The sequence below is a fragment of the Mesoplodon densirostris genome, chromosome 1, assembly GCF_025265405.1.
Source record: "Mesoplodon densirostris isolate mMesDen1 chromosome 1, mMesDen1 primary haplotype, whole genome shotgun sequence".
Taxonomy (NCBI): Eukaryota; Metazoa; Chordata; class Mammalia; order Artiodactyla; family Ziphiidae; genus Mesoplodon; species Mesoplodon densirostris.
This window is the reverse complement of record NC_082661.1, coordinates 146,997,719-147,058,666: the sequence shown is the minus strand read 5'-3', so window position 1 is coordinate 147,058,666 and position 60,948 is coordinate 146,997,719. Positions and strand designations below refer to the sequence as shown.

At 41.8% G+C, this 60,948-nt stretch overlaps 1 protein-coding gene across 1 annotated transcript; it reads left to right on the top strand.

The window, feature by feature from the left end:
• The first annotated feature begins 2,320 nt into the window (after positions 1-2,320).
• SPATA18 (spermatogenesis associated 18) lies at positions 2,321-32,418 on the top strand. The gene is given in 14 exon segments (XM_060091089.1): positions 2,321-2,407; positions 11,273-11,378; positions 11,498-11,613; positions 13,050-13,162; positions 18,118-18,213; positions 18,215-18,241; positions 19,815-20,069; positions 21,749-22,013; positions 23,464-23,622; positions 24,472-24,647; positions 27,200-27,323; positions 29,113-29,196; positions 31,992-32,037; positions 32,347-32,418. Coding segments are annotated over 14 exon segments (1,662 nt in total). The 3' UTR covers positions 32,355-32,418.
• The last annotated feature ends 28,530 nt before the right edge of the window (positions 32,419-60,948 follow it).

The following is a 60,948-nucleotide window of genomic DNA, read 5'->3' as shown; positions in this document are numbered from 1 at the left end:
TCTGAGTAAGTTTTCATAAAAGCAGTTTGTGTTCATGGTAGAAATTTGGAAAATCAGAAAAGTATAAAGGAACAAATTAAAATCATCCATAATCATGCCTTGGTTTCATGTTGTATAATGTAACACAATATATATAATTTAGTGTCTGGCTTTTTTTTTTTCTTCTTTTTTTGCGGTACGCGGGCCTCTCACTGTTGTGGTCTCTCCCGTTGCGGAGCACAGGCTCTGGACGCACAGGCTCAGCGGCCATGGCTCACAGGCCTAACCCCTCCACGGCATGTGGGATCTTCCCGGACAGGGGCACGAACCCGTGTCCCCTGCATCGGCAGGCGGACTCTCAACCACTGCGCCACCAGGGAAGCCCAAGTGTCTGGCCTTTTTCACTTAACATTATGTAGTAAGAATTCCTAGATACTAGATATTCTTCAATAACAAGATTTGTAGTGTGAAAATTTCATTGAATGATTTGCTCAGTCATTACCCTATCATTGATTTACATCGTTTCCAACCTAGTTTTCTCTGTTTAATATAATACTGTGATCTACGTTAGTCATAATAGTGATCATAGCATTTAGGAAGCACTTGCTATAAAATATGCCAAGCACTGTGCTAAGTATACTTCACATGAATGATCTTATTTAGTCTCTAATATTCCTGTGAAGTAAGAACTCTTGTAAGATGATATAAACAAGGCTTAGTAGTTAATTAAAGTGTCCATAACAAGGAAGAGGATTTAACACAATCTGATATAAGCAAATATTCCAACTTGGTTTTTATTAATAAGTAAATCCGACTGTTCAAAGATTCCAATTGCCTATTAAAATGTGCAGCTATTGGCCCTAAATTAAGAAATCTATGAGATTCTTCTCCATTCCCTTCCTCCTTCTTTATAATTTTTTAAAGGAAGAAAGTCTCTAATGAATAGTGTTTTTTTTTTAGTTTAGTAATTGTTATTGCACCATGATAGAATAATGTGTGTTCTTTTTATATTCCTTAGTTTTTCTCTTTTTGTAGAGATATAATCAAAATAATACATTATGTACAACGATATATTTGTATATTCTGTGAAGTGACCACCACAATAAATCTAATTAACATCCATCACCACACATAGTTACAAGTTTTTTTTTTCTTGTGATGAGAACTTTTATAGTTCTTATTTTGTGGTCTATAGAAGATAGTATGAACATAGGCTCCAGAAATGAGCCTTTCATTTTTATTAGAGGACATTAAAACCATTGTAATTAAGAGAAAAAAAGGGGAGGGGGCAAAAATTCTGAATTTTACCATAGGTGGACATGTGCAATGTTCATATATTCTCATATACCTGAAGAAAAGGAACTGAATTAAACTAGCTAGTTGAGGCCCTGCTCCACCCGCACTGTTTTAATGAATAGATAAGGATGATTTGCAATCTGCACATCATTTGATGGCATAGAAAATAAGGGTTCTAAAGTGCTTAATGATGGTCGAAATGGTTTCATTTATTAAGTAGTTCAAACGATCACTGTGGCTTAATACACCCTTTTGAAATAGCGCCAAACCGGCTCTGAACTTGAACAAAGTCTCAATTAGAGAATTCATAATTAAATGAAGCTTTAGAGTGTTAGTGATTCTAAAAATAGACCAAATCTTGTTTAAACCTGATTAATTTGTGAACATCCTGGAGCTAACATCTATTTACCTGGGCACCCACCAAACCCTAGGTGTTAACAAATGAAGAATTAAAGCCTTGAGAAATGAAAGAATAAAGGAAGGACCCAAACAGGTGCTTTCTTCAGAGCCTAACCAAAGACGTCTAGGGAGAAACGACCTTTGCTTTTCTAGACAAGAGGCCTCCAGCTGCCCCCCATCCTACACTGCGGGTGCGTCTCAGCCCATCAGCGGGTAGGGCAGCCGCCGTCCGTAGTCTTAGCGTCTTCCAGCCCCCGGCCCAACCCGGAGTCTCACTGACTTTGGGCACCCTCGCTTTCGACCACCAGCAGCACCACCAGCAGCGGGAGGAACGGCGGCATCGCGCGGGGTGCCCGGGACCCCGGGGGTCGGGGGGAGGGCGCCTGGGCTGCAGGCGGGCGGAGGGCGCGGCGGGGGCTGGGCGGCGCGCGTACCTAGCAACCGCGCGCTCACGTCAAGGTTTGTTTCACAATCACCCGGGTGTTTCTGGCCGGGGCTCCGGGCAGCCGCAAGGGAGCCTGGAGACCGCGCGGGGCGGCTGTGGCCCAGGGCACCTCCCTCCCGGCTTCCCGAACCCCGCCGCGTCCGATCGCCCCGCGGTCCACGAGTCCATCTCCCAGAGCGGGGCCGAGCGGAAAAGCGAGCAATGGCGGCTAACCTGAGGAAACTGGTCTCCAACGAATCTTTAAGATCGATGCAGGACCAGCTAGCGTCCTGGCTGAGGGAGTACAACGTGAGTCAGGGTGGGAGACCCCCGGAGCTCGCCCCTCCCTCTAGTTGCTCGCACGACCCTCGGCGGGGGGCTTCTTAGGACTGGTCTCCGGGTGGCCGCTTTGCCAAGTCTCGCAGTTCTGATGCCTAACTGGGGACCAGCGTCGGACCTGCATCGCTGGGAAGGAAGGAAAGTGCGGGTTCCCCTTTCTTCGCGCGGAGCGCGGGACTCGGAGTCTGGGAAGAGAGCACGCATTTTACCCAGCGGTAGACAAGGACGCTGGCGGCCCTAGCAACGCGAAAGCCCTGCGAGCCGCCGGGGTCTGGTCAAGCCTGCCACTCTCTCTCCTATCCCCTCCGCCAGCAGTCTACCCTCATACCCCGACTCGAATTATTATTATCTTACTACATCCCTCCTCTTGCCTTTCCTCAAGTCTCCCACCCTGGGGATAACTTGTGGTTGTATCAGAATGGATTTTTTATAAAAATACACGCAGGAGTTAGTATCCAGAAATCAGTGAAACGGGCAGTTATTAATGTTGCGGGTTTCACTTGTGTGCTGGTCAGCATGGCAAGTAAGGCACAGTTTCAACACCAGGGCAGATTTCAGAAGGCCTGTTGCCAAGGTATGTGTAAGCCCATATTCTCTCATCAAACCCAGAAGGGTTCTTCAAATCTCCTTAATCCCCACCCCCACTCCAGCTCCAGTTAATCTCCACCACCCAGAGAGCAGAACTCCAGTGCTGAATTTTGCTTCGGTTGGTCTGTCTTAAAAAGGGGAGTCCTATTTTCACACAGCAAGTAGAACAGGGAGGCAGAAAGAGCTGGGGACACGGAATCAGTCCCCCTACCTTCTAGGTCTAGCTCTGCATAGAACTAGCTGAATCATTTGGGGCAACTTATTTAACCTCTGGTTCTCAGTACCTCCCCTGCTAAATGGGAGACTGGAATTAGATGATAGGTAAAGTTCCTTCTTAGATCTCAGATTTTTGAGTCTAGATCAGCTTGTTTCTGAAATTCTACCAGGAAAAATGCAACTGGTTGCTGTCACGAGTCCCTGGGCTTTCCTATCCACCCTCTAACCAGGGCTCCTGGGAGGAGGGGAGCTCAAAGCATAGCTACAGCTTTTTCCTTAGCCTTCCTTTCTAGTGTTTACCCCCTTTGCGCACATTTAAAGAACCAGCAATGATTATTCCTTCTCCACCGAGATTGCAGGAAAACTAAAATTCACCTCTAGCACAAAGCCTTGGATTCCCCTTACCACCTACCTTTAAAAGTGGCCACTTGTTACCTAGTCTCAGAAGGTTGAGAATAACAAGTCCTATACATGTATTCACCCTTCTTAAAACTCCCTCTTACAAGAAAAAATGTTTTTCTTGCTTGTGGTCTAAATTAACTCAGAATATTAAAAAGTGTATTCAGTTTGTTACTAGACAACATTTAACACAAATGATACTAGTAGTGGCTGGACCAAGTTAAATGATTGCTTTGAAAATACCTGTAAGTACTGAGAAATGCCAAAGTTTATTGCACTTTCCCTTCTCACTGACACTGGTGCATCCCATTCCTCTGTTCTCACTGAAGCCATTTTAATCTAGATTCTTCACCTGTCCCACCCCGCCCCCTAAAACACACACACACACACACACACACACACACACACACGAATAGTAGAGACTGCACTCTAAGAGATCAATGGCTTTCCAAATTTTGTGGCCATTCCCTGGGCAACATCATTTCTCCTCAACTCTTTGGCGTCTCTGTCACATTTGACTCTCGACACCCCTATTCTTCTAAGGCTCTAATAATTTGTCTCCTTGCCTCACCCACTCCCCTCTTGTAACTGTTCTTCAAGGGCCAGACTTTAGAAATCTTCTCTTCTACCTCCATTCCTGCTTCATCTCTTACTCCTATGCTGCTCATCTCATATCTATACTCAGGTCCTGTTCTCATCTGAGCTCTCTCTTCTCCAATTGTACATTGGAATTTTCAGTTGTGCTATTGTCATCTCAAAGTCAAATCAGTCTAAGACTGACCCTAGCCTCTCCCATGCCCCAAACACCAACTTCTTTCCTAACTTAACAGTCTTGATCATGACACACTCCACTTTCTTCTCACCAGCAGAATCTGTGGGTACCTGTTGTAAATTCGTGCAGAACTCGATCACTTTCCACCACCCCTGCTGCTGCCACCCTTGTCCACCTTTGGTCATCTTTTATTTGGATCATTAAAAAAATAACCCGGGCTTCCCTGGTGGCGCAGTGGTTGGGAGTCCGCCTGCCGATGCAGGGGACGCGGGTTCGTGCCCCGGTCCAGGAGGATCCCACATGCTGCGGAGCGGCTGGGCCCGTGAGCCATGGCCGCTGAGCCTGCGCGTCCGGAGCCTGTGCTCTGCAACGGGAGAGGCCACAACAGTGAGAGGCCCGCGTACTGCAAAAAAATAAAAAATAAAAAAAATAAAATAACCCAAAGGGATTCTTCTAAATGTCAAGTCAGATCAAGTTACTCCTCTGGCAAAACTCTCCAAACTTCCTGTCTCAGAAAAAGAGTTCCTACAATGGCCATCAAGCTCCTATACAACTGTGGTCCTTTAAATTCTGTGATGTCATCTCTTACCTTCTCCCTTGCTCAACCACTCCAGCAATACTGGCAGTCTTAGAGCAAAGATGTCCAATAGAACATTCCATGATGACAGACATGTTCTGTGTCTATATCTATATCTATATCTATACCTATATCCGCACTATCCAACATGGTGGCCATTGGGCACTTGAAATCTGGCAAGTGCAAACTGAGGAACTGAATTTTTTTTTTTTTTTTTTGCGGTACGCGGGCCTCTCAGTGTTGTGGCCTCTCCCGTTGCGGAGCACAGGCTCCGGACGCGCAGGCTCAGCGGCCATGGCTCACGGGCCCAGCCGCTCCGTGGCATGTGGGACCTTCCTGGACCGGGGCACGAACCTGTGTCCCCTGCATCGGCAGGCGGACTCCCAACCACTGCGCCACCAGGGAAGCCTTCCAATCCAATTTTTATACAGCTGTACAGGAGATCGTTTTGGGGGGGCTCCTCATTTCCCCATACCAGTGATTCTGAACACAGGCAAAGCCCTATGCCCTGGGTCAGTGCTTTTAAAACTTACCCATAGAAATGAATGCATTTTACATCACGACATAGCACACATACACCCTTATATAACTGAAGTAAAGGTTCATAAATAATTCTTCTCTTTAGTAATTGTGATATACTCTGTTTTCTTTTTCATTACTTTTTTAGGGGGAGCCGGATGAGACTCACTAAATCGATATCACTCCCCATTAGGTTGTGGTCTTGGTTACACCTACAAATCATCTAGAAAATTTTTAAGCTTTCTAATGCCCTGATCCCACACTAGAGCAATTAGAATTTTAAAGAATGGGATCCCACAAGGCTCCTCGGGTGAAGGCTTTCCTGAATCTTCCTGGCTTCTTACCACTTCCTCCTTTGAGCCTCACCTCTGAATTCTGGACCTACCTTTATTATAGCAGGCAGTACTCGATTTTGCATTCATTTACATGTTTATCTGAGCCTATAAATTCCTTGGGGGCACGAGACTATCTTGGGTCTCCTTGGCCTCCTCCATAAAGATTTGTTGAGAATATAAATGCATGAGTGAAGCAGAGAATAAACCATCTTCTTTGGCTTCCTCGTTCTTCATCCTTCTTTCTGGCTGTCCTCTTATTTCTTACTGCTCTTGCTTTGTTTTTCATTCACTGGCCCCTCTTCCTCAGCCCACTTCTGAAACAGTCAAATTGCCCTCTGCCCCGCCCTCAGCCCCCTCCCCACTCTCCCCTCTCGCCGGGGACCTCATCTGTACACATGGCTTCCATTCTTCCTCTGCTGGAGGCTTCCAAATCCGCACCTCTGACCCTCACCTCTTTTCTGAGATCCAGATGACTTTCCAACGGCTTTTGGTAAAGCCTCATGTTAGAGAGCTCGGCTCCAGTTCCAGAAGCTGCAAGGATGGGTTTAGGTTCCAGCTGAACCACCATGTCTTCCAAATTACTTAAGAGCTTTGTTTTCCTCATTAGTGAATTCGAGATGATGGATGGTGTCCAATTTGTAGGGTTGTTTTGAGGATTGAATGAAATGTTTAAACATGTATTTAAAGCTCTTAGCACAGTGCCTGGCTGGCAAAGAGTAGGTGCTCAGTAAAGGTTACATACTCTCACTGGACATCTCTATCTGAAGCTCCTTCAAACCCTTTAAACTGTCTGAAAACAGTATCTTCCCTCTCATACCTCTTAACCTGTTTCCAAACATCCTGACTTTCTCCTCAGGTAATGCTAGAATCAGTGGGACCTTGCCTGATACAGATGTAATTTGGGGGCTGGGAAGGACTCTTAGGGGACCCTTGTCATTGCCACAGCTCTCAGCATCTCTCAGCCAGACAGCTACTACCGTCTCACAGGACTCGCTCTCTAATCCAAATTATCTAGTCTGTTCCTGCCAGAGTAATTCTTGTAAAATCAAAGCAAATCTTCCACTTGCTTCATTAAACTTTTCAGTGATGGGATAAAGCCCAAAGCCCTTCACGTGGCAAATAAAGTCCTTCATTAGCTGGTCGCTGGACCCTGCATTCCCTTCTCCTGCTGTACAGTATGCCTTACTGCTTCTTGCCTTGGTACCTGATGTTTTTCGTTTTGAAGTGTCCTAACCTCTTACCCTCACCCCTCACCAGAGTGTATCTTGCTCCCTCTACAGCTCATTGTCTTCCTAGAGCATTTAATAAACGCTAAGGGAATTATTTATCCTCTGTGTGTTTCCCATTCTCCATCCTGCTTCCCCAGCTGGTGAGCTCATTGACAGCAGGCAACTTTTTATTTTTTAATGTAGTTTTGTCTCCTGAGCTGCCAGCCCAAGGCTTACAAATTAAAGGAACTCAGAGATTTATGAATGAATGAGCTTTGGAATTAGGAGACAATATAATTAGTTCATAGTCTTGCTCTATTTATCTTGTGGGAGTAACTGTTTGGTAGAATACTGTGACTCTATTGCAAGTTGAGTGTCTTATGCAATGCTTTGTGTTACAGCAGCATGTTTTGACATGTCTTGGGATCAGGAACTGTCTGACGTGGTATATTCTCTTCTGTTATTTAAGTCATGTGTACAAACTCATTTGAAAACATTGAGCCCCTACTTTGTATCAGGCATTGGGCATAGCACAGGAACATATAATAATAAAACTACAATAATGCTAATTATTACATACCTCCTCTACTCTGCACCTAAGTTAGCTGGTGAGATCAACCACCTTCTAAATACGAGTAAATGGAAGTTCATGTTTAAAATTTCCTTTCTAAGAGAAAAAGCTAGTAAGTGGAGAACTAGATCTGAACCATGGTCTGCCCTATTACTCAGTTCATGGCTCCAGTCAGTTCTGTGTAGTGACTCGCAGGTACCAACAGTTGAACATCTTTTGCCTTTAAGGTGCGGAACGTGCATTTTTTTGATTTAATTCTCTTAACACTCTGCAAGGCTTTATCCCATTTTCCTGGATAGGAAATGGGATCAGAGAGGTTAAATAACTTGTGCAGGATCACACAGGACTGTGGCAGGTAGCAGAGCTGAGGTACTCAGGTCTGCTTGACTCCCAAGCCCCTTCTCTGTCCACTTAGCACATGGCATGATCTAGCCAGAGGGCAAATGGCTGTTAAGTGGGGAATTGAAGTTCACTGTGGTAAGTGCAGGAATAAAACAGCAAGGACAAGGAGCTGCTGGTTCAATGAGGAAGGAATGGAGAGAGCTGTTCAGGCTGTGGGTTCCATATGTTCTGATCATGTCAATATTATGCTAAGTCACTCACTTGCTCACTCATTCATCAAATATTTTGAGCCCTTCGATTTGCTATGGATACTAGTGATGATTGATACAAACATGAGAAAGACAAAGTCTTTAAAAAAAACTCATCGTCAAAACCAAACCAGGGAATTCCCTGGCAGTCCTGTGGTTAGGATTCCGCACTTCCACTACAGGGGGCCCAAGTTCGATCCCTGGTCGGGGAACTAAGATCCCCCAAACCGTGCAGCATGGCCAAAAAATAAACAAACAAAGGAACCCCAACCCAAACCAAACCCAAACAAAAAAACTTAGTCTTGTAAGGAGAAGGGGATAGGAAGATGAGACAGAAGAAGAAATGGCCGTAACAGAAATCAGTGTTACGACAGAGCTAGTCCCCAGGTACCGTTAACCAGACATGGACGGTAAACCAGCAGCTTCCTCTCAGTTACAACGAGTCCATTCCATCTTGACTGCTTACCAGGCCTCCTGGGCCCTCCAGGATCTGTCCTGCCAACGTCTCTGACCACCTGTCCTCTGCCACATGTACCTACTTCTGGTTCAAGTTTGCCAGGCTCCTTCCTGCCCTTGGGCCTTTGCCCTTGCTGTTCCCACAGCCCGGCCTGCTCTTTCCCTGGTGCTCTGCATCCGGAACTTAGCTCCAGTGTCTCGTCCTCAGAGAGGCCTCCCTGAGTGCCCTCCTCATTCACACTTTGTCACATCATCCAGTCCTTCTCTTCCTCTTGGCATGAATCATGATCCAAAAGTCACTATAGTTTAGTAGTTAAGAGCATGGGCTCTGAAACCAGGTCTCAGTTCTGGCATTTTACTAAAGTAAAGTAACCTTGGCCATGTTGTTTAACCTCTCTGGGTCTCAGTTTTCTCATCTGAAAATGGGGATGATGACAAAGGCCCTCCTAATCTCCTAGAGTACTAGAGTGGGGTTAACTGAGTTTACGTATGTAAAGCATTAACAGTGCTTGGCACTTAGGGGGGATGTAATAAAGCCAAAGTGAGTGAATGGTCTCATTTTCATTCATCAACCCAATACATATTGAGTTTGAATACAGAGAGACAATAGAATGCAGGGCTGGGAATGCAACAGTGAACAGGCCAGGCATATCCTTTGTCCACAAGAGCTTACTGCCTGTCTGAACCATTTCCCTTGTTGACACAGATCTGCATTTTACTTGTAAAGTTTTACCTAGAGGTCATCTGAATCTTTCCTCTTCATTCCAGTTTCTAGCTCCCACTTCCTGCCTCGGGATTCATAGTACCCAGAAGGTACCCCCTGCTAGTGCCTTATTATGGCTTGAGGTCACACATAAGTCTATGCATATTTGCACCCACACAATTTGTTGCTTGTAGTTGTGTTCATTCCTTTGGAGTTAGGATCAGTTAGAGGTTTGGCTAATGAGGAATTGGTGAAAGGTCACCAAGGAGATGAGAAAAGCAGAAAAAGAGCTGAGAGGTCTACCTCTTAGCTTCTTCTTTCTGGGGACAGACTTTCCCCAAGTCTGCCTAATTTGTTCTCACCTAGATTTCACCTTGTCTTGGAAGCCTTCCCTGACTTTCTAAGACAATGGGCTCTTGAATAGACCTTGTGCTCATCCCTATATTAAGACTTTATTCCACCGCAGGGTAACTATCTACTCTCCTTTCTCTCCCACTTGTCTGGCTCACCATATGGCCTGGGCCATCTTTTTGGTCTTACTGTCCACTGTATCCTCAAACCAGCAATACCTTCTTATTGTTAGCAAGTAGTGCCCTTTATGCAGGTATTGAACTTAGGTAGAGGGTAAGAACCAGTAAAGTGGGTAAATTAGGAGGCAGTGGTTTATATTGTGTTACAAAAGGACTATTTACTTTTTTTTTTTTACATCTTTATAGGAGTATAATTGCTTTACAACGGTGTGTTAGTTTCTGCTTTATAACAAAGTGAATCAGTTATACATATACATATATCCCCATATCTCTTCCCTCTTGCGTCTCCCTCCCTCCCACCCTCCCTATCCCACCCCTCTAGGTGGTCACAAAGCATGGAGCTGATCTCCCTGTGCTATGCGGCTGCTTCCCACTATCTATCTACCTTACGTTTGGTAGTGTCTATATGTCCATGCCTCTCTCTCGCTTTGTCACAGCTTACCCTTCCCCCTTCCCATATCCTCAAGTCCATTCTCTGTGTCTTTATTCCTGTCTTACTCCTAGGTTCTTCATGACACTTTTTTTTTTTATTAGTTTCTGCTTTATAACAAAGTGAATCAGTCATACATATACATCTGTTCCCACATCCCCTCCCTCATGCATCTCCCTCCCTCCCACCCTCCCCATCCCACCCCTCCAGGCGGTCACAAAGCACCGAGCTGATTTCCCTGTGCTCTGCGGCTGCTTCCCACTATCTATCTACCTTACGTTTGGTAGTGTATATATGTCCATGCCTCTCTCTCGCTTTGTCACAGCTTACCCTTCCCCCTCCCCATATCCTCAAGTCCATTCTCTAGTAGGTCTGTGTCTTTATTCCTGTCTTACTCCTAGGTTCTTCATGACATTTTTTAAAAGAAGTTTTGCAGGATTCCATTGAGTAGGGAGTCAGGGTTATTGCTATAAAAACAACCCCCAAGTTTCAGTGGCTTAATGCCCACCAAAAAACTTTCTCAGTGATGTGATAGTTCAATTCAAGTGTTCAGTTAGCAACCTTCTAAATCCTGTGGCTCCACCATCCCTTATGCCCTTGGGGTCCTCTGCATTTGGCTAGTAGACTGGGGGTGTGTGTGTGTGTCGGGGGTGTGGGGGGAGAGAGAGAGGAAGAAGACAATCATTAAGGACAATCACATTACTTCCCATCCCTAACAGGAACTGGTTTGCGCAGCTGCACCGACCGCTAGGGAAGCTGGGGAAAGCAGTCTAGTGGGTGCCCAGGAGGAGAGGGAAGTGTGTTTTGTGAGCACACAGCAGTCTCTGCCCTGGGAGCACACCAGAGCCAGCTGGCCCTTGCGTAAAGTGAAGTGCTTGTACACCTGCAGTGAGTCCCAGAATAAGGAAGTTGCACTGATGTCTACTGTTCTGGCTTTGCAGACGAACTCATGTGATCAAAATCTAAATCATTGCCTCGAACTCATTGAACAAGTCGCCAAAGTGCAGGGACAACTCTTTGGGATCTTCACTACAGCAGCCCAAGAAGGTGAGAATGGCCCATGCATCCCCGTCTTTGCTTTCTTTTCTTTGTCCCTTCTCTGTGCTCTCTGACTGGGTTGCTGTGGTTGGATTTCTCTCACCGACCTGATTTGTGGATTCTTCTAGGAGGACATTATGATGGTGTGGAAACAATCAAATCGCGCCTTTTGCCTTGGCTGGAGGCCTTCTTTACTGCCGCTTCCCTAGGAAAACCTGTCGACAGCAAGGTCCCCTCTCTACAGGTAGGGATGCTAAAGGATCTTCCTAGGTGTTCAGCACCTGATCAGGCTCTGGGGACTCAAACGTATGTAAGATATGGTTTTTACCTAGTGAGGGGCTCAACTCTAGTTAGTGAATTGAGACATGGGTCGAAAAGGTGAGTTTCTATATACAGTAATACATGGCATAATGGATTGAGCTTTCTCCTAAGACAGATCGGCGTTAAAAATCTCAGCCTTGCCTACTTACTGGTGGTATGGCTTCAGGCAACTCAATAAGCCCCTGCTTCCTCAGCTGTGAAAAGGTCCTGGTGATGATCTGCATCTGGGACATTGCTGGGCCCACACTAGGCACTAAATAGTAACTTTTAAACAAGTTAGCCACCCAGACAGGGTACCACCAGGCGGGGTCAGAAGAGAAAGAGATCATTAGATGGGGGAAAGCTCAGTATTCTGAAAGAGTAAAATAAAACTAACTGGAAACTTCCACGATAAGAAGAAAACTCAATTCTGGTAGATTGATCATGAGTCTCATCATTTGTGGTTGATATTGGTGGTTTCCATGCAACAGTGGCAGTGTTTTAACAGTTGAGGACCAGACTGGAAAGAGAACGCATACTTTCCTTAAGGCGCTGGTATCACTATGTCTGGATAGGCAAAAAACATTTGTAACCTTGATTTTAAATGTTTATATGGATTTACATGAATTCCTTTCAAAAACTGAACCATTTAGAGCAAGCAGTTCTAAGCAAGAAGGCCTTATGAGGTAGTGGCCAAAGGATTCCTGCTTAGAGATCACTGGGCAGAATCCTAGTCTATCTTCTATGGTCCTGGGTAGGTTGTCCAACCTTTTAGGTCTCAGATTCCTCATCTGTTATATGGAAACAATGCTTTTGCTGACAGGGTCACTGTGAGAGTTAAACGTGATAAACCTGCGAAACAACTTACATATAGTAAGGGCTCTGGAGACATCAGTTGTTATTAAACAAATTTTTTTATGTGGGAATTTTCATATGCCTCTTAGATTTTTACCCCCTGTGCATGTTTTACCCCCTGTGGAAGTTTCCATCTTTGGGTATAAAGATGTAGGATGATATTTCACTGTCTTTTTAAAAAATCTGAGGTATCATTTACCTGTAGTGAAAACCATAGATTGGTGAATTTTGACAAATGGATATATTCTTGCAAGTCACACCACTATTGAGATATAAAACATTTCCATCACTTCAGAGCATTCCCTTGTGCCACTTCCCATTCCCCTCCTTCCACCCTCAGGGCAACCACTCTTCTGATTTTTATCACTCTCCATTAATTTTGCCTGCATGGGAAATTCATGAAGATGGAACTATACATTACATGCCCTTTTGTACTTGACTTCTTTTTTCCAGTGTAATGTTTTTGCAATCTGCCCATGTGGTTTCATGTATTCAGACTCTGTTTTGATTTGTGTACCATTCCAGGTCACGTTTGATAAAGACGGACATAAAGAGTTTGACGCTTGGGATCGTGACATACAACAATTAGATGGTGATTTGAATGCAACTCGTAATCAACTCAACCAGGTTCAAGACAAGTAAGAGGAATGCAAGTTATTTTCTTCCAAAAAGAATTGCTTATTCTTAACTTAATTTTTAAGTTTGAAAGGAGAATACTGGCTCATGTAAAATGTAGACATTTGCAAATAAGTCATATGATGTGTGTATGTATGTGTGTGTGTGTCTGTGTCTGTGTGTATGAGTTGGGAGGCAGTGTCTTTGAATTTGGGGACAGGATTCCTATATTACATTATGATCCCTAAGACCCTGGTCCCCTTGGCTTCATTCCTGGGGCTTCTTTTCCATAGGCCCACTATCAGTCCATATGTATGAAAGAGAAAGATTGTTGCATGAAAATCTAACTTTGGGGAGGAAAATAAGAAAAGAGACAGAAGAGGAAGGGTTAAAGAGAGTGAAAGATCAGGTAAAGAGAAAGAGAGAGAAAGTAAGATGAAGCAGCCTGCATCTATCTGTCAGTTAGGGGTTATACACGCCTAACTGAGAACCATTCAAGATTTTGGAATAACTTTTAGATATAAAAATGTATTTTTAAAAAGTTAAGCAATGTCTGGCAGTAACAGATCTCAGATGTACGCTGTGTGCAAAGCCAGGGTAGCAAGTTCAAGGAATCACTGCAAAGAAAATTGCAAACTTTGGGTTGTATTTGAGGGAGATAGACAAATGTGATGCAACTGCTTTTAACATATCTAATAAAAATCCATCAGTAAGGTGTTTCTTCTACTGCAGCATTGCTCCATGGCTGACATGTAGAGGATAGCAAGGGATTCTTTCGTCACTAGTTAAGGCTTGTGATGGAATAGGGTATGGCATTCTGCCTTGTTCTCTGATTAGATTTCCTTCTAAGGAAAACATCTCTATTGATTGATTTAATTTTGTCCGATTATAAAAATAATACACATTTCCTTTGTCAAAATGCATATAACAAATAAAAGTATAAAGATGAAAATCAACTGTTAGTTCATGCCTGTTAACATTTTGGCATATTTTAATCCAGACATTTTTCCTTTCTCACACACACACACGGACACACACACACACACACACACACACACACACAGGGTTACCTCTACATACTCCCATTCATTTGTCCAACTGGAACCACTGTCAGTGTGTAGTTTTACAGCTGCAGCAGTCAAAATTTACAAATGAAATGTGCAAAATGCATAATTCCTCTGAACTCATATGACTTATTTCAACTAACGTCAACTGATTTGGAGAGGGGTAAGAAGGAACCTTAAATCTGCCACTTCTTTTCTGGTTTATCGTAGTTCCTTTTGTGTAAATATTCAGTTAATGCCAAGTTCTGTTCGGGGCTGTGTTTGTCCTTTCAAGGGGTCTCGTTGCCCTCCTCCTTCCTTAGACAGGCGTCTAGGGGTGAAGGGCGGTTTCCGGGCTCTCCTGGTGATGGAGGAGAGGGGCTTTTGGTCTTGTACTGCCCTCTGGGTTCTTGCTGCCTTGGTTCTACCTGGGCACTGGAGTCTCGTGCTGATGGGCGCTGAGTTGTGGCTCATCTGGTTAAGTTTCCTCAGGCATTCGCTGGCCCCTGCTGATGCCTCCATTTGCCTCTGGTTGTGAGGCAAAGCTTCACGACTTTGCTGATTCTTGTCTTCAGTCAGAATCCGTAGGAGCCAGGAATTCCTACCTGCCTCTCTTGTCACTATGGCTGTGTAGTTACCCATCAGGGGCATCATGGACCAAAAACTATGACTGCACATTTTTTTAAAAAAGCTTTTTATTTGGAAATAATTTCAAATACAGAAAATTTGCAAGAATAGTACTAAGAACACCCATATACCCTTTCATATGCCCCTTGTCCTGTTTGCTTTATCATTTTAAAATTAATTAATTAATTAAATTTATTTATCTTTGGCTGCGTTGGGTCTTTGTTGCTGCATGCAGGTTTTCTCTAGTTGCAGCAAGCGGGGGCTACTCTTTGTTGCGGTGTGTGTGCTTTTCATTGTGGTGGCTTCTCTTGTTGAGGAGCAGGGGGTCTAGGCATGCGGGCTTTAGTAGTTGTGGCACACGGGCTCAGTAGTTGTGGCACATGGGCTTAGTTGCTCCGCGGCATGTGCGATCTTCCCAGACCAGGGCTCGAGCCTGTTTCCCCTGCAATGGGGAAACTGTGCCATCAGGTAAGTCCCTGCTTTATCATTTGTATGTATATTCTCCCTATCTGTATACACACTACCCTCCACCATTTGAAAGTTGCGTACAGGAAGGTGCTTTTCCCTTTTGCTTTTCCCTATTTTTGTTTTGGTTTGTTTTTTAAACCCACGTGTGGTTCATGTTTCATTTTTTAAGGCATCAGAAATGATGGAGGCTGTCCCCACACTCTATGGTAGACAGCTCTCTCCTCCACTACTCTGCCTACCTGTCTCTAAATCCAGGGTGATACCTAATGTGGAATGAGAGGCCCACCCCAGGAGGTTCCCATGTCTAACACTGTGGAGACCAGTTTAGCTGTGACTCAGTTCCAAAGGTGCAAATTCCAACAGAGTGCTGAATGGGGACAGGTCTGCTCAGGTTTGACGAGCCCTAGACAAGGGAAGACTGCTGGATTTTATTTTGGGACTCTGGTTAGAAATCTCACCTGTCCTCATTTCCTATATCCAATCTATTAGAACATCCAGTGGAACCTACCTCCTAAACATCTCCCACACACGTTCCTTACTATTCTACTACCACTGCCCTCGTTCAAGTCACTGTTACCTTTTGCCTCAGCCAGTTGCCTTCCAACTGGCTTCCCTGGGTCCATTCTTGCTCTACTACAATTCATGTTCCACACAGCACATATAGATATACTTTTATTGTAGCAAGTCACCCCCTGGCTTAAAAGCTGTTAGTTGCTTCTTTTTGTACTTAGAAAAAAATTCTAAATTCCTTCCCAGGGCTCTCCCAGCCCTGCGTGATCTGACCCTACCTCTTGCTCCACCCTCATCTCATGCCAGGTTCCCCTCACCTAGTCTTCTGTCTACTTCCTCACCTCGAGGCCTTTGCCTGTGCTTTTTCAGAGAAATGGAAGTCTTCTGCTGGCTCTTTGCATGGCTGGCTTTTTCTTGTCCTTTAGGTCTCAGCTTAAATGTGACTTTCTCAGAGTCTGTGACCACTATACATTGAATGGTCTTTTCTTTCCTCTCCCTCTCCTCTAATTCTCTTTCACAATCATCTAAGAATAGCACTTATTGCAAGTTGGAACTTTGAAAAATTTGTTTGAATATTTATGATCCACTAGACTGGAAGCTCCAAAGGGTTACTGTCCAGTATCGCTATTCTGACACTTGTATCTCCAGCATCTAGCATCGTACCTGGCACATAGTAAATTCTCAGTAACTTGCTCAATGAATGAATAAATCCATAACAAAAAATAAATATGTTAGCCTGCTTAAAACAATGCTTGTCACATGAAGATATCTCCTTTCTTCTCTCTATATATCGTCCAAGGGGGCCAAGTTGGTATATATATTTGCTTGTATATATATGTGCTCACACATGTATGCCATGTCTCGAGAGAAAAAAACCCAATTACTGTTCACATTCTTGTTCCTTTCTTGGTCTATTTTCTTCTTTTAATTTTCCACAGTTTTCTCTTGATAAAAATGTTCATTTTTCCCATATATACTTAAAAAAATCTATAACATATTCACATTGAAATTAAATCACAGCAATTTCCTTACAATCACCAGCATCCCTATTGTGAAGTTATTGCTCCTCTGCTTTTATTTTAGACTTCAGACATTTCATTCATTCATTCAGTTTTTCAGTTTTTTTTAAAAAATCTATGTGACAGGTACTGTTTTAGGAGCTGGGGATAAAGAGATGAATAAAATAAAATCTTTGCCTTCGAGTAGTTCAGTGTGTTTGTAATGAGATTACAGATGTGAACAAGTGTTGGAGGAGCTCAGGAGAAGGGAAGACAAATTTTTCTTGAGAGTCAGGTGTGGCCTTTGGAGAGGCACTCATTGGATGAGTAGGCGTTTGTTAGAGGAGAAGGGGATGAGATGGAATTTGGGGAAACTCACACCACCTCCTGCATTGTCTCATCGGATCTGTGCCGACTTGATAGGGATCCTGCTGTCCCATTATTTCTCAGTCTGCCTCACTGTATAGGGGAGGCCAGTGCTTGACCTTCCATGCTTCCCATCCAAGTGTAGGGAGGAAGACTGGTGTGAGTTTGGATAGCAGTTGCAATCTCTTAGCTTCAGAACTACTGTGATGAAAGATACTTGGTGTTCCAGGGATGCAAGGTCAGAGAAGTCCAAAAACCTTTGCCAATCCACAATCTCTCACTGTACTAGGAAAACCTCATTGAGAACCACTGGTCTTCATCCAATGGCATCCATCACATTCTCATTTCCTAAAGATATAGTATGGTTTATTATGATTTGTCTACAATGAGGAGAGTCCTTGAAACTAACAAGGACTAAGCTAGGTTGAAAACTCAGGAAAACTGTGCTCAATTAGTGGTGGAAGTCAGAGGCAGGAAGATACGAAGTGCTTGGTAGTCGAGTGTAATTGTGGAGGACTTTTCTATAGGCGGGCAAATAATTTGTCTGTATTTAGTAAATCTGGGAAAATTAAGTCAAATGCAACTCTACAGTGCAAAGTAATATGAATAGGTATTAGTATATTACAGAAAAATGGAGATTTTATAGAGAAGCAGCCTGGGGATTCGGTGTAATTAGAGCAGATGAATTAGGAGGGTGAGAAGGAGAAACTGAACAAGTTTGTCTTTTACATTCTAATACCAGTAATTATTACATAGTCTTTTAGAGGTAGTAGCTCTGTAATTTCTTTGTGTTTGACATCGAGGAAAGATGCTAGCATGTTTTTGCATACTAGTGTACCATAATATTTGTAATATCATCTAATTGAATGCAGATGTCTTATAATTTGATGTTGAATTTATATCATACGGCGAAAGTTCCCAAGAGAACCTATGCCTTGATTTAGAAAGTCTGCCAATTTTGGAAAGTCTGTCTTTAGTTACTGATTTCTCTTACACTATGGCTGAAACTGAAAAGACTCTTGAAGAAACCAAGAACAGATCGGCCATATCCCTTCTGACTGCAGGAGGAAATAAATCAGCTAAGAAAGCAGTAAGAAAAAAAAATGACAGGATTATTGCAGGCTGCTGATTAACCTTTGAATTTAGCTTTTTTGGTGCTCCATTATAATATGAAAGAATCTGTCCATAAAGAGGAAAGGCAGCAATGTTTTTATTAATGTTTTATATATTTTTCTTACTACAACACAATACTTATCCACTATAGAAAATCTTCAAAGTACAACATAGTAGAAAGGAACCTTAGCCCTCATAATTCCAGAGCCAGTTACTGTCACCATTTGCTATTTCTTCCAATTAGTACATTAAAAATAAAGACAACAAAATGTGAGTATACGATTGTGGACCCCATTTTTTCATTTAACATTATTTTTCTCTATTATTAAGAAAAAATAAAGCAGAGCTTAGTCTTAAATAGGTACATCATATTTCCTCATTTGGGTATTTCCCTAACATGGAATATTTACTTTGATGCCAATTTTCAACATTGGAAATAATTTTTTCTGGAAAATTTAGTTTAAATTTCAGATTATCCTCTAAAGATAAATTTCTAGAAGGGGTAAATAAACACTGATCCTTTAAGGCTATACTTTTTTCAATCTTAACTTTGATTTTTTTTCCCCCAAAAAGAGCAAGTGGGAGTTGCAGTAAAAAAAAAAAACAACAAACTATATATATATATATATATATATGTACACATACATACATACATACCTTTCTGTTTGCCTTCATACATGTTCCAATTGTTCTGATTTCTTCAGGAACATCCATAAGTTTTAGCTTGGAGCACTAATCTCATTTCCTAGTTGATATAGCTTCTCAAATTCTTTGATCATATTACTCAGCAATTCCCTATAGCAACAATTCTGTTCTTTACTGTTTCTAGGGCAGCTTTTAATTCTGCTATTGCATTTTTAGCTTTTCTACATCCTTCTTAATCTTACCCCTTCCCTTTTCTTCTTACACCATTGTTATTTTCATCACAGCATGTTCTCTTCTTATGGCTTTTGCTCCCTTGTATGATGGCCATACCTCTTTGTATTAATGAGGATGCCAGTTTTATTTCTAAAGCTTTACTCCTTTCCATAGTAGTACATTATTTTCATAGGTCCACACTTCTGCTTAGTGTTGTGGATGTTATTCAATTTCCACTGCAGTTTCCCCCCACATTCCATCTGTTCAGAGAATAGAAGAGCTAGTGAGAATAGATTATATCTTTGGCCAGCTTCTGGACTAGGTTTTGGAGGTCACAGGCTTCCAGAGTTTTGTGCAGTGAAGCCGTCCAACGTAGAATAGTATGTCTCTGCTTTGCCTCTGCAAAGACTTCACGACTCTGCCCACTCTGCTTTGGCTAGAGGAGTTGCATGCCTATCTTTTCTTCAGGAGCCTTTTTCCATGCAAGCTGCAGACATGAAGTGGTATCCTGACCCTGGCAATTCTGTTCTTTGTTAATTTGTGTTTGATCCTATGTATTTCCAGCCGAGTTTCCCAGGGCAATAACGGCACACTAAATAAAGCAGCCTCCTTAAGTAGGCCAATTGCTGTTTATTACCTTTCCTCCATCCCTCCCTTTCTCTCTTTTCTTTCAAACCTTTTTTTCTGTTCAGGCTTACATCTGTTCAAGCCCAGGAGGAATCTCGCCACAGACACTCAGAGCATAGGAGCTCAGAGAAGCGGGGCTCCGAGCGTGGGAGAGAGGAACTGCGGGGCTCGGAGCCCCAGGGCTCGGAGCAGATGGGCGCGGACAGGTGGAGCGTAGACCAGCGGAAGGCAGAAGCGATATGCGATTATGAGAAACAGCTCCGAACGCTGAAGGACAAGATAGCTGTTCTGTCAGCTGAAAAATCTGTACTCCAAGGAAGGTCTGACAAATTCTCACAGATCTTTTCATTTAAGCTCCTTTTGTTGAATTAGTGATAAAAACCTGGCTTGGAAAAGGAAACAAGAAAAATAAAAAAGAAAAATAAAATGACATCCTGAGCGCGAACCCCAATAATATGGAAAACTTTGAATTGTAGAGGGATTGTTTTCTCTAACTTCACCCTTCCATAGAGAAAATGCCTCGTGGATTGACAATACTTGGGCACTAATTAATTTCGGACTGACATTGAAGCTTAAGGAATGAAACTAAGACGTGCAAAAGGAAGGTTCTTTGTCTTGATACCAGATTTGAGTGCCTATAATGCAAAAGGCGGTACCCATGTTGAAAGTCTGTTCCATGATAGGGGGAGGGTCCTGTTCTCTGAGTTCTAGGAGTTCTCTCACCAGGATGACCAACTGTCATTTCACAGGGTATTGCCTTTTTACGTCTCACTTTGTTTGATGGAATGAGTAGGTAAGGGAATGTGAAATTCCCTTCTACTGATGGACAGAACGTTAAGACAGGTCATTCAGACAGTGTTAAGTGAGCACAAAGTAGAGTGTTCCTCTCTTTGGAGTTTCTGCATTTTCCTTGTTCTTTCTAACACTTCCCCTCTTCCCCCCCAGCCCCACAGTGTGCCCAGATTCAGGCTATCAAAGCCACCCCTAACCCTGTTCTCCATTCCCCTAAATGTCACCTTAGGCTTTCATTTTGAGGAATCACTCCATCAGTGTTGTGCGAGCGCCGGCTTGTACTAGCTCTGCGAACTGATTCTGTGCACTTCTACCTAACTCTGGGTTCAGTGACGTCACATTGATAGTTTGAAATTGGCTATGGTGAAAGTATCTGTTGCACCATGGAAACTGGCAAACACTATAAATGAGGGCTTTTTTTCCCTTTCCACCTTCAGAGAGTCTGCTTTGTACTACCTTTTGCCCCACAGTTCCTTCTATAAATCTTCTCTTTTTGGTGGCCCATTCCCTCTGGACTAGCTCGTCTGATCATTTACTTTGTACTTGGTAGCAATATACGTTTCACTGATGCAATGCTTTTCGATTCACCAAGTACTTCCACATGTATTAGCTCACTTGATAACCTCCTCACCACCCCGAAATGGGGCACAAATTATGTAGGTGAAAATGGAGGACCTGCAGAGGAGAAAATGACTGCAAATGGTTCCATTGCTATGGAAAGAGAGCACAGAATTTCTTTCTCATTGTTCAATCAGCGTTCATCTCATTTTATACCAGAAAGCTCAGTGATGAGTTAGTGGCCCAAGGTTGAGGTAAGAAATACTGAAAATCTGACTTTTTATTTAACTCTGGCTCTTGCTAGCTGTGTTATTCTAGGATAGCCCTCTTAGCATTTCTGAGCCTCAACTTCCTCATCTGTAAAAGGGCCAACAATCAATGCTAACCTTACCTGGCTGCTTGAAGGATAAATTGATGTGCTGAGTGAGTGAAAGTGTGTTATAAATTCGAATGCACCAGGCAAATATGGAGTATTGTTTTTTGTTTGTGGTCCTATTTGAGGCCTTATGGAGACACAGTGCCTCTCACAGGGAGCTGCTCTCCCTGCTCCCATGGCTTCTGGTTTATGGGGAGAGAAGCAGCCGAGTCTAGGAACAAGAGAGTGAATGGAATCAGAGCGCTTCCCTGCCTGATTTTTGCTCACCAACAGGTCCGCCAGGAGCCGGTCTCCGAGCCCTGATCCTCGCAGCCAGGGCCGCAGCCGCAGACGGTCCACCAGCCCCTCCACCGCGGTCGCGAAGGTCAGGAGCCCGTCTCCGGGTCGCGCCAAACTGTCCAGCGCGGCGCGCAAGGCCGCCCTGCTGTCCCGGTTCACCGACACCTATTCCGAGGCCCGCCTAGATGCGCAGTGCCTGCTGCGGCGCTGCATCGACAAAGCCGAGGCGGTGCAGCGGATCATCTACATCGCGGCAGTGGTACGTGAGTCTCGCGCGCGCCGCTGCACTTTCGCGGTCCAAGGGCGCTGCGGCCAGGCAGTGCTTGGGTAAACCGAACAGGACGGCTTAAAAAAGACTGGTAGGGCCTGAGGTCACTGAAGGAGGGTGGGTTTCCATCTGTCTCCTCCCTCCTTCCCTCCCTCCCTCCCTGCCTTCCTTCCATTACAGATACTTGCGATTAATTATTTTCACACTCAATAACTATTCATATATGTTAATATCTATTTTGACCAGACATTTGTTGAAGCATCCATAAATGTAGGACTATCTCAGATGGGTATATACCAAGTTGATTCGCGCTGGATCTTCTATTGTAATATAGGTATATGTACGCACAATGGATATATTATTGCTAAGGGCTATCATTTGATTGGTTACCTTCCTTTCTTAGAAAAATCAAAAGGCTGTGATTGTGTTCACTCTTCTGTTTATTTAACTAAGAGTAGTTACTAGAACTGCTAACTACTTGAGTATGGCAAGATTAAAAAGTGCTCATATATAATCTTAAAATCCAAAGCAAATAAAAGCATTTATTCTGTGGGTACCATACGGAGATACTAAGAGTCTGTAATGAGAACAGCTAAATATTAACAAACAAAACAAAATATTGGTGTGAGAGCGGAATTATCAGAATCTACCAGACTTTATCCTATTCATTTATATCAGGAGTCAGCAAACTATGACCCCTGGGCCATATCTGGCCCTGATCTGTAATTCTAAGAGAAATACCACCCAAGAGCTAACATATCAGAATGGTTTTACATTTTAAAGGGTTGTAAAAAAAAAAAATGACAGAGACAATTATGTGACCTGCAAAGCCTAAAATATTTACTATCTGGCTTTTTGCAGAAAAAAGAATTTATATCATTAAGAATTATTTAATTTATATATAATTTATATAACTAAGAGTCATGTACTGAGTTGGTTAAAGTTCTGTAATAGTAGAGGCTATATCTTTCATGCATAACTGAGTTTTCCCCATGCCTGCTATATTACAGGCATTTAATAAATATTTGTTGAATTAATATATGCCAGGAAACATGTCAGACGCTTGATATGTGTCTATGTATGATGTGACCACTAGATTGATAATTTTCTCTTATTTCTTGACCAGTAATATGATATTGCTGTGGGATCAAAGCATCATCTAGCATATCTCAAGTATTTATGTAACCACAGGTGATTTTATTTCCTTGAATGCCTGCATTGTCCTGCTTCTTGCAATCAGGATTACCAGAACAGTGGTCAACTGTCTTGAAATTAGTGAATATGGGTAGTCTTATATGTATTTATGTACTTTCCAAAATTTAGTTACCAGAAGTCCAATATGATGTTGGATTTTTGTTGGGCATTCTTTCTTCATTCCTTGCTTTGGACCTCTTTACCTCCCTCCTCCCACCAGATAAATTTGCTGTACTTTTATGTGCAGGAGGCGTTCCATGTAGCTAAAGTGGCATTCAGACACTTCAAGATCTGTGTGAGGAAATTGCTGGCACCGTCTTATGCAGGGTCAAATGACTTTGAGGATGCTGTCTTGGATTATATCATTTGTCATCTTGATCTGTATGATTCCCAAAGCAGTGTTAATGTAAGTGTTGGGTCTTTTATTGGGACTGGTGTGCTGCTGCTGCTGTTTATAACGAATACTAATAACTCAGAAATCCATCCAGCTTAGTGTCGCATCTATGTAATGGAAGAGCAGGAATGAGCATCCAATATATTTTGCAGAACCAGTCATTATTGGCTCTTTCTTTCTTAGACATATTATGAGGAAAATATATTGAGCTTTCTAGTTCTATTCTTCAGACAGGCTCTTATGATTGGAAGATAGAATACCATAGTGCTTAGGAGCAATGATTTTGGGAAAGATAGTTATGGATTTGCATCCTGGTTCTGCCACTTACTAGCTGTGTGACCTTGCACATTTACTTAACCTCTCTGTGCTTTAGTTTTCTAATCTTAAAATGGGAGCAACAATGGTCATGACCCCATAGAGTTTGTGAGAGGATTAAATGAAAGGAAGCAGGTAATTTGCTTAGCACAAGAGTTGGCACAGAGTAAACTCTCAATAAGAGCAAGCTACTATAATTGTTATTATTATAGTTTATGAACAAGTCAGAGTCCTGTGTTGGCGATTATATAACTTGCCCAGAATAGAAAAATAAGGAAATAATAAATGAAAGCTACTAAGGGTTTTTGCTTTAGTTTTTTGTTCGTGGAGACTTTCTTGGCCTTTAGTATGTCATTTGTCCTCTGTCATCTTTCCTCCTTCTCTGTTAATGAGTCTTCCTCCTTTCAGCACATGCACTTCTCTTCTAGTTTACCTTGTTTTCACTCACATGCTCTTTCCCCCTCCCAGCAGTCATAACGTCCTTAGGATTGTCAGTGTGTATTTCGCAGGTTGGTAACAAGGTGATGCCATCTTTTTGTTTTTCAGGATGTGATCCGAGCCATGAATGTCAATCCCAAGATTTCATTCCCTCCTGAAGTTGACTTTTGCCTCCTCAGTAACTTCATCCAAGAGATATGTTGCATTGCCTTTGCAATGCAGACTTTAGACCCACCCCTCGATATTGCATTTGGGGTCGATGGAGAAATTTTTAATGATTGCAAGTAAGAGACATAGGAGCAGAAGCTAAGGGATTCTTTTTTTTTTTTTTTTTTGGTCTCTTTTTTTTTTTATTTTACAAATTTAATCAGTTATACATATACATATGTTCCCATATCCCCTCCCTTTTGCGTCTCCCTCCCACTAAGGGATTCTTTATAAATAAATGATCTTGTGTGTATTCTCTGAGAACAATTTAGGGAAAAGAACTCTGGGTGGGGAAATCAACAGACATTACCTGATTTTCAGGCCCAGCCATATACTTCTCTGTACTACAGGGCAGGGCCTCTTCTGAGGTCATTTTCCTTCTCAGTCAAATGTGCTTCAGAGGTGATGTTATGATTTCCATTGAACATATTGGTCTTGGGGAGAACTAATGAGTCCCTGGAGTCTGTTTGGAACTCTTTAAAAGAAAAGTGCTAGGGAGGAGATATGGGGATATATGTGTACGTATAGCTGATTCACTTTGTTATAAAGCAGAAACACACAATTATAAAGCAATTGTACTCCAATAAAGAGGTTAAAAAAAAAGAGGGCTTCCCTTGTGGCGCAGTGGTTGAGAGTCCGCCTGCCGATGCAGGGGACACGGGTTCGTGCCCTGGTCCGGGAAGATCCCACATGCCGCAGAGTGGCTGGGCCTGTGAGCCATGGCCGCTGAGCCTGTGTGTACGGAGCCTGTGCTCCGCAACGGGAGAGGCCACAACAGTGAGAGGCCTGCGTACCGCAAAAAAAAAAAAAAAAAAAAAAAGAAAAGTGCTATAGAAATACAGACATGTATTGCTTTTTATTGTTTAAGTTTTTTTTATTGAGGTATAATTGACATATAAGATTGTATTAGTTTCACGTCTACAACATAATGCTTCTACATTTGTATATATTGTGAAATGATTATCACCATCAGTCACCATATATAGTTACAAAACTTTTTTTTCTTCCAATGAGAACTTTTAAGATCTATTCTCTAAACAACTTTCAAATTTGCAATACAGTATTATTAACTATATTGTTAACAAGTATACGTCTGCATGACATTTATTTTGTAACTGGAAGTTTGCACCTTTTGACCTCCCTAACAAATTTTGCCCCCATGTCCAGCAACCACTAATCTGTTTTCTGTATCTGTGAGCTTGGTTTTTGTTTGTTTGTTTGCTTTAGATTCCACATATAAGTGAGATTGTATGGTATTTGTCTTTCTTTGTCTGACTTATTTCATAATGCCCTCGAGGTCCATCCATGTTGTCTCACTTGACAAGATTTCCTTCTCTTTTTTTTTAAATAGCAAAATAGTATCCCATTGTATAGGTACCACAACTTTTTAAACCATTAATCCATCAATGAACACTTAGATGTCCATCTTGGCTATTGTAAATAAAGCAGCAATGAACATGGGGGTGTATATATCTTTTCAAATTAGTGTTTAGTTTTCTTTGGATAAATACCTAGAAGTGGAATTGCTGGATCATATGGTAATTCTGTTTTTAATTTTTAAAAAAAATAAATCTATCTATTTATTTACTTATTTTTGGCTGCGTTGGGTCTTCGCTGCTGCGCGCGGGTGGGCTTTCTCTAGTTGCGGTGAGCGGGGCTACTCTTTGTTGCAGTGCACGGGCTTCACATTGTGGTGGCTTCTCTTGTTGCGGAGCACGGGCTCTAGGCATGCGGGCTTCAGTAGTTGCGGCACACAGACTCAGTAGTTGTGGCTCGCAGGCTCAGTAATTGTGGCTCGTGGGCTCTAGAGCGCAGGCTCAGCAGTTGTGGCACACGGGCTTAGTTGCTCCGCGGCATGTGGGATCTCCCCGGACCAGCGCTCGAACCCGTGTCCTCTGCATTGACAGGCGGATTCTTAACCACTGTGCCATCAGGGAAGTCCCCAGCAGGAGAAATCTTATAGGTTGCCTGTGGGACTTAGATGGTCTCTGTCTCTAGCATTTCCCTGAATTACAATTCTTGTAATCCTGAGAAGGAAGAAGACTAGTCTGACATGACTTTTTTTTTGTCAGTTAAAAGAAATTGAAGTATAATTGATTTACAGTATTGTGTTGGGGTGGCTTCATTGTGCAGTGATAGCACATTGCACTTCTACAATGCTGTGTTAATTTCTGCTCTACAGCAAACTGATTCAGGTACACATATGCATATCTCTATATACATTCTTTTTAAAACATTCTTTTTCATTATGGTTTATCATAGGATATTGAATATAGTTCTCTGTGCTATACAGTGGGACCTTGTTGTTTATCCATCTAAATATACTAGTTTGCATCTGCTAACCCCAACCTCCCAGTCCATTCCTCCCACAACCCCTCCCCCTTGGCAACCACCAGTCTGTTCTCTATGACATGACTTGTTTTTAGTGAGCCCATGTTGGGTCCTTGTTATCACTGGTTCCTATTCTAGGAGCCCACAACTATCTCTTTAATAATGGAATCAGGATCCATATTTATCTAAGTGTGAGCAGAATAAAAGATGAGAATTTACACTGATGTCCTCTTCCCTCCCAGTTAGGTTACATAACTGCTTACCTTCTCCTTCTTGTTCTTTTGCGTGTTTAAAATAGGTACCGTCGAAGCTATGACTCCGATTTCACAGCTCCCTTGGTCTTCTATCACGTGTGGCCTGCTCTCATGGAGAATGGCTGTGTCATTATGAAGGGAGAAGCTGTCACCAGGAGAGGGGCTTTTGTACGGTGGCCTTGCATAGTGACAATTCATCCCAAGTGTTTGATTCACAAGTTAGAGAACATTTATAAACCCAGAGATTCTATAAAAGAAGTTCATAAAGGGTTATTTGATAAGATTTCATACAAAGGAGAGGAAAGGGACTGACTGGGAAAGAACAGATTCTTTTCTTTGATTCTTCCATGAGTCTTCATCATTTCCTGGCAGTCATTTCTTCGTTTATTGCTTTATTTACAAGATAGAACTGGTCCTATTTGCCTCCTCTGTCTTAGAAATATTATGCTATTATAAGGGCAAAGCCCCTTGAGCTCAACTTTTAGAGGCCCTCTACAATTCTAAGCATTTAAAAGTGATTGATTAACTATCAGAAAACAATTGGCCCAATTTTTACTGATAGTTCTGTATTTTGGGATATGATGAATGTGTCCTGTTTTTCTCTCCTTGGTATGATGTGTAGGGAGGGGAGGGAGGGAGAAAAAGAGGGCAGAGGAGGTGGGGAGAGAAGAGCCAATCAGTTTTGGAGGGTTGCTTCCTATATACATTGGCTGTAGAATGTTTTGAACATGTTAAATAATTGGACAGCCTTCAGAATGGAGTCTTAGGTATGCAAGTGTGTAAGTGTGTGTGTTAAGGTGGGGAGAGGATGTTGGAACTGGTTGCTACGGGTGCTTGGGTATTCTGTATTGTTCCCATTATGGAGTTTTACCCTGCCCTTCCTAGAAGTTAAGTGAATTCAGGAGAGGAGCTCCCAGGTCCAGAGCAAAGCCACCATCTGGGTGGTCTCAGTACATGGAAGATAGGGGAAGTGCTTCATGGCAGCTTTTCACACATGAAGTGGAGAAGCGGAGTAGTGTATTTAAAAGAACTTAAGAACTTAAGCTTAAATATCCCACTGTAGCATAAAGTATCTCAATGAAAAAATTCTGTGCTGTAAGAGTTGAGCCCATAGAAACAGTTGCGTTGACTTGGCAGTCGCACATGCTCTACAATGAATGAGCTCATAAAACGTGCTTCTTGCCCTTACAACAATTACCCTCTGTTAAGAAACTCTTGTTGTAAACTGTCTGCAGTGCAATTTGGAAGGAAGGGAGAGGAAATAGCCACTATTCCTATGTTCTCCATCAAATAGCAATTGCCTTTTAACTTCCTTCTTCTCTCCCCTCAAGTATGTCACCAATATTTACCCGAGCTTAAACTCCTAAAACAAAGAAAATACCCTAAAAGCAAGAACTTGGGAAAGGGTTGAATGACGGGAATTGATGAGAAGACTTTGACTAGTAAAATCTCATTATAGGAAATAAAATTTTCTTTTTGTTCATTAACTTAGTTGGACAGTAGTTGGGCCACAGTAGTGATTCACTCACTCACTTATTCATTAATTCATTTTATTCAATAGTTATTTATGACCCAAGCTCTGTGTTTAGGTGCTGGGGATTCAACAATGAACAAAACAAACACAAATTCCTGACCAGATGGAGCTTAATGTTCTCCAACACTTGCAAACTTGAATGTAATTTCTAACAGTTTACTCATCAAAACAAAGTTCTACTAGCATCATGAATTTGAACATCCCAAAGTTCATTGTAATGGGATTTTATTTGAAGGACCCTAGAGCTATTGTCAAATATTGGGCAGCTATAGCAAATGAGTGTACTTACACTGACGACCAGTAGCGGGCAAGTGTAATCATATCAGAAAAAACCTCTTGTTCGTTCTATGGGATATGAGTATTGTTTTAAGCCACCTGGGCTTTCACAAACTATTGACTATTTTTCTCTTTCTCTTTTTCTAGAGGAATTCAGTGCGATCTCTAAGTCGGTGTCGAAGCAGGAGTTTAAGTCCCATCTACCCTCGTAGCCATATTAGTTTAAGCACGGTATGTATCTGTCTAATCATTTTTACACAAAATCATCTTATGGTTGATGGTTTTTTTTGTCTGCAGTCACCTATAGGCGATGATAAGTTTGTAGGTAGAAAGAGAACCTACTACAATCACCCCAGATTGATTTTTATACTACCTTGGCTAAGGAATTTATCATTCTAGAAAGAAGGAAGTAGAGGTAGTTTTTTTCTTCATTAGTTGAAAGAATAATAGACTTTAGTTATTCCGTGTTTTATTTATTTATTTATTTTATTTATTTTTTTTGCGGTACGCGGGCCTTTCACTGCTGTGGCCTCTCCCGTTGCGGAGCACAGGCTCCGGACGCGCAGGCTCAGCAGCCATGGCTCACGGGCCCAGCCGCTCCGCAGCATGTGGGATCTTTCCGGACCGGGGCACGAACCCGTGTCCCCTGCATCGGCAGGCGGACTCTCAACCACTGCGCCACCAAGGAAGCCCTATTTTTATCTTTAAATGAAAATGGGCTATTAGCTATGAGTCTCCTGAGCAGAGAATAGGACATCTTAGTCAACTGATCTCTGCACACATCTGTCTCTGGTATCTCTAGAACTTCTTGTATGAGTTTGGAGAAATTGCTCAAATGATCTGGATTTTAATACTGTATAAAGGGCATTGCAGATCTTAATTTTCCTCCAAACTTCAAAGTAGGAAGAATTAAGATTAGTCTCTGTGTATTCATTCTTAGGATTACTCACACATCTATCAAAGAAAAAAAAATAACAGCAAAAATATCTCTGAAAACTGTGGAGATAATATCCCTAAAAACTAACATTATTATGATTCACCACTGTTCATTCATTCAACACATAATATTTAGTCAATGCCTTTTGAATACAGATCTAGACCAAGACAGGTTAAGATACCAGACAGGCTAACAATTTGCTGTTCCTTCAAATAAAAATTCTTTAAATATTTGTTCAAACTTGTTTTAGGGAGAGTGGTAGAGAAGGCAACTTCTCTGAAATTATCTCTAGCGATGCAACTCTAGCCCTAAACTTCTAAACCGCTCTCAACAAAACATAATGTTTGATAACATTCTTTTTTTTTTAAAATAAATTTATTTATTTATTTATTTATGGCTGCACTGGGTCTTTGTTGCTGCACGCGGGCCTTCTCTAGTTGTGACAAGCAGGGGCTACTCTTCGTTGCAGTGCACAGGCTTCTCATTGTGGTGGCATCTCTTGTTGTGGAGCACAGGCTCTAGTTGTGCGGGCTTCCAGTAGTTGTAGCTCGTGGGCTCTAGAATGCAGGCTCCGTAGTTGTAGCACACGGGCTTTGTTGCTCTGCAGCATGTGGGATCTTCCTGGACCAGGGCTCTAACCCATGTCCCCTGCATTGGCAGGCAGATTCTTAACCACTGTGCCACCAGGGAAGCCCTGATAATGTTCTTATCAAACATTTTTTCTGTTATCAGATGGATGCTAGTGTGTATGTGTGTGTGGGCGATACAGAAATGACTAAAACATGGTTTCTTCCCTGAATGGGTTTCAATATAGGAAGATCAGTATGATTTCAACAAAGTAACTGAATGTTACAGCTGTCAGAGGAGGTAGAGATTCCCTCTGGATTTAGTTCACGGTGGAGTTATGTGATCTGGCAGAATTTTTGTGGGCTGGGAAACTGGGGACGACTATCCACATGAAAGAAGTGGCCTGAGAATGGAAAGCCACGTGTCAGACACCATTCTTTAGCTCTTGCTGATTTTAATATAACTTAACTCTCCTTATTGCCAAATAGGTATTCACAGTAGGAAGAAGCAAAAGGAGAGTACATTTAATGGGCTGATAAATTAAAAAGACAAATTATGAGTTTTATACTGGAAGAATCACAATTCTCATTCTAAGAGGAAGTAGTCTGCCAGAAGAAAGAACAATATTAGACACCTGTTGCACTTACAGCCATGGCAAGTTTTAACTCTGGACCCTCATTGGAAGGCTTAGCAATGGGCAATGTCCCTCTGTAATAAGTACCTCTCTTTTTCCTACTTTGTGCCCAGGGAGAGCAAACTTAAACTTCTGATAGACTAAAGTAGATTCTCCAAGGTGAGACTGCTGCCAAAATCCTGTCCCTTTCCAGCATCATCCCTTTACGACAAGCCCGTTACAAACATTTTTGGTTAATCTGGTTGACTTGTTTGAGACCTCATATCCAGAACAGCTTCCGTCTTTGTTAATGTCTATTTATCTAAAGTGCTTGAAAGCTCACAGCAAGAATGATAATTGTGGTCAGTTATTTCTGAGCCATCGCAGGCTTGTAGGTATGGGGGTAGCTTTTCCTCAGTGAAAGCAAAGGTGAGACTTGAAAAATAGCTCTTTTCTGGCTTCCCAGTGACCCTCCTTAATAGGACAGCATTTTGGACACATGACATAATTCATATAAAGGATGTGCCAGAGAGTATTGGATCATTTTAGCTTTAATTAATAATAATAATAAGTATTTTCTGGAAAGCATAGACTTCAGTATGGCCAGTGAGCATCCAGCCTCAAAGTGTTTAGCAACCACTAAAAACAACCACAGCAACAAAAACCAGCAAAAAACTAGGCCACTGAGCTCAGCTTTTAGTTAATCATATAATTTAAGCTAAGTTGAGTGTCCATTTGCTTCAGGAAGTATAAAAGGAATCACAGTGCTCAACCTCAGGGGGTAACCATCATAGTTCTAAACTGCTTCAGATAAACTCTTTAGCTGGTTTTAGGAAAAAAACATCAAAAGGATTCTTTCTTTGAGCTCCATCTACTGTGTAATTCGCACTACACTTTTATATTTTCCAGATATCTCGAAGCCGGAGTCCTTCTCCAATAAGGTGTGGATTGCCAAGTAAGTCGGATGGTCTAGATGGAACAAAGTTTCTGCTTTTTATTGTTGCTTTTAGAACTCAGCATCATGCAGCAAAATGAATGTTTTGCTCCTTGGAGAACATTTCTCACTTCCACTTCACACCTTTTATTTCTGGGCCTTCTCGCGGATGGTACCACAGCAGGTGCCGTGGGTGACACAGGAAGAGGCTCTCATGGAGAGATTTGATTGATGTAAACTTAGATTAACCACCCACCATTCTTTTAGGTCTTCCCAAAAGAAAGTCTAAGAAATGGACCATAATAATGAACGGTTTACTTTTCTCCCTAGGGTTTTAAAACCACCAGCCATGTTCCTCTGCCCAGGACGTCTGAAACGGCCAACTTACCCAGTGCCTCCACCTGCCCTGCTGTCTGCCTCAGACCTCACTTAAAATAATGTGAAAAGGCAATTCTGTGTATCACTTCATACAGAGAGTTAAATGTTTTGGCTTAGTGCATTTGTAACTTCAGATATATTGCATTTTATTTTATTTTATAGATACAGATTCCATTAATTTGATAAAAAACAGTTGCCTAGGTATTTAGGATCATATTCACTTGAAGCAAAGTCCATTACACAGGTTCAGGATTCTCATCCTGAAATACGAGGCTCTTTTATAGCAACTACAAGAACTAAAGTGGAAAATCTTTACCGTGCTGAGTCCAAAAGACAAGAGGAGTCATTTTAGTTTATAAACTGATCATAAATATTATAATTGCTGGTTTTAGCTTTAACTAGAAAACAATCTGGGGTGTTTTAATTTTCTTTGGGGGTTTGGAAGACAACCCTAGTCTCAGGTTGGGGAACTTACAGCATAGCAGTGACTTCAGGCTAAAGGTAGGTGATGATGATTTAGGAGAATATAGTTCATTGGCTTGCTTATCTTTTCTTACTGTGAAGTGCCCAGTGTGGCTGAGTTGAGCACTGTTCATTGAAGCTACTTACTTGAGAGAATTCTCTTGCTTCATAAGTGCAGAGCTGTGATTTGGAGAGAAGCCAGTTTGGAGATAAATGTTAGTTACCTTGTGTTTATCTCCCTGGAATATTTCGGGCAGTTTTAATGTATGTGTGAAATATAAAAGCTTCCTGGAACACATCCTTTACCTATTCCACCTGGTTGTTTACAAACTCAGACCGCATAAGAACTCCATCTGACTAAAAACACTTAAACTCAAGGCTAAAAGCTAAGGGTACCATTTATGGATTTTAAATTGAATGTCTATCCCTTGATTTCTCCACTGTGAAGTACAGTTGAAAAAGTTCACATTCAAGATTATAATGGAATGTTGCTTTCTCAAGATGAATAATGTTCTGTTTTTTTTTTTAATTCTTTTCACTTTAATGCTGGTTTTAAACACAAGCTTTGCAAATGACAGCTTTTGCTGTGTGCCTTTTAGAGAGAAGTGCTGAACTGGAGATTGCAGATTCCCTTCACCCATCTCCATTTTCTGAGGTCTGAACCAGGGCCACAAATTCCCTCAATAAATATCAATGGTGCCTCTGCTCTGGGGTTGATTCCATGATGCTGTGATTCCATGCTGCAGCTTAATTATCAGCTTCAGCTTATTTTATTCACAATTAATTGTCTTCATATTCAAGACACTCTCTGAGTAGTTCTATACTGTTTTCATGTACATTATTTCAGTTTCTCCCCACGAGAAATCCAGGTGTCTACAGTGTAAAAGAGGTTAGGAACCTGTTCATCCAATACACCATGTGGTCTTCTTCTAAGCCTTTTTATTTCAGAATAATATTCTCTCCTGTTTTCTTTTGTTCCTCCATGGCCTATAGCATTGGTTCTTTTGTTTATTGGTTTGTTTGTTCATTCATTCATTCATACATTCACAAGTTCAATGAGCACCTCCTGTGTGCTAGATACACTATGTACTGCTAGGGATGTAGTGATGGACAAGGTTCGGGCTCTTCTGGAGCTTAATGTCATGTCCAGTTGCATTCCTTTGTGTTTTTCCTGTCATAGAAAGCATATATGATGGAAGAAAGAAAAAAAAATACAGCCAGTAGAGCAAATTTAAAAGAGAGAGTGCCACATATCAATTGAAGGATTAATTTGGGGGGCAAATACCTATATATAAGAAAGTTATGCAAGACAATGGGAGAAATATGGTGAACTTCACGAAAGAATGTAACTCAGTTATGTCATCCACAGGTGAATTACTCAGTCTTTTTACAAGTATCTACTGAAACTATAATCCTAAGATCATCATCAACCGTAAAATGAGTGCGGGGAGAGGGGCCCAGAGATCCATCTAATACTTCCAATTACCGCAGCTGTGTCCTCCACCTGCCATATTCCTAAGAAATGGCAAGTTGCAGAGCATTATAATTCAGTTTTAGGCACTTGCAAATCCTTCACAAGGCAGATTGCTGCCAATAGTGTTCTATAAAGTTTGGATTGAACGGAAGACTTCTTAGTAGTATGACTTTGAATAATATCATACCTATAGTTAAGGGTAATGTGTTATGGAGATTTTAAGAAGCTAGTATTCCAAACTGCATTAGGTCATTGAAAAGTGAGCCCAGGAACCATACGGGTAAATGACATTCAGCATATGCCATTTAAATAACAAAACGGTGAAGGTTGTTGGCCTTAATACATTGAGTGAATAGGAGCATCGAAAATGAAGCAGGAACTAATTTTCTTTCAAATGCAATGTGATGCGATAATTTCACGCTTAAAAAATTGCCCCCCATGGGCTTCCCTGGTGGCGCAGTGGTTGAGAGTCCGCCTGCTGATGCAGGGGACACGGGTTCGTGCCCTGGTCCAGGAAGAGCCCACATGCCGTGGAGCAGCTGGGCCCGTGAGCCATGGCCACTGAGCCTGTGCTCCACAACGGGAGAGGCCACAACAGTGAGAGGCCTACGTACCGCAAAAAAAAAAAAAAAAAAAAAAAATTGCCCCCTGGGTGCCAGAATGAACATCATACTTTCCATAGTATTACTGGCAATTAGTGTATCAAAACCAGGCAGCCAACAAACACATGAAAGGATGCTCAACATCACTAATCATTAGAGAAATGCAAATCAAAACTACAATTAGGTATCACCTCACACCAGTCAGAATGGTCATCATCAAAAAAAATCTACAAACAATAAATGCTGGAGAGGACGTGGAGAAAAGGGAACCCTCTTGCACTGTTGGTGGGAATGTAAATGGATACAGCCACTATAGAAAACGGTATGGAGGTTCCTTAAAAAACTAAAAATAGAACTACCATATAACTCAGCAATCCCACTACTGGGCATATACCCTGAGAAAACCATAATTCAAAAAGAGTCATGTACCACAATGTTTACTGCAGCACTATTTACAATAGCCGGGACATGGAAGCAAGCTAAGTGTCCATCGACAGGTGAATGGATAAAGAAGATGTGCCACATATATACAATGGAATATTACTCAGCCATAAAAAGAAATGAAATTGAGGGCTTCCCTGGTGGTGCAGCGGTTGAGAGTCTGCCTGCCGATGCAGGGGATGCGGGTTCGTGCCCCGATCCGGGAGGATCTCACATGCCGCGGAGCGGCTGGGCCCGTGAGCCGTGGCTGCTGAGCCTGTGCATCCGGAGCCTGTGCTCTGCAACGGGAGAGGCCACAACAGTGAGAGGCCCGCGTACCGCAAAAAAAAAAAAAAAAAAAAAAGAAAGAAATGAAATTGAGTTATTCGTAGTGAGGTGGATATACATAGAGACTGTCATACAGAGTGAAGTAATTCAGAAAGAGAAAAACAAATACCATATGCTAACACATATATATGGAATCTAAAAAAAATAAAATGAAAAGATTCTGAAGAACTTAGGGCAGGACAGGAATAAAGACGCAGATGTAGAGAATGGACTTGAGGACGCAGGGAGGGGGAAGGGTAAGCTGGGACAAAGTGAGAGAGTGGCATGGACATATATACACTACCAAATGTAAAATAGATAGCTAGTGGGAAGCAGCCATATAGCACAGGGAGATCAGCTCGGTGCTTTGTGTCCATCTAGAGGGGTGGGATAGGGAGGGTGGGAGGGAGATGCAAGAGGGAGGGGATATGGGGTTATGTGTATACGTATATCGGATTCACTTTGTTATAAAGCAGAAATTAACACACCATTGTAAAGGAATTATATTCCCATAAAGATGTAAAAAAAACCCCAAAACAAACAAGAAAACCAGGCAGTTGACTCTATTTGCTATTGGGTGAGCAACAAAAAATATGATAAATGGGCATGTTATAGCTTTATTTCAATGTAGTGTAAGCCATAATTTTAGGATACAACCAAAATAATGTCTTGAAATGTGGTGTGAAATATATTTTGGAAAAGGTAGTAATCAGATAATTGTCAGAAGCTCTTGAGCGCCATTTGATGAATCGGACCCTTTCACAATTGATTTCTGGTGTTGGGATGCTGGGGATGTGGCATTTTAAACCCCTCCTACTTGCTTCTATCTTCTTAGACCAGGGAACAAATTTCAGAGCTGTGTCTTCAGAATAACAGACTTTAGTACTGGCTTGGCTCTGTGGGTCACAAAGTTGAAGTGAGAACGGAAACAGTTATTCGTTCATTCATCATTGATTCATTTAGGAAGCAACTGTCTATGCTTTTTTAAAAAAATTTATTTATTTTTGGCTGCATTGGGTCTCCGTTGCTGTGCGTGGGCTTTCTCTAGTTGCAGTGAGCGGGGGCTACTCTTCTTTGCGGTGTGCGGGCGTCTCATTGCAGTGGCTTCTCTGGTTGTGGAGCATGGGCTCTAAGCATGTGGGCTTCAGTAGTTGTGCTTAGTTGCTCCATGGCACGTGGGATCTTCCCAGACTAGGGACTGAACCCATGTCCCCAGCATTGGCAAGCAGATTCTTAACCACTGCGCCACCAGGGAAGTCCCTTGATGCATGTTAAATGATGTTCCAGTCATGGTGTTAGGAGGTTTTGGAGTCTTTTCAGGAAGTCATATGGATGGAGGGGGAGACGAAGGACTATTAGGGCCTTTAACATGTGATTAGGGTTGGCAGGATATATAATGGAATTTTACCCTTTGAATGGGATGGTCAAGGGCATAAAAACCAAGTGACACCTATTACACTCTTGTGTTTGGCACCAGTAGAGTTTTACTAGGCAGTGAGAATTCTGTGTTTCCAGAAGGCAGCTTCATCTTAGAAATGGTTGCTTTAGACTGGATATTTGTGTCCCCCCAAAATCCATATGTTGAAACCTAAACCCCACTGTGATGGTGTTTGGAGATGGGGGCTTTGGTAGGTGATTAGGCCATGAGGGTGGAGCCTTCATGAATGTGATTAGTGCCTTTATAAAAGAGACCCCCTCGAGCTCCCTCAGCCCTTCTGCCATGTAAGGACATAGCAAGAAGATGACCGTCTATGAACTCAAAAGTGGGTTCTCACCAGACATTGAAGCTGCTGACACCCTGATTTTCGACAACCCAGCCTCCAGAACTGTGAGAAATAAATGTTGAGTAAGCTCCCATTCTATGCTATTTTTGTTATGGCAGCCCGAACAGACTAAGATAATAGTTATCTTTATCTAAGACCAGTTTGTATCCATTCTATCCTGCTGTTTATGACAACTCTCTGCTGCATATCACTGGCCTGGATATGATGTGACTGATTTCTGACCTTTCTTGGTTTGATTTGAAATTGCCTAACTGAAAATAAAAAGGGTTGGGGGTGGAGGGAGGAAAAATAAAAGAAAAAATTTCAGGTTTTCTTTCATTGGAAAAATAAATTTCTTCTGATGTTAAGAAGAGTGATGGCATAATTTAATACATACGCTTCATATTGATAATTTGACAGAAAGCTTAAGATGTTTCTCAGAATAGCCTTTGCAGAATACAAATAACTAGTACTTAATCCAACATTTTTTATGTGCCAGATGTTGTGCTAAGCATTATTAAACCCATTTTACAGATGGAGAAGCTAAGGTTAAGTTATTAAGTAACCTGACCCAGGTTACGAAGCACGTAAATATTGGAGCAAAAGTTCAACCCAGGTTTTCTGATGTTGAGCCCCACCCTCTTCTCCCTGATTCTACAGAATGTTGATAAGATGTGAACTGAAAAAGTGTCCTGTGGCTAACTAAGTTTGGAAAATAATGAGTTAAAAGTGATTCGAACAAATCTCTATAGGACTTCAGAGCCTTTAATCTACTGTTTGTGGGGAATTTCAAAGAGAATGTCATGTGCAGACTCTCCAAATTTATTTTGCCATGGAAACCTTTTTTTTCATGGAGTTCTTGAAGAAGTACTGCTCTAGAAGACCTGTTTCAGGAAATTCTTCCTAAGACCTATTGGTTTTCTAGAATTACAGATGCTGCTCACCCCTGGGAGTTAGGTTTTATCAACTTTTACAAGTGAAGGGAGAATTCTGACTCTGATAAACAGACTTTTCACTCAATAAATTCATTATGGAATAAAAGGCTCAAAATGGAAATCTCTTATTTATCCCTATTCTTTATACTTCTGCTTATCTTTCCCTTTTGTCTTATTTTCTTCACCCTTCTATCAAGTGTATCATAAAATAAAATTCCCTTGAACCCAGTATTTATGTCACTGTTGTTTTTCCAGCATTCATATTTCTCCTTCAGTCCCTCACATGTTATGCCTTTGCATCTTTACTTCTATTTTCTCTTTCTTGTCCTCTTCTGCTTTAGCGGGGTTTTGTTTTCCTAGTTAGTCTTTCTAATATAAATCTATTTACACTTCTTAAAAACAGGTACCTAACCTTTAATGTAATTATGAATCAGTGAAAGAGACAAATGGATATTATTCAAAATTAGAACACACTGAATAGCATTCCCTATAAAGATGAATTTGTATCCTGATTCATATAATGCATGCATTTTATTAAATTTTTAAATAACTATTTTCTAAATTTTTGAATATTTGGGTTATTAAAAATGACAATTCTTAACTTATGTGTAGCTTCCAATAAGTCTGAGTTGTGATTATACTTACATCTTAAGTCACTGCAATAAAAATGTTGATTAATATTTCCCAAATTTGTTTGATGATGAAAATCACTTGGCATACTTATCAAAGATAGATTCTTGGACTCTACTCCAAGCATACTGAATCAGAATCTCCAGGGGCATCTGTATTTTTAACATCGGCAGACAAGTTTGAAAAGCACTGCCCTCGATCTGGCTTTAATGACTCACAAGCAGAATATTGCAGAAATAATTTATTGCATGTATTATGCTGTCCTTAAATTTCTAAATGGAAAATAATATATTAATTTAAAAGCCTCTGAGAATATTATTTGCCATACTCCAGTAATAGGTAAGTTACTGAAAATTTAGTATATGTATTCTTGATCTGTGTACATATGTATAAAAATATTGCTATATAAGGGCTTCCCTGGTGGCGCAGTAGTTGAGAGTCCGCCTGCTGATGCAGGGGACACGGGTTCATGCCCCGGTCCGGGAAGATCCCACATGCCGCGGAGTGGCTGGGCCTGTGAGCCATGGCCGCTTAGCCTGCGCGTCCGGAGCCTGTGCTTCGCAACAGGAGAGGCCACAACAGTGAGAGGCCCGCATACCACAAGAAAAGAAAAAAATATATTGCTATATAATTAGATTTTCAATAAAAGAAAGAGGACAAAAAAGAATAGATATTTTATTTTTCTTCCCTAGAGGTTAAAAAATGTCCACTCTTGTGTTTCGTATTTGGATAGCTTCTTTGTTGAGCTGTCAGAATGTGTATTTCATAAGTCATTCCCTTCTACCTGTGTTCACTGTGTATTACTGAGAGTTAGAAAAACAGTTAGAATAATGAGTCCCCATTGGCCACAGTTTGCCTACTCGTGGTTGTCTGCCAAATGGAGCTTGTCACCTGGATGATTCAGACTTTGGAACCGCTTTATGATTATTCATATGAATATCTAGAAAAAATATAAAATAGAGTGAAACTGACATCCAAATATTAGATCTCATAGGTGGCCCACCTCAACTGGAATTTTCCCAAATATTAAATAGAGGAGAGACATTTGGCTTTTTCTGTTTACTCACCAAATGTCCCAAAGAGAAGATTGGAAATGAACCTGTTTCAGTTTCTATTCGTAAAATCTAAAGCACTTTTTCTGTTTTCAGAGCGCAATATAATCTCTCATCACTAGTGTCTTAGTGTTGAAAATTAGGTTCTCAAAAGCTCCAAGAAAGAAGTACTGATACAGAGGGGCTAAATGTAACTTCAAATTGAATATGCCAGTATTTGAAATACATGGTGTTTTCGTGGAAATAATGATTTTTAAATTTTTTCTTAATGTTTTCCTTGTTTGGTTCAGCCTTTCTTCATTGAATAGCCAGAAGTGGCCTTGTAAAACAAAACAACACTGATTATTGGAAATAAAAGTTGTAAAATTTGGGGGGGGGAGGATAATCCCTTTGTCCTTAACCAATTTGATCCACAATTAAAGGAAATTGTGGGACATAAACCAATTCCAATCTTGAGGTCTCTAGTTCACGTAGGCCTGGTAAATGTATGAACAGCCACCAGATGGCAATGTTGCTTAAGAAATAGGTGACTGTCCCTCAGTACGAAGCCTCAAACTGGGAAATAGCAATTCCTTAGGTAAGATCTGTAACAATTACCAGTTTTACTGCTCTCCATAACTTTAGAGAATAAATTAAATTGATGGAGGATGGCCATGCATAAAATACAAAAAGTGTGATAGAAAATGTGAAGTGTTAAATAACTATCATTATATCTAATAAAGTATTTATGTATTTGATCCCCAAGGCCTGGGAAGAAATTCCTCTGCTAAAACAAAGCTTTCTGTGTATTAATTTTTTTTTTTTTTTTTGTGGTACGCGGGCCTCTCACTGCTGTGGCCTCTCCCGTTGCGGAGCACAGGCCCCGGACATGCAGGCTCAGAGGCCACGGCTCACAGGCCCAGCTGCTCCCCGGCATGTGGGATCTTCCCGGACCGGGGCATGAACCCACGTCCCCTGAATCGGCAGGTGGACTCTCAACCACTGCACCACCAGGGGACCCCTGTGTGTTAATTTTTAAATTTCCTTATGCAACCTACCACCACCATCTTGTTAACTTGGAGTTCTTAATGAGCCATGATTCAGTTTGTTAATAAATATTTTGAATATAGTTCTTTGCTTTTAAACATGGAATAGGAGAAACTGAGGGTTTAATCATCCTTAAAGGTTTCCAAAATTTTTCAGGTTGTTAGCTTTTCCCATGGTCCAAACTCCCCAGGTGCGTCCTGAGCAGGGAGGTCAGTTTCAGAGACACTTACGGTTATTCCAAGCAAATATTTCAGTTTTCACCTGGAAGATGGAATAATATTGCTGAGAAACTCTCTTAAGAAATTATAGGGACTCACGAGAATAATATGCGAGCATTTGAAAAAGGTCACAAATGAAAGGAAGAAAATTCTATAACATTAATTAAAACTATTTACTTAAAAAAATAAATCTCTGAAGAAGCAGAAATGTTTCCTGTCAAAAATGTAGATTTCCAGGATGGGGGGTGAGAGGAGATAAATTAGGAGTTTGGGATTAACATATACATACTACTACATATAAAATAAAGCAGGACCTACTGTTAGCACAGGGAACTATACTCAATATCTTGTAATAATTTATAGTGGGAAAGAATCCGAAAAAGAATATATATGCATAACTGAATCACCTTGCTCTATACTTGAAACTAACACAACACTGTAAATTAACTATACTTCAATTAAAAAATGTAGATTTGCATTTTGGCTTCTCTAGACCTGCCTTGGTATTTTTTTTTCTATTTTATTTTTTAACATAATTTTTCTGAGAACATTGATCTTAAAATTTACGTCTTTAAGGTCAGTGAATTTATCAGTTAAATATTCCTTCTGTCAATGACCACACACCTAAGTTTAAGTGAAAATTCTAGTCTCCAAACAAAATTTTACAAAGGATTTTATACATCCCCCTCCCTCACTGAGGCTTTAATCCAGGTCTTTAGGCTCTGTATCACCTGGGTCAGACTTCTGGGTAAGGGGAGCAATCCCCAATTTTTCCACTATCCTCAGAGATATAACAGTTTCAGGATATTGTCGCTGATGGCTGGGAAAGGAAACTCTTCCTTGGTGTGTGTTTATTATCAATAACAAGGATGCTATTAATTGATGTTACAAGCCATCAGGAAGTCAAGAGCTTATTTGTGTTTAGTTTTAACAATAGAGCATCCATCTACTTAGTATTTAATTTTAATAAATAGACATTGTGCATGGTCCCAGGAGGACAGAAGTCACTGTGGTTAAAGTACATATCTCTCTTAAACCAGAATAGTGTAATAGTGACTTTGCCCCAGAGGCAATCCAGGAAGTGGAAAGGAAAAGTTTTGAGTGTTAAAGGTATAAGGAAAAGGGGTTAGGATTAAAGAAGAGGTTGAAGGGGGTCTGTTTCCAAAGACATCTCTTTGTTACTAGTTTTGCTTCTGGAGCTGTGTCTATCAAGAAGTCAAGGAGAGGTGAAAACAGGATGTCCAGGTTCAGTTGTGCAGATTTTGCTTTTCCCAACCCCAGGGAGCACCTCTCACTTGGATCACTGCTATTCAAAGTGCCAATCAACAAGGAGCTGGGACCTGATTGTAAATCAATGAACTGCTTTCTTTGTTGAGAAAGTTTTGCTATGGAAAAAAAAAAAAAAAAGCTGCACTAAACAGCATGCTTAGGGATAGAGTTGATTTAAATTCTGATGCAAGCTCCTTATTTAATGGTGGACCTAAAATCAATAGCTTGTGGGCTGAAAGCAGTCCTGAGCAGCACCAATTAGACTATGATGAGAGCAGTGTCCCCTAGAATTGTGCATTGCCCAACAGTGAACCTTACCCAGCAAACTTGCATAAGAGAAGGTGGCTTTAGCATTGGTTTAGTAGCATCTTCAAAGTTCTTGGAAGGCCTCATATAGAAGAGATTATCAGAACCATTTTTGCTGTTCCCCTGCTGAGGGGAAATAAACCATATTCTTCAAACGGGGCTTCTCCCTTTCTTCTGAGATCCTTTAGGAAGAGAAGTATGCACAGGATCTGGACTAGGGTGAGGCAAGCAGTTGCATTGGGTACCAAAAACTCAGTAATAAAATAATATTTTAATGCAATATTAAAAAAAGTCAAAGTTAATGAAAAAAATCCATGACGAACAAAGTACTTGCACTTTAAATAAAGACAGGGGTGATGTTGATAATACATTCTTTTGGATTCTGAATGCATGCTTTGAATTGTCTGCAAATTAATTCAATATGGTTAGTATCTCTGGGCTTTGATGAGAGAATCTCATTGTGATCTGTATCTTTTCAATAAATCAGTTTGGAAACAAAACAAGACCAAAAGTAACAGGTTTCTTGGATCACATGAAACTGCATTTATCAGCAACTTTTCTCTGTAGCCACAAAAATAAAAAATGTTAGATCTAAGAAATAACGAGGATTTGCCCAATTTCAGTTTCTGATCACATGAACTTTGTTACACAGGTCTGATCAATACACTTCCTTTTAATCCTAGGCGTATTTCAGACCAATATGGACATTGGGATGGGAGTGCCAGTCTGATGTGCGGATATCTGTACTGGTGGACCTAAAAGGCATTTCTAATCAAGGGTACAGTGAATAAAAATTTAAAGACATTTAACAACATAGAAACTGTTATTTGAGCAAAATATAATCTCTGACATTCACACTGAAAGAGAACATCTTGTGTCAGGAAGAGAGACATTTCCTTGGAAAAGCCAAAGATAAGGGGGCGTTGTTAATTACTGGATGTAATCCCATTGTCTGTTCTTTGATGGGGCTTTCTGAAATACTATCTTGTTTGGCTTTAGTCTCTGTGTACTGGAGAGTTGCCTTAAGAAGAGTTAGCCCTCCGTCAATTACAGGATGGTGCAGAGTACACTAGCACTTGAGTGATCTCTGCTTTGAAGAGCAATAAGAACTTCATGAAGAAACTTTGGAAAGTCATTCCCTTTGGAGATAATATCAATGTCCCACTAAGCCTCCTCTCTTGGAACACCCCTTTCCCAAGAGCCATAAATAAATTTAAATGAACTTGTTAATTTCTAAATATTCTTAATTATGACAATAGAGTCATTGAAAACAAAAGAAAGCTTATTCTTTCCTTCTTCTTATGAACCTGCAGATCTATGTTTGCTTCTAACCCCAAGGGCCAACAACAATGCTCTGTTTTGATTTTTTTTTTTTTTTTTGTGGTACGTGGGCCTCTCACTGCTGTGGCCTCTCCCGTTGCGGAGCACAGGCTCCGGACGCGCAGCCTCAGCGGCCATGGCTCACGGACCCAGCCGCTCCGCGGCATGTGGGATCTTCCCGGACTGGGGCACGAACCCGTGTCCCCTGCATCGGCAGGCGGATTCTCAACCACTGCGCCACCAGGGAAGCCCTGTTTTCATTTTTATACTTGGAAGTAGAGGACCAGGACCAATCCTGGGCTGCTGCTAGTCAGACTGACCATGAACTAGGGTATCAGCAGAGCAAGGTCACCCCCCCAAGTAAAATAACTTAGTGTCTGTTATTTTCAAAAAGTATTCTAAATAGCTTTAGGGAAAAAAAATCAGAATTTTGTTGGACTTCCTTAAGCTTTTAGACTGTGAAAAAAATTGAATTGTAAATGGGGGGAGGGGATGAGTCATAATTTCTTGAAATTTAAGGTCTTTGAAAACAAAATAACACATATGGGGCAAAACATGAAGCCCGTCTGTCCACTGAGGCTTTTCGAGAAGATGGTCAGCTTGCACGTTTCCCACAGCTACTGTGCTCGCCTCTCTTCAGAATTTCCCACATGGGAGGGGACTGGTTTTGTTACTAGAAACTCTGACCAGAAAAGAAGTTCTCGAGGTCTGGACAATTCCCTTTGTTCCTGCTCTTTACTGCCCATGTGATGGTCCTGGCTGCCAGCAGAAGCCCTCTCCACAGGACCCCTGGCAGGGAACTCACTTCAGTACCAGCCTCAACTCCACAGCATTTGTCTGAGGAGGGAATTCTAGCCACAGAGGCAGCTTTGCCCACGGTGTCTCTGAGCCATGAGGGAGCCACACCAACCAATGTGGACACTGAATGGGGACTAGTGTGGCACTGTTTGCATAAATAGAATACTTCTCCAGGTTTTACTGAGAGAAGAGAGCTGGGTTATCCACTCCATCACTTTTCCTCTGGCTCAGCTTTGAGCGCAGTGGACTGCTGATGCTCTGTTCAAAACGCAGGGCCAGAGTGACCGAGGGAGGTTGGGAGGTGACGTGAGGACAATACTTTTTCACTGGGCTGCTTCCTCTGCTGGTATATGACCAACAGACAGGCATTCCAGAACCAGCGGAGTGAGAGATTCTGTCAACTGCTCACAAACACATGGACACACACTCTGTACTGCATGCAAAGGTGTGCTGATAAAGGCTGGAGACTTGGCTGGGGGGTAATGTTACTCTGAATATGTAAAGTCTGCCTGCTGGGACCCTGCCTCAGAGAGGAAGTGTCCAGAGAAAGTCTACCCCAGGCCATGAGTCTTTGCAAAAATATTCACTCATGTCTCATGAAGTAAAATATTTGCTCTTACTGAGAGTAGCATGAGAATTGAGTTGATGCCAGTTTTTAGATAACTGTCAGTCCAGAAATGTCAGAAGTGGGTTGCAATGATTCCTGTGAGAGAAACATATCTTCCCAGGAGTTTGCCCTCTCAAAGTCAAACGAAGTGTCTGGGGGTGCTCTAGCTTTCTGAGGCCTGTCTTGGTGGGTCTCTTCCTCCTGGGAGGATGGGAGAAGTGACACTGGGCCTCACACAGCTGCAAGTAGAGGTTTGCTCAGGGACCATTTTGTACTCAGGCAGCCCTGTCCAGAGCTTGGGAGGTTTCTGACAGGTCTCAGGCCAACCCCACATCTCAGGGAGGTGGGAGACTTCACCCCAAGGATCCGAGTCTCCAGCCTGGAGACATCGGATGGATGAGAGCTTCCACCATTGCCCCACAGGGTGTGTTAGAGGAATGGCCTCATCCACAGGTGGCTCCTCCTGCAATTAGGTTGGGGCTGGAGGGTGGTCACTAGCTAGAGCTGTGCAGGGCCTGGTTTCTGTTGAGGAATGCCAGGCCTTGCAGGGAGATGTGTCAGGAACAAGAGAGTACAGAAGGAAGACGAGAAGTGACTCCCTGATGGTGGCCCCTGCTGAGGTACCATCTTGAAGAAATGTGGCGTCAGTTTGGGTTCCTTATCTTCTCTCCTTTCCTTTCTTCCCTCTTCTCTCTCTCCTTCTTCACCCTAACTAAGAAGAATCCTTGGCTGCAACAAGGCTTTCCTACCAGTAGGTGGGAGTTCCCTTTGGGTGCCAGGAAGAGGGAGAGAGTGATTGGGTGGATGAAAGAGATGTATTTGAAGCCAGCACAGAGAGAGAGGGGTAGGGAGAGAAGCTGATAGGATAAAAATCATGGATAAAAGGAGTGGCAGATCACTGGGTAGGTCTGGAGGTCTCAGCATTTGCGGCTCCCTCTGAGTTGCCAGCCAAACTGTCCACTCCCTCTTGTTACCTCCCCTCACTCCATCCTCTAGAACTGCTGAGCCTTACATAGCTCCATCACTCAATGGGAACCAATTCTTGACCCTCTGGGCAGCATTTTCAGGCTGTTTGGTGTATGGAACTAGTGCCTAGGGCTTGGCATCCGTTCTTTGGTGGTGGGAATCCCTATGCTGCCTGTGGTTTCCTTTGTGAACTCGGGCAATTCATTGAACTTCCCAGAGACTCACTTTCTTGATGGATAAAATGGGATATTTTAAGAACTAAATTTGAAACAATGCAGAACAGGTACTAGATAAATGTGTTGAGAACCCAAATCTCCATAGAACATTGAAGAAGCAGCTGGAGAAGTGAAGCTGTCTCTTGCTGACGACGCTCAGCATTCCGTCTCTGCACACCCCACTCCAGCCCCGTCCCTTTCTTCCCCAGTGCTGTGGCCCCTTTCTCTGATTCCCAGGCTCTCAGTTTTCTGGTTTTCAGTTCCCAGGCAGGGTCACTTCTAGGAATCCTGGGATATTACTTGTGAGAAGCTGTCAGTGAAGGCAGGATACTGTTTGCCAAGGAAAACCCACTGTAGAGTATACAGGCGGCCAGGTCAAACATGGTTCTGCTCTGGGCTTTGGTGAAAAAACATTGCCGCTGTTTCTTTAGAAAGAATTAATATTTTTGAGAATAGTTAAGGATTGTGCATAAGAGAAAGGACTGAATAGCACATTGTTTTGGCAGGAAAGGATGCAGACATCTTAAAAAACAGAAGCACCCTGCTGCAATACTATCGTACTGTTTTGAAATATTCTACACCATTAAAATAAAAAAGCAAACAATTTATGAAGCTGGGGAACTTTCCCTCTAAAGCTTTTCTCCTGAGCATAAAGAACTCCGAACATTTAGGACAAGACCTGTGAATTGATTCCTTCTGTAATGAGACCTCTCTGCAAATGGTCTCCCCATGCCATGTCTGTAGAAGTAACCAGTGTAATTTCTGGTCTGGTCTGGCCTGTAGCTTTGATGACAGGAAGAGAAGCTCCATTTCCTCTTTGCATGACTAGTTCTTGCAGTGTTTCCCGGAAGCAGTGTTTTGTCTAGTCCTAACGAATTCGAAAGCTAAAGGCATTATTCCTTCCACTCTGCAGATGCAAAAGCTTAGTAACTTGTGCATGGTCTCAGCTCCAACCCTTTCCTTTCCTATTAAAATACGTGACAACAAAGAGTCCCAACACTCATCCTGTCAGAGTTGGACAAAGTTTGCCTCTATGTGTTATTGTAATACTGAGCTCACTAAATCCCTTGCCTGGCTCGACTCACTTTTAATAATTAAAAACTCAATTAACTCATATATATAAACACAGGGACTGTGCAAGCTCATGTTTCATTCAGAGCCCAACTTCAATGCAGACAGTTTATGGGCTCTTACTTTCTTCAGTGTGAACCTGCAGGGGCTGATTACTCAGCATCTCTGACTGCCGTATGCTTTCCTCACTGCTACTTTAATCAAGACCAGACTTTGCTGATGTGAAATGAGATCTGAAGGCCCTGAGAAGTCATCCTCATGAAATTTGAGCAGCTGGAGCTCACAGAGTGAGAGAATCTGATTTAGAAACATCATTTCCATGCTAGATTTCCAGTCCATCTTAAAGGGAACACAGCTCACATCTTTGGACTCTGAAAAAGTTGCATGAGATCTGGGGGTTTCCTGTGAACCTGAACCTGACTGTATAACTAGTTTAGGAAGTGAGAAATAAATTTTTGGATGATCATACAGTTGGATCTGCAATCTGTTGGGTTCAACGGGTTTAAGTACGTTTTTCCAGTAAATTAGCAAAAGAGAACAATGAATATTGTGATAGGTCAAGTCCTTTGAGTTTTTTCAGGAATTTATTTTAATTAAATCAGATCAACAGAGCTACAGTGAGGCCTTGTGAGAGCTGAGAAAGCTGCAAATAAATTGTCCTTGCCACACAATGAAATAAGAAGTGGGGTCTGGAGCTTTAACAGAGTTGTGGATGCTTAGGGGGAATAGAACACTGAGACCCAGGGCAGCTGGGTTCTTTCTCCCAGGCCTTTTTGCTTGGTCTGGATGGGGGCATTCCCTGCCCAGAAACTTACTGTTTGGTTGAAGTGAGAAACCTCAGTGTGTCCTGAGAGCAGTGCCCATGATGTGTCCATTGTCCCAGAGAAGCTGTTTGTCCAGTCTTTGGTGGCAAATCTGGAGCTTTTCATACTCATTCACTCAGTGGAAAGAGAACTGCCACTTCCTGGTTTATGACCTACATCCTTTATCTTTCATGATTTGTGCAAGGGAGGTAATAATGTCTCCAGACCTACCCCTGGTGAGACTCGCATGAGACAGCAGTTATGGAAGGAAGCAGAACATTTGGACCCTTAGATTATTAAAGTGTTCAGCAGTTCTGGTGAAGTCACAAATGGCCTCTTCCTAGTCCTATATGCAAAGAAAGCTCCTGTATTTATATGGAAGTGATAAACTCTGAATCACCGTATGATCCCTGGAGGGCCTCACTGCAGACTTCTTTTACAAAAGAGAATACATTCTTGTGTGATCAATACACTAGTTTTTTTCAGGTATCAGTTTACTCACAGCTGAATATAAGGCTTAACTGATAATTATGTTTTCTGAAACACAGTATATGGAAATTTATCAATATTCATACCATTCTGATTAAAACGTATAGAGAAATAGTCTTTATTTTTTATTTATTTATTTTTTAAACATCTTTATTGGAATATAATTGCTTTACAGTGGTGTGTTAGTTTCTGCTTTATAACAAAGTGAATCAGCTATACATATACATATATCCCCATATCCCCTCCCTCTTGCGTCTCCCTCCCACCCTCCCTATCCCACCCTCCCTATCCCACCCCTCTAGGTGGTCACAAAGCACCGAGCTGATCTCCCTGTGCTATGCAGCTTCTTCCTACTAGCTATCTGTTTTACATTTGGTAGTGTATATGTGTCCATACCACTCTCTCACTTCATCCCAGCTTACCCTTCCCCCTCCCCGTGTCCTCAAGTCCCTTCTCTACGTCTGCGTCTTTATTCCTGTCCTGCCCCTAGGTTCTTCAGAACCTTTTTTTTTTTTTTTTAGACTCCATATATATGTGTTAGCATATGGTATTTGTTTATCTCTTTCTGACTTACTTCACTCTGTATGACACACTCTAGGTGCATCTACCTCAGTACAAATAACTCAATTTCGTTTCTTTTTATGGATATGTAATATTCCATTGTATATATGTGGCACATCTTCTTTATCCATTCATCTGTTGATGGACACTTAGGTTGCTTCCATGTCCTGGCCATTGTAAATAGAGCTGCAATGAACATTGTGGTACATGACTCTTTTTGAATTATGGTTTTCTCAGGGTATATGCCCAGTAGTGGGATTGCTGGGTCATATGGTAGTTCTATTTTTAGTTTTTTCAGGAACCTCCATACTGTTCTCCATAGTGGCTGTACCAATTTACATTCCCACCAACAGTGCAAGAGGGTTCCCTTTTCTCCACACCCTCTCCAGCATTTATTGTTTGTAGATCTTTTGATGATGGCCATTCTGACTGGTGTGAGGTGATATCTAATTGTAGTTTTGATTTGCATTTCTCTAATGATTTGTGATGTTGAGCATCCTTTCATGTGTTTGTTGGCAATCTGTATATCTTCTCTGGAGAAATGTCTATTTAGGTCATCTGCCCATTTTTGGTTTGGGTTGTTTGTTTTTTTGATATTGAGTTGCATGAGCTGCTTGTAAATTTTGGAGATTAATCCTGTGTCAGTTGCTTCATTTGCAAATATTTTCTCCCATTCTGAAGGTTGTCTTTTCGTCTTGTTTATGGTTTCCTTTGCTGTGCAAAAGCTTTTAAGTTTCATTAGGTCCCATTTGTTTATTTTTGTTTTTGTTTCTATTTCTCTGGGAGGTGCATCAAAAGGGATCTTGCTGTGATTTATGTCATAGAGTGTTCTGCCTATGTTTCCCTCTAAGAGTTTTATAGTGTCTGGCCTTACATTTAGGTCTTTAATCCACTTGGAGCTTATTTTTGTGTATGGTGTTAGGGAGTGTTCTAATTTCATTCTTTTACATGTAGCTGTCCAGTTTTCCCAGCACCACTTATTGAAGAGGCTGTATTTTCTCCATTGTATACTCTTGCCTCCTTTATCAAAAATAAGGTGACCATAGGTGCGAGGGTTTATCTCTGGGCTTTCTATCCTTTTCCATTGATCTATCTGTCTGTTTCTGTGCCAGTACCATACTGTCTTGATTACTGTACCTTTGTAGTATAGTCTGAAGTCAGGGAGCCTGATTCCTCCAGCTCCATTTTTCTTTCTCAAGATTGCTTTGGCTATTAAGGGTCTTTTGTGTTTCCATACAAATTGTGAAATTTTTTGTCCTAGTTCTGTGAAAAATGCCATTGGTAGTTTGACAGGGATTACATTGAATCTGTAGATTGCTTTGGGTAGTAGAGTCATTTTCACAATGTTGATTCTTCCAATCCAAGAACATGGTATATCTCTCCATCTGTTTGTATTATCTTTAATTTCTTTCATCAGTGTCTTATGGTGTCCTGCATACAGGTCTTTTGTCTCCTTAGGTAGGTTTATTCCTAGGTATTTTATTCTTTTTGTTGCAGTGGTAAATGGGAGTGTTTCCTTAATTTCTCTTTCAGGTTTTTCATCATTAGTATATAGGAATGCAAGAGATTTCTGTGCATTACTTTTGTATCCTGCTACAAATTGATTGATTAGCTCTAGTGGTTTTCTGGTAGCATCTTTAGGATTCTCTAAGTATAGTATCATGTTATCTGCAAACAGTGACAGCTTCACTTCTTCTTTTCCGATTTGGATTCCTTTTATTTCTTTTTCTTCTCTCATTTCTGTGGCTAAAACCCCCAAAACTATGTTGAATAATAGTGGTGAGAGTGGGCAACCTTGTCTTGTTCCTGATCTTACTGAAAATGGTTTCAGTTTTTCACCATTGAGACCGATGTTGACTATGGGTTTGTCATATATGGCCTTTATTATGTTGAGGTAAGTTCCCTCTATGCCTACTTTCTGAATTTATCATAAATGGGTGTTAAATTTTGTCAAAAGCATTTTCTGCATCTATTGAGATGATCATATGGTTTTAATCCTTCAATTTGTTAATATGGTGTATCACATTGATTGATTTACATATATTGAAGAATCCTTGCATTTCTGGGATAAACCCCACTTGATCATGGTGTATGATCCTTTTAATGTGCTGTTGGATTCTGTTTGCTAGTATTTTGCTGAGGATTTTTGCATTTATGTTTATCAGTGATATTGGCCTGTAGAGTTCTTCTTTGTGACATCTTTGTCTGGTTTTGGTATCAGGGTGATGGTGGCCTCATAGAATGAGTTTGGGAGTGTTCCTCCCTCTGCTATATTTTGGAAGAGTTAGAGAAAGATAGGTGTTAGCTCTTCTCTAAATGTTTGATAGAATTTGCCTGTGAAGCCATCTGGTCCTGGACTTTTGTTTGTTGGAAGATTTTTAATCACAGTCTCAATTTCAGTGCTTTTGACTGGTCTGTTTATATTTCTTCCTGGTTCAGTCTCAGAAGGTTGTGCTTTTCTAATAATTTGTCCATTTCTTCCAGGTTGTCCATTTTATTGGCATATAGTCGCTTGTAGTAACCTCTCATGATCCTTTGTATTTCTGCAGTGTCAGTTGTTACTTCTCCTTTTTCATTTCTAATTCTATTTATTTGAGCCTTCTCCCTTTTTTTCTTGAAGAGTCTGGCTAATAGTTTATCAGTTTGTTTACCTTCTCAAAGAACTAGTTTTTAGTTTTATTGATCTTTGCTCTTGTTTCCTTCATTGTTTTTCACTTATTTCTGATCTGATCTTTATGATTTCTTTCCTTCTGCTAACTTTGGGGTTTTTTGTTCTTCTTTCTCTAATTTTTTTAGTGTAAGGTTAACGTTTTTATTTGAGATGTTTCTTGTTTCTTGAGGTAGGATTTTTTTTTTTTTTTCCCGTATGCAGGCCTCTCACTGTTGTGTCCTCTCCCGTTGTGGAGCACAGGCTCTGGACATGCATGCTCAGCAGCCATGGCTCACGTGCCTAGCTGCTCTGTTGCATGTGGTATCTTCCCGGACTGGGGCATGAACCCGTGTCCCCTGCATCGGCAGGCAGACTCTCAACCACTGTGCCACCAGGGAAGCCCTTGATGTAGGATTTTATTGCTATAAACTTCCCTCTTAGTACTGCTTTTGCTGCATCCCATAGGTTTTGGGTCATCATGTTTTCACTGTCATTTGTTTATAGGTATTTTTTTATTTCCTCTTTGATTTCTTCAGTGATCTCTTGGTTATTTAGTAGTGTATTGTTTAGCCTCCATGTATTTGTATTTTTTACAGATTTTTTCCTGTAATTGATATGTAGTCTCATAGCGTTGTGGTAGGAAAAGATATTTGATACGATTTCAATTTTCTTAAATTTACTGAGCCTTGATTTGTGACCCAAGATATGATCTGTCCTGGAGAATGTTCCATGAGCAGAAATAGTCTTTAGTATCAAGAGCTTGGGATAAAAATTTCCACCCGGTCAAGATGGCAAAATGTCCTGTACTCTGAAGACATACTGTTAAAAGTAAAAAGCTCAGTGCAATTTAAGGATTTCTGTTATTTATACTTCATCTAGAAACCTCAAACAGATTCCATCTTCTCTCATACAACTACTTATTCAAATCTTGGATTACAGACTTCTTTAATTGCAGAGGCTGTTGGGAAAATACACTATCAAGGCCCATGCTTTCATTCTGTCTGGACACTCTGTTCCCCAACTAGAGTCAAATACCTGTGGTTTGCATTTTCCTGGGGCAGGGCAAATGGAACCAGCTGGGAGATTTCAGTGGGAAATTCTTGATTAAACACAATGGTTGTGTAACTCAGATATCATCTGAAGTCTCCTGAGCCCTTATGATCTAGACAGAAATAGCCTGAGCCCACAAGTAAAGACCTCAGCTAAAGTTCAATGTCCACCCAACATTCTGAAATTCATTGTCACTCCTGATTTCCTGTGTCCTCTGAAGTCTTGTTTTACATTCTGAATCTTAGTGTTATTTCTATTTTCTCTGCCCCATGTTACTCCGAACTTGGAATCTTCCTCTTGATGTCTTTCCCCCAAACAATTGTGAATACACAGCTGTGGACTGTAGTAGAGCTTTCACTAAAGGTCTCTGAATTAGTATGAGGGAGTTCCATAACACCACACTGCACAGTAATCAGTGTGAAATTGCATATTAAATAGTTTTATTCTTTTTTTAACTTTATTGGGGTATAATTGATACACAAAAAATTGCATACATTTAATGTATATATCTTGATGAATTTGGACATATGCATACACCTGTGATATCATCACCACAAACAAGGTACTAAATATATGTTTCACCTCCAAAAATTTCCTTTGTTCTTTTGCATTTTATTTTTTCTGGTAGGAATACTTCATGAGATCTATCCTATTAACATATTTTGAAAGTGCACAATACCATGTCGTTAGCTATAGATACTGTACTGTACAGCAGATATCTAGAACTTATTCATCTTGCATAACAGATACTTTATACATTTTGAGAAACAATTCTCCATTTCCCTCTCTCCTAGCCCCTGACAACTACCATTCTATTCTTGGTTTCTGTGAAGTTGACTACTTTTTATTTTTTAGTTTCTATTGGAGTATAGTTGATTTACAAGTTTAACTATTTTTAGATGCCTCATATAGGTGGTATCATGCACATTTGTCCTATGATTGGCTTATTTCACTTAGCATAATGTCCTCTAGTTTCATCCATGTTGTCACAAATGGTAGGATTTCCTTTGTTTTTTAAGGCTGAATAATATTCCATTATATATATATATATATTTATATATATATATATATATATATATAAACATTTTCTTTATCCATTCATCTGGCCATTTGGGCTGTCTCTCTATATCTTGGCTATTGTCAATCATGCTGCAGTGAACATGGGGGTATAGATATCTCTTTGAGATCCTGATTTCAATTCTTTTGGATATATACCCAGAAGTGGGATTGCTGGGTCATATGGTAGTTCTAGTTTTTAATTTTTGAGAACTTCCATATTGCTTTTTATAGTAACTGCACCATCCTGAGTTCCCACTAAAGTGTGCAAGGGTTTCAATTTCTCCACATCCTTGCCAGCACTTGGTCTTAGATGTTTTAAGACACCTATCACCACCAGCATCTCTCACTAGCTCTGCCACACCATACAATGCCTAGGCTTTGCTAGCTCTTCTTCTCTCTCAATTTCCTTTCTTTCTCCTTCACCAGCATATGGCCCGAGGTGCCCATAGGGACTTCATGCTCCTCTAGCTCTGTTCCCTCCAGCCCCTATTCCCAATGTACCTCCAGGCCCATTTTCTCAGGATCAGAATCCATCAAGGTGTTTGGTTGAGTGAAATTGTCATCCTTTAGGCAGACAATCCTCCTTACAAGGAAGAAAGCTCTCACTTCTCAGTCTGCTGGCCCCTTGATTGATCTCGGACTTCTGGCCTCCAGAACTGTGAGGAATAAATGTTGTTTAAACCACCCAGTCCAAGCTAAGACAACTGCAGTGTGAGAACTCAGGCCTAAAATTGCCACACCCTACAATATTTAAAAGAAAAGCTGAAATTTTCTGGTATTTAAAATAGCAGGTGAGCCAAATGAAACAAAACCGTAGGCTGAATGTGGCCTCTGGATCACCACTTTGCAACTTTTCCTGTAATAATTAAGAGTTTAGGCTCTAAAATCAGAAAGGCCAGAGTTTCTGGAGCCCCAGCACTTATTAGCTGTGTGTCCTTGGGCCAATTAACTCATCTTTGAGTTCAGTTCTCTCCTCTGTAAACTAAGCATAATAATAGCACCCTACGGGGTTAAATGAGATCATTTAGGAAAAGTAACACAGTGCAAGACAAATAGAAATTGTTCAGATGAGCCAATCTGAAAAGGTTACATACTGTATGATTCCAGCTACATGACATTCTGGAAAAGATAAAATTATGGAGACAGTAAGAAGGTCAGTGGTTGCCAGCGACTCAGTGGGGAAGGAAAGGAGGAATGAATAGGAGCATGGGGGATTTTCAGGGCAGTGAAACTACCCTGTGTGATACCATAATGGGAAATACATGTCATCATACATTTGTCAAAACTTGTAGAAGGTGCAATACAGTGAACCCTAATGTAACTATGGACTTTAGTTAACAATAATGTATTAATATTAGCTCATCATTGTAACAAATGTGCCACACTAATGTCAGATGTTAATAATCAGGGAAACTGGGGATGGGATGAGAAGGTATATGGAAAAAAACGTGAAAATGAATGATGGTTATTGATGATGTAGATGATTATAGTGATTATGCTTGTATCAGATAGTTACTGCTGTATGCCAAGCCACAACAAACCTCCATAGTTTAAGACAATAACTACATATTATTGCTCACAAGTCAGTGGGGCACCTGTGTGGTTCTGATGATTTGGGCCAGGGTTGGTTGATGTCAGCCGGGCTTGCTCATGCCTGTACACACTCAGCTGCAGATCAATAAGCTCGTCTTGGCTGGACTTTGTCACATGGGGCTCTTGGACCCTGTACCATGTGTACCATAGGTACCAGCTGGGATTACAGTTGGTAAATCAAGTCAGCTGACCATGGACCAAGTGGTCTTTCATTCTCTAGCAGGTTTGCCCAGGTTTGTTCACATGGTGGAGGCAAGGTCAAGGAGAGGGAGAGAGTGCAAGTCCTTGTACACTGTCACTTCTTCCACATTCTACTGGCCAAGCAAGTTACAAGGCCAGGTCAGATCCAAGGACTGGGGAAACAGGCTGCATCTTGATGATGGCAGGGGCTGCAGCATCGCATTGCAAAGGGCCTGGATGCAGGGAGGGGAATAACTGCAGCCGTTTTGTTTTCCAGACATCCACCAAACCGATGATAAAGAAGATTTTCTTCTTACCCATCCCAGTGAGGTCACCCCTCAACCACACTGCTAAGACCCCTTTTCCAGATTTGGTTAGCTACATCTCTAGCACATTTTCTTTTATCTAGCTGGAGGTTTGGATTGGAAAGCTGAATTTGACCAGAGCCTAAGATTTTAATGCAGAGAGAGGAAGGGAATACAAAAATCACTCAAACCTGGTACCCAAGTCTGTGCTGGAAAAAACATGGACCTTAAAATATGGGAGATGTTCTGAAAGGGGCCTATTAACCTATTCGAGGCCCTGTGAACATATGTCATAACACTCATTTTTGTGTTATCAAGAACAGTGATTTTCGTTGCTCAGCCACATAGGAAAAAGAAAATTTGACTCCATTTACCACTATTTATGAAGCCCTGAGTCACCCAACCATGACTTTGCTGGGGGGAATAAGAGTAACAGCTGCCCTGGGAATAAATGTGGCACACATATGGTGCTTAACTTGGCTGTAGAAATTCGGTGACATTTGAGGGGGAAGTGTTCTTACAACTTATGCACCGAAGGCCACGGGTGCTCATCATCTGCCCTCGAGCTGCTGTTTACTTCTGTGGACAAGCAGTGTGCAATTTACTGGAAAAGTACTTTTAAAAAACCCCAAACACTCACATTATGAAGAAATAGGGTTGAAAATGTTCCAGTTTTGTAATTGAATTTATGGTCTTAGCCCTAAGAAAATATTTAGCATCATCTTCATGAATCCAGTACTTCAGATGCTTCAAGGCAAGAACCCTAAACACCATTAGCTGCTGAAGCCCAGTGTCAGGTCTACCACTGCTCTGGTAAGCACTCCTGAGGAATGCTGAAGCAGAATGAGCTCTTTGTGTCATTGGAAGTGAGGCCTCAGAAGCCAGAAATGGACATCCCAGTGCAAGTCGTTCTATTAACCCTCGGTAAGGTTATAACCAGTTCCTCAGAGAGGTGGAATACTGAGTGATGCTAGAACACACCATCTTCTATACTTATCGTATATATGTGCAATAGTAGTATTCTACTATAGTATCACTCTAGATGGAAACGTCTTAAAAGCAGGCACCATGTTGGGTTGTTTTTTTTTCTGACACTTGCACAACACTTGGCACATAGTAGGTGTTCATTTTACATAAAAGAAAACCTTGCCGGGAGTTCCCTGGTGGTGCAGTCATTAAGAATCTGCCTGCCAATGCAGGGGACATGGGTTCGAGCCCTGGTCCAGGAAGATCCCACATGCCATGGAGTAACTAAGCCCGTGCGCCACAGCTACTGAGCGTGAATTCTAGACCCCTCGTGCCACAACTACTGAAGCCCGCGTGTCACAACTACTGAAGACCGAGTGCCCTAGAGCCCGTACACCACAACAAGAGAAGCCACCGCAATGAGAAGCCCACGCACTGCAATGAAGAGTAGCCCCTGCTCACGGCAACTAGAGAAAGACCACGCAGCAAAGAAGACCCAACACAGCCAAAAAAAGAAAACCTTGCCTAAGATTTCACTTTCTATTAATTGATAAAGCCAGGATTTAAAGCCAGGTCTTAAGGCTATAGAGCTCATAGCCACCAGTCTAAACTTTTCTCGTTGTCTTCCCTGGGCGGATGTTGGCAATATTTTTTATCACCTTCAATCATGTTCCCTCCAGTGAGGTATTTATGTTACATCTTCTTTTCTTTGTTTGAAAATACTTTTAAGTAAATCCCTTACCACATGGATGTTTTGGCCTTGAGTTGCCATGTCTCACAAAATGGGACTTCCTTTCTGCTTTCTTTGTTTTTATTCATAGTTGCTGACTGCCAGATTTTATTACCTTCCCTGCCTGAAAAATATTAGTGTCCAGAAGCTGGTTTCCCCATTGCTGACAGAAGGCAAACTAATTAGAAGTCTGCTGAAGCAAGTTTTATGGGGCAATATGCATTTTTAGTTCAGCCAAAGAACTGAGTCCATCTTAAATAAGAAGTAAAAAGTAAGAATATCTTATGGATTAGCAAATATGTGAATTAGGAAGTTAGCCTTAAACACCCTAGGTGCTTTGATGGTAACATGGATGCTCCCAAAAGAATTAGAATGTGATCCTTTGGTCTGTGGATATACTTGCAGGTGGGATACTTCATGGATCAAAGAAATGGGGGCATCCTATAAATTCTGCTAAATCAAACATCTACAATATACTGGTTACCCAGATAAAGTCTGAAACTAGGGAAATGGGAAATAGAGGCACAAAACAAGATTGGCACTCTGTTATGGAAGCCACCTGATTTTGAAATGATCTTTAACTGCTCTCACTACTTTTAACATAGCAGGCTCTGGAGTCAGGCTGTCTGGGATCTAATTCTGGCCCCTCAATTTACTCAGCAAGTGATTAATTTCATGAACCTCTGTGTTTCAGTTTCTGCATCTGTAAAATGAGGTCAATGATCACATGTACCTTGTAGTGGTTTTCTTAAGGCTCAAATTAATTAATACCCATAAAGTTCTTAGAACAGCACCTAATGCTCAATAAATCTCCTCTATTTTACTTCATAAGGCCCAGGATACTCTTTCACTAGAACTTTGATGATTGTTTACATGAACCGAGCATGCCTGCTACATAATTTTGGGGGCCCAGCTCAAGATGAAAATGTGAGGTCCCTTGTTCTAATTATTAAGAGTACTAAGATGGTGACAACAGAGCATTAACTAAAGCATTGGGCCCTTCAGAGTGAGGGGTCCTGTGTTACTGGACAGATCACACACCCATGAAGCTGGCTCTGGAACCAAGTTATAGAAACTAGATTTCAGAAAAAACCTATGTACAAAATAAACTTATACAATTTCCTACATGAGGAAAAGCCAATGACATTTGTTTTCTTACAAGAAAAAGGGGGACTATATAGGAAGTATAAACCCATTTAAGAAAATAAACTCAGAATTATCCCTTTATAAAACTCAGTGTAGGAGACTTCCGGGGAAGATGGCGGAAGAGTAAGACGCGGAGATCACCTTCCTCCCCACAGATACACCAGAAATACAGCTACACGTGGAACAACTCCTACAGAACACCTACTGAACGCTGGCAGAAGACCTCAGACCTCCCAAAAGGCAAGAAACTCCCCACGTACCTGCATAGGGCAAAGTGGAGAGATTCCCGCACAGGGGATCGGTGCCGACCGGCACTCACCAGCCAGAGAGGCTTGTCTGCTCGCCCGCCAGGGTGGGCGGTGCTGGAAGCTGAGGCTCGGGCTTTGGTCAGAGCGCAGGGAGAGGACTGGGGCTGGCGGCGAGAACTCAGCCTGAAGGGGGCTAATGCACCACAGCTAGCCGGGAGGGAGTCCGGGAAAACTCTGGAGCTGCCGAGGAGGCAAGAGACTTTTTCTTCCCTCCTGGTTTCCTGGTGCGCGAGGAGAGGGGATTAAGAGCGCTGCTTAAAGGAGCTCCACAGACGGGCGTGAGCCGCGGCTGAAAGCACAGAGCCCAGAGACGGGCGTGAGACGCTGGGGCTGCTGCCGCCGCGAGGCCTGTGTGCGAGCGCAGGTCACTGTCCACACCCCCCTTCCGGGGAGCCTGTGCAGCCCGCCACTGCCAAGGTCCCGGGATCCAGGGACGGCTTCCCTGGGAGAACGCACGGCGAGCCTCAGGCTGGTGCAATGTCATGCCAGCCTCTGCCGCTGCAGGCTCGCCCCGCACTCCGTGCCTCTCCCTGCCCCCTGGCCTGAGTGAGCCAGAGTCCCTGAAGCAGCTGCTCCTTTAACCCTGTCCTGTCTGAGCGAAGAACAGACGCCCTCCGGCGACCTACACGCAGAGGCAGGGCCAAATCCAAAGCTGAGACCCGGGAGCTGTGAGAACAAAGAAGAGAAACGGAAATCTCTCCCAGCAGCCTCAGAAGCAGTGGATTAAAGCTCCACATCAACTTGATGTACCCTGCATCTGTGGAATACATGAATAGACAACAAATCATCCCAAATTGAGGAGCCAGGAGTCAGTGCTGTGCCTCTGAGGTGGGAGAGCCAACTTCAGGACACTGGTCCACAAGAGACCTCCCAGCTCCACATAATATCAAGTGGCGAAAATCTTCCAGAGGTCTCCATCTCAACACCAGCACCCAGCTTCACTCAACGACCAGCAAGCTACAGTGCTGGACACCCTATGCCAAACAACTAGCAAGACAGGAACACAACCCCACCCATTAGCAGAGAGGCTGCCTAAAATCATAAAAAGTCCACAGACACCCCAAAACACACCACCAGACGTGGACCTGCCCACCAGAAAGACAAGATCCAGCCTCATCCACCAGAACACAGGCACTAGTCCCCTCCACCAGGAAGCCTACACAACCCACTAAACCAACCTTAGCCACTGGGGACAGACACCAAAAACAACGGGAACTACGAACCTGTAGCCTGCAAAAAGGAGACCCCAAACA